At 43.4% G+C, this 72,089-nt stretch overlaps 1 non-coding gene across 1 annotated transcript; it reads left to right on the top strand.

Annotated features, from left to right (window-relative positions):
- The first annotated feature begins 1,443 nt into the window (after positions 1–1,443).
- On the top strand, positions 1,444–1,519 carry trnak-uuu (transfer RNA lysine (anticodon UUU)). The gene has a single exon. It is a non-coding gene; the product is annotated as a tRNA-Lys (tRNA).
- The last annotated feature ends 70,570 nt before the right edge of the window (positions 1,520–72,089 follow it).

Genomic DNA, 72,089 nt, shown 5'->3' with positions numbered 1-72,089 from the left:
TATCAATTTACAACACATATAGACACATACACATGGTTACAAATTACCGCTATAACTTTTAAGAAAATCCAGACTAAACTCCATTAAGGAAATAGCAACCCACAAACTTTAAGCAGACACCAGGCAAAGCATTTTCACCTTACAAATCTAAAATTAGGTGTATACACTGTGGTTCCATTGCAAACACAGTGGTAGGCTTACAGGCTTTAATCTTACATTGCCTCTGCCATTCACACACAAAACTGTTGCCTGTTTTAGCCTGCACATCACAATAAATGTGGATTCTCATTGCATCACCTGCCACTTTGAACTCCACCTCTTCTAACAATAAAATCTGTTTCATAGTTCCGGTTTTATTAGTATTATAAATATATTGCTTGGTCTCTGCTAGCTGCATGCCATATTTCACTCCCATTCTTGAATGCTCTTTTGAACAAAACTCAAATTCACTCATCCTCTCTTATATCTCATAGCTGGTATACATCAACGCATCCAGGCTAGCTGGCTTTTAGCCAGTTAAGACATACCCATAGACCAACACTGTACTTAAAAAAAAAAATCCAATAATATCCAAAAATAGCTTCATGACACAAACGATTGAAAACAGCGTCCGAGACCGCACGCGAAAACCATTCAATTCAGTTCGTCCAGGAAAGAGCATGCGCAGCGCCGCCAAATGGACACCTTTCAAAATCGCACACGGGTATCTTTTTTATAGGCACATTTCACAAAACGCGCTGTGCTGCACCAGTTCACAACCCTCAACGCCCAGTCACTCGGAGACATATTCTCCATCACATGTGCTTGATACTCGGGCAATTCATGGCCAGAGAGGCCATTAAGTCATCCTCTCGCGAATGGCGCCTGATGCGCTGAACATGTCGATAATTTCTCTTTTATAATGTACATTACATTGGGGTAAGAAGAATGAGAGGAGATTGAAACAAATAACATTTCCAAGCGCTTTAGAGGATACGATTTTTACAAAAAAAAAAATCGCTTGGAAATGCAAAACACAATTCACAAATATAAACTGGAGTTGCAATTTTGGCAAAATCACTCTCTCCCACCGCCAGGAACAGATGAGATTGTTTACTGAACCCTAAATCCATCCCCATCAATTTGAAACTTCCCCCTGTCATTTCTGCAGCACAATGCGGCCTCCTTACTTCACATTATCTTCAACATATTCAGGACCCGGTGCAGAAACTAGTGGGGTGGGAGGAATGGCCACATTATACGACACTTTGAAAGAGGGAGGAGTTGGGAGGAAGTGAGAAAAGATTGATGAAGAGGTGTCAAAGTGAGGGTGTCGGCCTGCGGGTGTTGGAAATATTCTGTGGAGGGCGGATTTGTTTGAATTGGAATGATAAATAAAAGAAAGGGAAAGTGCATTTCTGCTGTGAGAAATTGAAGTGCACTCTGTGAAATAGAGCTCCTGATGCCCAGATAACTCAGTCGGTAGAGCACCAGACTTTTAATCTGAGGGCCCAGGGTTCAACTCCCTGTTCGGGAGTCACTGTTTTCACTGTGAGCCTCAAGTCTGTCTGAAAGGACCCCAGAGCTGAGGGGAGCTCATTGTTAGTGTCACTGTATGCTTTGCCAGAGTTATGTTAAATCTATGAGATTTCTGCACTGAAGAAGGGTCATATGGTCTCGTAACGTTAACTTTGTTCCTTTCTCCGCAGGAAAGGGCCAGAACGGCTGACTTTTACCAGCATTTACTGGTTTCGTTGGCTATGAGTTTTATTGTGGCCTGACAGGGGGTGTAACTGAGAGTCAGATTACTTTGGGGATTATTGTATTTATTACAGTAGTTACGTTGCGTTTTCGACCTTTCTTGTGGTAAAAGATATTTATTTTTATAAAAGAAAACCCGTTTGAGGCTCGGTGGTATTATTCCCACTGAAATGAAAGCCTGCATCTCGAAATTGCAATGATGCATTATGACAGTTTTTTGATGTTTCCCTCTGAGATTTGAACAACTCAGCATTTACCATCGGCTGTGTCATAATAATTGGCCAAGGTGTCACGGCCACCCGTGAGAAGCTGAAAAGCAATTATTTCCCACCGACTTTTCTTCCTGACCCGAACTGATTCACAAGTGGCTTCAGAGTCACAACCTTTTAAACTTGTCTCGGGTTTAGTAGCTTCAATGGTTTCCTCTCTCTTTCAGAATGTTGTCAGACATTTCCGCGAGCATTTCTTGCTGCTTTTAGGCTTGGCTCTTGATTGGCCGAGTTATCTCAACTGTTCAGGCTGGGGGAAAGGGAGCTTTCTCGGTATTTATCCTTTATTACACAAAAGAAAACCGCGATAGGTCCAATCACCTTTCGCCTGAGGTCAATAGGAAGAAGCATTATGCAAATTGTGCCCGGTATTAACCCATTAAAAAGCGGAGTTGTGCTGCTGAATCTGCAATTCTTCCACCCTAGGCCAATACACTCCTTGTGTTGCTCTGATGAGTGTCTGTAAGAATATCAGAAACAGGGGCAGGATTAGCATCCACTGGCCTTCAGGACTGTTTCAACGTTCAATATGGTCATGTCTCATCTTGTTCTAAAATGTCACCGTCCTGAAATGTTCTCATGTCCCTTTGTTCTGAAAGGAAACCGGTTAATATCTAAATCTGTACTCAACAGAATGAGCGCACCGCCCCCCGTGTCTAGAATTTAAAATCTGCAAAAGCCCTTGCATGAACTGATTTTGATAGGTAAGTTAGTGAAAGGACAGTCGCTGTGGATTGTAGCACTGGCTGTCAGTGTCTCAGAACAAGGCGTCTGCCATTATCACCGAGGCGAGGAAAATGTGCTTCTTCGAATTCTAGTCAGGGGAGAACTGCGCATGTTCGCTTTTTATAATCGAGACTGATTTTGATATTTCAAAACAAAGGGATATGAGGAAAGCTGGGGAAGGTGACATTGAGATAGGAGGAGAATCATGACCATATTAAATGTTGGAGAGGTCCTGAAGGGCAGCAGATGCTGCTCCTGCTCTTGTTTCTGACGATTTTACATACACGGATCAGAGAAACAATAAAGCCTAAATTGACCTTGTAGCGCTTGGAGTGCAGATACCAATTTTTAATCTGTTCATCGGGAAAATAATTTGCAAACTGCGGGCTCCGAATTTCTGTAATTTCGTAAAATTAAAAGTAGACTGATGGAGTTTTATTTGGTGTTAAAGTTGTGACATCGGAAGAAACTTATTCAGCCTGCCTTGTAGAACAGGAAGTTCTAGCCCAGTCAAGGCTCCAGTCACAAAAATATCTCGCTTTATATCTACAAGAAATTGGCCGAAATAAATCAATGGCAGCAATACACTGACACCGTTCTGCCGACCTTTTAAAGGATGTCCGATTCGTGTATTTTGAGGCTGTCGGGAAATCGAGCATCAGTTGCTTCAAATTCTGTCTTTCAAATGAGATAAATTACCACCCGAACAGGGACTTGAAACCCGGACCTGCAGAAAAAACACGCAATGATTTACTGACTGTGCTGGTGCTTCGAACGCAAATGCTGAACTTTCTGAATGCTGGACACATGAGAACTGCAGATGCTCACTGATTATGTTCAAGTCAGTGAGGGTATTTCCCGGGGTTCTGCCAGATCAGAGAGATTTGAACACTGATCATGAAAGTACAATTGAGACAGAGGATGTTCCCTGAAGATATTGAATGTAGGAGCAGTACTGAAGGCCAGGACTTATTCCTACTGATATTTCTGACATTCTTAGAGACACTCATCAGAGCAACAAGCGGGATGATGTTGAGCTGGTGTGGAAGGAGCACAGATTCAGCAGCAGCTTTCCACTTTGTAATGGGTTAATTAGCCGGACCGTTTGCAAATTGTGGCCTTCTGTTTTCTCCAGTATGTCAAATTGAAAATTGGGCTGTCGGAGATATCCATAGTGTTAAACAGGTTAAACATGGAAAAGCTATTTTGTTTGCTAAAATATGGGGTTGCTCATTTCAGAACAGAGAAAAGGAGATTTTTTTATCTCTCTGAGGGTTGTGCAACTTTGGATATTTCTGCCTCACTGAATAGTATTAAGGCGGAGGGAGTTAGATTTTGTCTAAAACCAAACTCTGGGTATGTTGGAAATCTGAAACAAATACAGAAAATGCTGGATAAACACGCAGGTTTAATCGTATCTGTGAAGAAAAAAATAGAATTACAGTTTCGTGTCCATATGACGCTTCTTCAGAATAGATGGGTTATTGTTCGGAAGCGAATCAGAGGTTACGGGGCAGTGGTAAGCGGAGATGGGATTGTGGAACACAAAACACAAACAGATCAGAACCATGATCGTATTGAATGGGGGAGCAGGCACGAAGGGGCCGAGTAGCCTACATCTGCTTCTATTTCATATATCCTGAAGAATGTGAGATCTATGACAATAAATGGCCAAGTCAGAATGCACTTTTATCTGTCAGAAGGGCTCGCTGGAAATAATCAACACGATTCCCAAAAAAAGGATGAAAGCTATGAAGACTTGGCGAATATGTGCGATTGTTAATACATTCCGAAGCACATCTCAGAATATTGCATTCAGAAAGCAAAATACTCGGCGTCCACCACTTACACTGGTGCGGCTCACGCAAGTTGAATACATGGAGCTGAACAAATCACCCCAAAAATAGATTTGAACCCAAAATAATCAAATTTATTTTTGAATCCTTTCGCAACCAAGCAATATTTTAGCTCGGGCACTGAACTTCACTGTCTGTCAAAAGGTTTCCCATATATGGCATTTCATTCCTGGAATATCGCCCTCCACATACCAATTCCATCATTTGCAGACCCATTCCTTTACCTTCAGAAATCTTCTTACTTTCCAAATTCCTCGCTATTCCACATTGCGTTATGATATGACAACTACTCTTTCCCAAGTCTCCACTCTTGGGCCCCCAATCTGCTGAAGATCAAGTTAATTGAGAGACGAAGAAGATGCAGAAAAGGTTGCCCGGACGTTAGAAATTGACGGATAATATGTATTCAGGGTTGATAATGCTATGCAATGTGTTGTTGGCTCTGGGAAAATGCGATGCCATTCACTTTGAAAACAACTCGGTGTCACTTGAGCGAATCACGTCATTTGGAGGCAGTTATGAGGTTTTAGCAGAGCGAGTTCTTCCTTCAGGCAATGCACATTTTACGTTCTTCCCCCGCATTTCCTGAACTAGCATCGATCACACGGTTCTTGCTTGTGGGGTTTCGATCTCAGGCCACCCCACCATGTGATAGTTGAATATCGCAATTTACACCTGATCATCCAGAAATGAACGAGCGGTTTCTGTCCCATGTGCTGAAAGGCAAGTTAGACCCTCATTCATAAAGGTTTGTAAACAGCGAAAATATAACCATCAGGGGACACAGCCTTATTTTGGGGTTCTAAGCCCACAAATCTGGAATAGTGTAAAGTTACAAGATGAGCCATGAAGCTACTGAGTCTTGGAGTAGCAATGAAAACTCACAGTTTCTACACGTTGTTTTTTTTTTCATTCTTGTCACGTGGTTCGCTGGCTGGGCCAGCATTTGTTACGCAACCATACTTGCCCCTTGCGAAGGCGGTGGTGAGCTGCCTTCTTGTACCACTGCTGTCCATGTGGTATAGGTAAACCGACAGTCCAGTTTGGGAGACAGTTGTAGGACCTGGACCCAACGACAGAGAACGTTCGATATATTTCGAAGTCAGAATGGTGAGTGATTTGGAGGGGATCTTCTCGGTCGTGGTTTTCCCGACTATCCGCTGCCCTTATCCTTCCGGATGTTAGTGGCCGTGTTTTTGGAAGGTGCTGTCGAATGAGACGTCGTGAATCCCTGCCAATGCCCCATTGTCTCTTATTCTGAATGCCTGAATGACAGATTTACATAAAGGCCTATCGCTCTCTCTCTCTCTCTCTCTCTACCACTGGCACCCGACGTGAGTATTTTCTGCATTTTCCCTTTCGATTCGATATTCCGTAAAGTTGAGAAGAGTGACAGGTGATCTCATTGAAGCACATAACATTTCACGGAGCTTGACAGGGCATATGTTTGACGTATGGCCCCTATGCCTCGGGATTCTCACTTTATATTCAGGGTGATAGGAAAGGAAGGAAGGGAGGACAGGTGTCAGTGTTGAGTAAGGAGCTCATTGCAGTGGTGGAGAGAAAGGTTGTTCCTGAGGTTTCAAGGGCAGAATCTATTTAGCCAGAGGTAAGAAGTAAAAATGTACAATCACATTTGTCGGTGTCGCCTACAGGCCACTAACTACTGGGAAGTGCGTTGAAAACAATTTTGCTGTACAATTATGGAGTTGATGAAACATTATAAAGTTGTTATAATAGGGGGAGTAGTTACGCTAACATAGATTGAGATGTAGTGGTGTAAATGACAGAGAGGGGAAACGATTCCTTCTATCTATTCGGTCTAGTTATCTATTGCGAAATCTTAACAGTCCAATGACCAATGATGCAATTCTCAGCATGTTTCTGGAGAATGAGGTGCTTCAAGTGGATCAGCATCAGTAAGTAATCATTCAGAGGCAACGATTGCGGCCCCCTTTAGGCTTAAATTGACTACGGAAGGAGAAAAAGGGGAATCGAATTTATCATTAAATCACTGGGTGAAAGCCAATTGAAATGGGGTAAGAATGGATGTAGCCCAGAAAAATAGGAAACTAAAATTAACTGCCAAATGGCAACTCAACAATGATCTGCATTTAACGATGAGATAATCCAATTACAATAAAAGCACATTCCCACCAAAGTGAAAGGCAAGAAAAAAAAACTAATCGTTCATTGAATGTGAAAGAGGTAGAGATTGAGAGGAAGTAGAACAAAGTGTGCTTATGTCAGCAGTCAGGTTGATACAGAGACCAGCAATCAAGCTGAATTCAGAAGGTTCAAAGGGGAACTGGAAAAACAAATACAAGAAGCAAACAGCGAGTATGAGAAGAGACTAGCAGCTAACAGAAAGGGGGATACAAAATCCCACTATAGACATATAGAGAAAAACAGGTTGGTTAATGGACTAGTGGGGTCGATTTGGTAATATGTACATGGACTCAGCGCCACGGAAACAGTTATTATAGAAATACTTTGCATTACTCTTGAGCAAGGGAGAAGATGGTGTACAGGTATGGTGAAAGAAGGGGCATTTAAAAAACTTGAAGGGAAAAGGTTTAACATTTTTAAAGAGGAGGCATTGAAAAGCATTTCTGTACTTAAAGGTCAGACTGAAAAAGGACAGGATGAGTAATATCCTAGAATAATGAAGGAAGCGAGAGACGAAATCGCAGAGACACTGATCCGAATTTTGTAAAATCCCAGGGGTGGTGCCAGAGGACTCGAGAATTTCAAATGCTACTCAGGTTTTTCAAAAATGGGCGCGTAGATCAGCCCAGCATTTACAGGCCAGTCACTTTAATCTCAGCTCCGTGGAAGTTTTTAGAAATGATAATTCGAGAGATAATGAAGCGTCAATTGGGCAAATGTGGGTCATTTGAGAAAAACAACACAGGTTTGTTAAGGACAAAACTTAATTGTTTACTGAACTTTTCTGACTTTTTTCGTAAGGTAACAGAGAGCTTTTATAAGGGTAATGAAGTTTATGTAGTGCACATGAACCAAAGGATTGCATTTTATATAGTCGTACACAATAGACTTGTGAGCAAAGTTAGAGCCCATGAAAGGAAAAGTCCAGGCGCAACTTGGATATGAAGTTGGCAGAGTGGAAGGAAATAAAGAGTGGCAGTGAACGTTTATTTTTTTCTGGAGGAAGGTTTACTTTGGAATTTCCTTGGCATGGATGTCAGGAACCCTTGGTCTTCCACAATGTATGTTAAAGACCTCGAACGTTTTATACTGGGCCCAATTTCAAAATTTGAAGATGATGCAACAATTTGAAAAATGGGGAACCACGAGGAGAATATTGTAGCACTTCAAGAGGACGTTGACAGGTTAGCATAAGAGCCGGACAAGTGGCAGGTGAAAATTAGTTGAGAGAAGAGTGAAGTGATTCATTTTGATCGGAAGAACGTAGCGACACAATATAAAACAAATGGTGCAATCCTGAAGGGTTTCGAGGAATAGAGGGACTTGGCTGTATATGTTCCTCGATCTAGATATGGAGCTGTAAATGAGAGAGCGGTTAATAAAGCGAAAAGCATCCTGAGCTTTTTCAGTAGGGGCACGGTGTCTCCTTCTCTGTAACCTTTCCAGCCCCGACAGACTCCTTGTATTTGTATACTTCTCCAACCCCTATGGTACTTCCTACCTATGTAACAGCCCCTTGTCCCTACAATAGTCCCTATCTCAGTAAACTTCTCCACCACCTTCCAACCCTCCGCTTCTGTTTAACATCTTTCAGTCCCTAATACATTCCCTACCTCTGTTACTTGAAACGCCCTCCATATAACACCATATCAGTAAATTCATAAAACTCTCCCTATCTCTGCACCTATCATAAGCCCATATAAACCTCAGCCATCTCTGAATGCTGACCAACTCAACACACCGCTTCTCTCTGTAACTTCCTTCAGCCCCTTTAACCCTCTGTGCGACTCATCGAACCCCTTATAGATGTTTATTTCCCTGTACCATTCTCCTGTCCTTCAATGCTCGCTATCTCTGTAACCACCTCCAGCCATAAAACACTTCTTAACTCTGGAATCTCCTCGAGCCTCATCAACCATTGCAATGTCGGTAACCTTCTCCATACCCTACAATCCTCCCTATAACTGTAACCTTCTCCAGTCCCTACAACGCTCCACTATCTCGGAACGTCCACCAGCTCCTACCAATGTCCCGCTGACTGAAATCTTCTGATGCCCCTACAACTCTCCGTTATTCGGGAACCTCCTCTCGTTTCTACCACTCTTCCCATCTCTGTTATATCCTCCAGCTACAATACAATTTAAATATCTGTGTTCTCCTCCAGCTCCTGCAACCCCTCTATCCCTGTAACCACCTCCGGATCACACAACACCCTTATCACTTTAGACTCTTGCGAACACTATAGCCGCCCCTATCTTTGTAACATCCTCCAGACCCACAAGAATTCCTATTGCTGTATCCTGCTCCAGCTCCTACAACACTCTCCATTTTAGTAACCGCCTACAACCCCCCAATCACTGTCACCTCCTTCAAATGCTATACCCCCCTAAGTCCGTAATTTCCAACAAACTCTGCAGTTCTCCCTATCTCTGTAATCTCCCCCAGCCCCTGCAAAACTCTCCATCTTTGGAAACTCCTCCAGCACCTCCAAACGCCCTTATCTGTGTAGCCTTCTCCAGTGCCTACTAACCTCTCTATACCTGTAACCTTCTGCAGAGAATACCACTCTCCCCTCTCTGTAGCCTTCTCCAGCCCATACATCCGCCTTTATATCTGTAAACTCCTCCAGCTCGTACAATGATTACTATCTCTGTAAGCACCTCCAACCACTTCAGCCCTCCCTATTTCTGTAAGCTGCTCCGGACCCTACAATCATACCTATGTCAGTAACATCCTCAAGCCCCCACAAACCTTCATAACATTGCACCTCCTCCAGTCCGTATAACCCTCCAAACTCTGTAAACTACTTCAACCCTGTCAATCATTACACCTATGCTTTTAGTGGCAGCTTACTCAATGTAACTTGTCTGTAACGTTTTCTATATTACAACAAAAACAACATTTTTAAAGAAGTCATTTAATATCGCGATTTTACGTTCGGCACGGTATATTTCGTGAAATGCAAGTTTTTGTTGCACATCGGTTGTGCAATTACTCCCTCAAGACTATATTCACGCAAAACACAAAATGACGGGATGGAGTACTTTGTTTTTTCAATTAGTTAGACTGCACTATGTCCAGTTATAAGTGTGGCACAGTGATTTTGTGGTTGTGTTACTGGGCAAATCTTTCAGGGTGCAGTAGTGTAGGGGTTATTTATTGCACCAACAATCCAGGTTACAGGAGTGAAGATGTTATGTTACCGAACTAATAATCCAGGGGACTGGAGTGTAGGGATTATGTCACTTTGCAAATTATCCAGGGTACAGGAGTTTCGATGTCATGTTACAGGACTTTTAAACCAGGTTACAGTCGTATCAGTGTTATGTTAGTGGTAAAAGCAAAAACTGCGGATGCTGGAAATCCAAAACATAAACAGAAAGAGAAATACCTGGAAAAACTCAGCAGGTCTGGCAGCATCGGCGGAGAAGAGCACAGTTGACGTTTTGAGACCTCAGGACCCATCAACATAACTAAGTAAAAATAGGAAAGGGTTGAAATATAAGCTCGCTTAAGGGGGGCGGGTGTTGTTAGGACAAGCAGACAGTAATAGGTGGAGATAACCAAAAGATGTCACTGACAAAAGGAAAAAGAGGTGTTCAAGGTTGGGATATTATCTAAAGGAATGTGCTAACTCAGAGCAGAAAGCAGAACAGACAAGATACACATAGCTCTAGTGGGAGTGGGGTGAAATAATACTAAAAGGGCCTAAAAGGTAGAGATAAACATTGGGAAGAAATACATTTAAAATAGCGGAAACAGGTGGGAAAAGAAAAATCTATATAAATTATTGGAAAAACACAAAAAAGAGGGGGGAAGAAACAGAATGGGGGTGGGCATGCAGGAGAGAGTTCAAGATCTAAAAGTGTTGAACTCAATATTCAGTCCGGAAGGCTGTAAATTGCCTAGCCAGAAGATGAGGTGCTGTTCCTCCAGTTTGCTTTGAGCTTCACTGGAACAATGCAGCAAGCCAAGGACAGACATGTCGGCATGAGAGCAGGGTGGAGTGTTGAAATGGCAAGCGACAGGGAGGTCTGGGTAAGGCTTCCAGACAGAGTGAAGGTGTTCTGCAAAGCGGTCACCAAGGCTGCGTTTGGTCTCTCCAATGTAGAGGAATTCGCATTGGGAGCAACGAATGCATTAGACTAAGTTGAGGGAAGTGTAAGTGAAATGGTGCTTCACTTGAAAGGAATGTTTGGCCCCTTGGACGGTGAGGAGACAGGATGTGAAGGGGCAAGTACTGCATCTTCTGCGTTTGCATGGGAAGGTGCCGTGTGAGGGGTTTGAGGAGGAGGGGGTGATGGAGGAGTGGACCAGTGTGTCACTGAGGGAACGATCCCTATGGAATGCCGCCAGCGAGGGTGAAGGGAAGATTTGTTTGGTGGTGGCACCATCCTGGAGTTGTCGGAAATGGCGGAGAATGATCCTTTGAATGCGGAGGCTGGTGGGGTGATAAGTGAGGACAATAGGGACTCTATCATGTTTATGGGAGGGAGAAGGCATGAGGGCGGACGCACGGGAGATGGGCCGGACACGGTTGAGGGTCCTGTCAAGTACCGTGGGTGGAAAAACTTGGTTAAGGAAGAAGGAGGACATGTCAGAGGAGCTGTTTTTGAAGGTAGCATCTTCAGAACAGATGCAACGGAGGCGAAGGAACTGCGAGAATGGGATGGAGTCCTTTCAAGAAGCGGGGTGTGAGGAGCTGTTGTTGAGGTAGCTGTGGGAGTCAGTCGGCTTGTAATGGATATTGGTGGACAGTCTATCATCAGAAATCGAGACAGAGAGGTCAAGGAAGGGATGGAAAGTGTCAGAGATGGACTATGTTAAAATAATGGAGGGGTGGATATTGGAAGCAAAATTAATAATTATTTCTAGGTCCCGACGAGAACATGAAGCAGCACCGAAGTAATCATCGATGTACCGGAGAAAGAGTTGTGGGAGGGGGTCGGAGTAGGACTGGAACAAGGAATGTTCCACATACCCCATAAAGAGACAGGCATAGCTGGGGCCCATGCGGGTACCCATAGCCACACCTTTTATTTGGAGGAAGTGAGAGGAGTTAAAGGAGAAATTGTTCAGTGTGAGAACAAGTTCAGCCAGATGGAGGAGAGTAGTGGTGGATGGGGATATTTCGGGCCTCTGTTCGAGAAAGAAGCGGAGAGCCCTCAGGCCATCCCGATGGGGGATGGAGGTGTAGAGGGATTGGACGTCCATAGTGAAGAGGAGGCGGTTGGGGCCAGGAAACTGGAAAACGTTGATGTGACGTAAGGTGTCAGAGGAATCACGGATTTAGGTGGGAAGGGACTGGACAAGGGGAGAGAGAAAGGAGTCAAAATATCGAGAAATGAGTACCATGGGGCAGGAACAGGCTGGCACGATCGGTCTGCCGGGACAGTCCTGGTTGTGGATTTTGGGTAGGAGGTAGAAGCGGGCCGTCCGAGGTTGGGCGGCTATGAGGTTGGTAGCTGTGGAAGGAAGATCTCCAGAGGAGATGAGGTCAGTGACAGTCCTGGAAACAATGGCTTGATGTTCACTGGTGGGGTCATGGTCCAGGGAAAGGCAGGAGGAAGTGTCTGCAAGTTGACGCTCAGCCTCCGCGAGGTAGAGGTCAGTGCGCCAGACAACAACAGCACCACCCTTTTCAGCAGGTTTGATGAAAATGTTTGGTTTGGACCTGAGAGAACGGAGTGCCGTAAGTTCAAAGAGAGACAGGTTAGAATGGGTGAGAGGAGCAGAGAAATTGAGACGACTAATGTCATGCCAACAGTTCTCAATGTAAAGATCAAGAGAAGGTAAGAATCCAGAGGGAGGGTTCCTGGTGGAGGGAGAATATTGAAGGTGGGTAAAACGATCCATTGAATGGGGAGAAGACTTCTGCGCAAAGAAGTGAGCACGGAGACGAAGGCTGCGGTAGAAAAGTTCAGCATCGTGCCGAGCCCTATATTCATTGAGATGAGGGCATAAGGGTATGAAACTAAGTCCTTTGCTGAGCACTGAACGTTCAGTATCGGAGAGTGGAAGGTCAGGGTGTATAGTGAATACATGACCGGGGCTGGGATTCGAAGACGGGATGGGGACAGAAGGACAGGAAGGGGTGGAAGGTCCTGGATGGGTGTTGCTGTCGATGTGTTGTTGGAGCTTGCGTCCCTTAGCACTTGAGAGAAAGAGAAAATGTTTCTTGTTGAGGACTCGAAACGTCAACTATGCTCTTCTCCGCTGATGCTACCAGACCTGCTGAGCTTTTCCAGGTATTTTTGTTTCTGTTTTTGTTTCATGTTCGTGGACAGGTGATACAGGGAACAGAAGTGTAAGGGTTATGTTACTGCAATAAATGTGTTGAATGCTGATTAAATAATTAGTTGTTAAATATAACACGATGGAGTGCGTTTAATCCGCTTGCCAAACAGAATACAGATTTCCATGCCAACAGATTCACGCTTTTATTTAAATTCCAAGCGCAATGATGCATCAGGCATGCAGATTCAGTTACACCTGAGGTGACAAACAAGAATCATCTACCAACCTGATTAGACATAACGTAATTATCAGTTTAGCTCCAGACAAATGCTCAGTCGAAGCAGAAAAAAAGACATTTTGAACAGAAGTACAACATTTGAGACTTTGTCTTTGCATTCAGTCTATAGCCAGCGCTGGAGTACGATTTGCCTCAAGCACAACTTGGCTTTTCAGTGTTAAAACGTCAACACAGAAAACCCTCATCAACAGCCCATGATGACCTTTAACAAATCCAGGCAGCGGGCGATCGAGGGTGTCGTCTGACACGAATGTATGCGCCATTTTGTGGCTATGTTCGCGGCCGGGCGTCCCTGGAGAGGGAGCACGCGATCTCTCCAAGCACTGTCCAGGCCTTCCTTTGTCGGTTGGCAATGTGGGGACTGGGGTGTTTTATTGACCTGTTAACCACATTTAGATTTAATGTTTGTAAACTTCCTTGAAATTCTGTCTTGATTTTGCAGTTTCCCTTCAACAGGCTGCCCTTTACTTTGTCCCTAATTTTGCTAATTTACTTTATTTGGTTGACTCAGAAGATTTAGACAGAACAGAAAAAAAATGTAAAAAACGTGTCACTTCAGTCATTTTGTAGGAGAGAATTTGAGTGCTGCTGAAAAAAGAGACATGTCGAAGATGTTCACCTTGCACTCAGCAGGCGGGTTGGTAGCCTTGCGAAGTGACCTGATGAGTGCAAGATGATATGTTTCATCATGTCTCTTTTTTCATCAACACTCTAGTTACTTAGAATTTCGGACGTGAATGTCACTGAAATCTTTGGGCTGACCATATCCAACAATCAGAGATCACTTGCGAATGCCCATAGTGATGAATTTATAGAATTTGGTGTGCATTTAACTTTGTGCTCCACATTAAAGTGCATGGTATCAGAAAGGTTGTGGTGCACACGCGGCAGGTCTGCACTGGAAGGGAAGGTTGGGCGTCCAGCAATGGACTGTTAACTCCATAGTGATCAGAATTCCCCAACGCCCAACGTGACAATTTCCCCATTGCTCCACAGAAGAGACATGCCTCTTAGATTACGGGAATTGTGTGCACGATGTTTGCAAAAAGATTTGCACAAATGCAAATGATTTTTTTTTCTAATTTGTTCATTGGGATGAGGGCGTCTCTGGCTATTCCACCATTTAGTGCTCATTTCTAATTGTCTTTGTTCAGAGGGCAGTTAAGAGTCAACCGTATTGCTTTGGGTCTGGAGTCACATGTCTGTCAGGCCAGCAAAGGCGGCAGATTTCCTTCCCTAAAGAACATTATTGAACCAGGTGAGTTTTGATAACAATCGACAATGGGTTCATGGTCATCTTTTGACTTTATTTTAATTCCAGATTTTTATTGAATGCAAAATTCGCCATCTACTATGGAGGGATTCGAAGCGGGCACCGGGAGCATTAGCTTGGTGTTCTGCAATACCAATCTAGTGACAAAAGCTTTATGTCAACGTCGCCGTATACGTGTCTTGAGGAAACTTTTACACACAAGAGCGCTTCGGCTCTGGAATGCACTGCCTGGAATTGTGTTAGATGTAGGTACAATCAAGGCATTCAAGAGGACATTAGTTGATTATTTGAATAGAAATAATGTGCAGGGATCTGGGGAAAAGGCACGGCAATGGCACTAGGTGATAATGTTCATTTTCAGAGTCGGTGTCAGATGGGATGGGCAGAGATTCTCCTGCTGTGCTGTAAGAATTCTGTGACATCATCGAAATTTACCAAGCTTTACAAAACAGCAGTCTGTCGTCTACACCAAGCACCGTGAGAAATTCTGGCCAGGGGAGAAACGCAAGTAAGCGATTGGACAGCATTCAGGGACGCTTTGGGCTCCATTCACCTTTCTAGCGTGTCGGACTTTATTGTGCGTCATGGGGTCACTGGCATTTCAAATGCTGAGTCCAATCACTTTAACCCCTGCTGTTCAACACATGGGCGAACAAACATTTGGCGCATCTGAAGTAAATACTGCAGTAAAAGTGACCTTTACTGTGAGCTTACAAATCACACTTAGTCACACCAAATGAGAGACACGTCGGAGGTAAAACTAGGTGTGCGAGTTAAAACAGGTGGTTCCAAAAGTTTCACCCCTTTTCAAGTTTCCCTCGATGTGGCCGTGGTTGGCAAGAGGCAATTGTCCAACTACTTGTGGAATGTGCCTGTGCAAAGAATGTCTGGAGAGAGGTAAATTGTTTTTTTTTTGTCGAGATTCCTCCCTAGCAGCTCCGCGACACAGGCATCTGTGCCCTACGGACTGTTCCCCCAGGGACGCACAGCGAGATAAACATCAACTGCATCTGGAGGATCATCAAGTCGGTGAAAGGAACTCTTTGGTCTTCCCTAAACGTGTTGGTCTTCAATTGCAACCTGTTGTTCCCGGCCGAGCATTGTAGGCTGGCACATTACAAATCCGAGGACTATGTGCTGAGGGATGCACTAAAGTTTGGAACAGCAGCCGCAATGGCACAATGGGGAAAGGTCGCTCTCTAAAGTATTTCTGCTATAGTGCACCGAGGGTCCTAGAATTGTATAGACCCCTCGGTCTGCATAACTGACATTGCATGTATGCAGTCAATACTACATGTATCATAATTGTACTGAAGCACCTCAGAACGTAACAAGATCTAGGCAGACAAATTAAAAACCTTTGCACTGACTGTCGGTTATGACCATTATCGATGCTGTAATGCTCCTTCATAGTATTGAAGCAGCTCAGGGTGTAACATGGTCCATGTGGGAAACGTGAATATGATTGCAGTTTTTGTGACGGCCATTTTGAAATATTTTGCAAAGTACTTTCAGGTATTTCATCAATAAAGTATAGTTTTGCAAAAAAAAGAATGCCATTTTTGACAAGTTGTCGGATGCTCTTGCTATTCCGTTCCATTATACACAGGAGGTCACTCGATTGGCCATCGCGGCCCAGGCCAGTTGCAATCCCTCCATGTGCCCTTGTTTTGTTTATTAATTTACGGGGTGTGGGAGATGCTGGCTCGGCCAGCATCCTGAAATAGACCGAGCTTTTTACAAGAGCCCCTTTTCTTCCATAATATTTATTTACGACTTTGATCTGAGCGCCCGGGACTGCATTTTCAAATGTTCAAATGATAAGTCATTTTGAAGTAAAATTGCCCGGAAGAAAAATTGTATAACTACGTTCAGGAGGCTGGAGTTCTGGAGAGAAAAGATTCAGAAAATACTTCACGCAGGAAAATGGGAAGAGGTGTGCTTCGACAAGAATAACGAGGAAATGTAACTTAAACTTTAAAACAAATAAGAACTCTTCAAGGGAATTTGAATGGGTCTGAGAGGCATTGGGACATAAGTACATTCATCCTAGAAAATGACATGTCAATTTGAGAAAGCTCTTTAAAAACAACCACGTATTGTGCTTTATAGACTGCCTAATGTACCCACGTTTAGCCGAGTCAAATGGATCGAGAGCAGAGCAACATCATGCAATGACTCCGGAGGTATGAAGCTAACTGTGCCTCATCGCTTTGTGCAACAAGGGGATGGAAAATGCGAGTTGACACCACTTGTTACACAGCTGAATATTAGTGTAAGCACAACTGGCCGCTAAGCTTTCTGGTCCACAGGCTTTGGATTCTGAGCAACCGGAACAAGAACGGCTGATTTCCAACAGTATGCATGTCATGAATTCACCAAGCTCCCTTAGACAGCACCTTTCAAACCAACGATAACAACCGTCCAGAAGGACCAGTTCAATAGACAGCTGGGAATACTAGCACCTGGGAATTCCCATCCAAGTCACTCACCATTCTGACTTGGGAATATATCGCCGTTCCTTCACCGTCCCTGGCTCCAAATCCTGGAACTCCCTCCCTAACAGCACTTTGGGTACAGCACTGTACACCACAAGGGCTGTAGAGGCTCAAGAATGTAGCTGACCACCACCTTCTCAAAGGGCAATTAGGGAAGGGCAATAAATGCTGCCCAAGCCAGCGAAGCCCACATCCCGTTAATGACTTAAAAGAAACGATTTGAGAAAGGACAGAGGGAAAGAAGCTGCCTCGTGACGAGCCCTTTCCTTGAGAATGTGTCCACTGACCTGACCTGACACATTCTCCAGACTCAGTTGTTTGAATTGCTTCTCCAGCGGCCATTTATTAATCAGAACACGAAACTCCTTTAAATCAGGAAGTAAAGTTTGATGCAAATTCAAATGTTTCCATGATTCATCATTTTCAAATCAGCTAAAAAAAAAAGTTCGATTAATCTGCAACATGACAGGAATTATCTGTGATCAAATGTCGATCAAATAAAGAACTTTTTACAAATATGGATTTATTATCCGATGGGAAGCGTGCACCTCATGGATTTTTTGCCCTAAGACCATAAGGGCATAAGAAATAGGAGCAGGAGTGGGCCATTCGGCCCCTCAAACCTGCCCCACCATTCCATATTTCCTGGCTTATATTCCCCACGCCTCAACTCCTCTATCGTGTCACGTCCTCATGGCCCCCAACTCCCCGTCATTTCAAAAACCTATCTACTTCCTCTTTAAAGAGCCTCAAACGCTCTCTAAGTAAGAGAATTCCAGGCATTCACAGTCCTCTGAGAGAATAAATTCCTTTACATCGCTGTTTCAATGAATGTCCCCTTATTCTGTAACTGTGTTCCGTTGTTCAAGCTTCACACACTAATGGTGACATCTTCTCAGCACCTACCTGTCAAGGCCCCTAAAGGTATTTTACGTATCAATAAGATCGCACCTCATTCTTCCATAATGAAACGAATAAAGGCCTAAACCTTTTAGCCGTTTTTGATAAGTCAACCCCTTCATCCAAGGAATCATCTGAGTGAATCTCTGCTGAACATCCTCCAATGCCTTTATATGCTTTCTTAAATACGGAGGCCTAAACTGCACACAGCACTCCAGGTGCGGCCTCACCAACACCCTGTTCAGTTGTAACAAGGTTTCATTTTCCTTCAACTCCAAACCCCCTAGCAATACAGGTCAAAATTCCATTTGCCTCCTTAATTGCTGTCTGCACCTTCATGCTAAATTTTTGTGTTTCCTGCACAAGAACAACCAGGTCCCTCTGTGCTGCACTTTTTTGGAGCTTCTTTCCATTTAAATAATAGTCTGTATTTTGATTATTCCTACCAAAGGACATGGCCTCGCACTTTCCTACATTAAGCTCCATCTGCAAAGATTTTGACAACTGACTCAACTTGTCTAGACCCACTTGCAGATTCCTTAAGTCCTCATCAGAACATCCACCTCCACGTATGTCCAGTTGTCTCTATTGGCTTATCATTTACAAGCTGAAATCTGTTTCTCACTTTGCTTTTTGTCCATCAAATTTTTCTGAGTCTGAAATCATAAAAGCAATTAGTTTTTTCCTTCATTGTTACTGTTAGCTACTTTCTCATGTTGGTTTGATCATTTGGACTGATTATGGCCGTTCTAAATTGGAAATAATATGTTCACAGAAGATCCTTTAGCCCTCTGACAGTAAAGGACTTGAGTATTGCTGGAAAAGGAGCTTCATCAAATACCATCTTTTTTCAGCAATATAATCCTTTAAGATAACTGCCTTTAATTTACGCCTTCATTCTCCTGACAAATATCTCAACTCGTGTTGCCAAATTATGTTTGAACATGGTGAATTGTCATATTATCCCAAACTTTAAAAACTTTCTTGACAGGTTTTGCAGTTTTATTTTATTTATTGTTTGCTCGGTTATAAGGCAGGAGATACACCGCCTTGTGATCTGAATCTCAAATCTCTGGTTGAAGCAGAGGCTTGAAATAATAAGTGATAGAGCAAAAACATGGACCCAGTGCATTTTTCCCGCCAATGGATCTGTCCAAACACAGTGGGTTACAGACACGTTCCTTCACAGGCAAGTCACAGTGGCTCATGTCATCGAAGGACATCTTTGGTGAATGTGGAGAGGAAGCAGTCAATTTCCTTGACTGTTTCATCATCAACTCCCGCTGCCTCTCCCCCGTTTTGGCATTCAGTGGAATAAATGTCACAATAGCGTTTGCTTGATTCAACTCGAAGGGCAGGTAGGAAGGGACTGGGAGCCAGGCACAGTAGGTCAACATTGGCGAGGCAAATGTGTTTCTTAACTTTAAAGTGCTTTCATCGACGTTAATTTACATACAATCATCTCCAGCACCCTCCTGGCGATTTGTTTGTAGCAGTTACGTTTCTAGTCTGACGAAACAGACCAAATCCATAAAAGATAATTGCGCTCTCTGGGATGTCTGAAGTTCGCCAGCTTTCGGCTGAGGCAGAGTACACTCGCCTCCCTGAATCCTGACAAAAATCTTTTGCAAGTTCGATTCTCATCAGTTTAATTGCTCACTAGCCTCACGTTTCTGAGGGTTGCCAACTCCTTCCCGGTCATCATTGAGGCAGCTTGGAAACCGATTTTGACCCCTCTCGCACGGGCAAGTAGAAGAGTTTCATTTCCAAAGCATTGTTTGGTGCAAGCCCAAGCAAGACATGGCAAGTCAGACATGGTGTAACGGGGGGCGGGAGGGTTGCAGTTTTAATCACCTCTTGGCCTCTCCCGGCCTCGCACTATACCAGGTAGTTTTAATTTGCCACACCACGGTGTGGTCCCGACTCGTCAGCCCCGCTTCCCCAGGCCTCGGCAGCGACGCTCAGTGGCACCCAGTTGGGCCCTCTCGCCTCCCCACACACAAAAATGAACCCAGAAACAGCCCCGAAAACCAACGAAATAGTCGAAAGCGGCGAGCAGTGCAAAACCCGTGTCGCCACAAAATACTTAGTGCTGTACAATTATCTACAAAGGCAGACAGATCTCCCTGCACTGCAGCATCCTGATGCATCTCTCCATATAAATAGTATACTGCCTTTTTTTGTTCTTCAACCAAAGTGCAAAACTTTTATTTCCCAACATCTGCCAAATTTCTGCCAATTCGCTTAACCCATTTTCATCCCTTTGGAGAATATCTGATTCTCCTCACGGCATTGTTTCACCTCTATCTTTGTATAATCAGAAAATTTGCCAACATTAGAGTGGTACCTTCATGCAAGTCTTTGATATCGATACTGTAGAGTTGAAGAACTAGCACCGACCCTTGCAGCGTTTCTCTAGTTACAGATTGGCACCATGCAAATGACTCATTTATACCGATTCTCAGTTTCCATTCAGTTAGACCGTCCTCTATTCATGTTAATATCATAAGCTCTAACCTTCTGCAGCACCTTTTATGTGACAACTTGCTGGATGCCTTATTATCAGGCAAATAGACGACATCGCACATTCCCATTTAGCAACCCCTATTGTATTATCTTCAAAAGACTGTAATAAACTTCTCAAACATGATTTTCCCTTCACCAAACCATGCTGACTCTGCTGGATTTCAATGCGATTTTTGTCAATGTCCTGCTAGCAATTCCTTAATAATATTTCCAGCATTTTCAAAATGACAGATATTGGATTAACTGACCTATAGTGTCCTGCTTTCAGTCTCCTTTTTTCTAATAGTGCTGTTATGTTTGCAGCTTCCCAAATCCCTGGGACATTTGCAAATGTTAGTGAATTCTGGAAGGCTGCAACAAATTTACCGACTATCTCAGCAGCCACTTCTTCAAAGACACTAAAATGCAAGTCTATCAGTTCAATGGAAATGTCAGCTTTTAGTCCCATTATTTTTAGAGTATTACTTCCTCTAATTAAAGTAATATTTCTAAGTTCCTCTCATCCTCCTTCCCCCTGCTGCTCACATTTTCCTGGGTTGATTTTACGTCGTGGAAAGTGAAGACATAAAACAAATATCGTCTGTAAGTCTCTGCCATTTCCATTTATTACTAGTCAGTCTCACTCTCTGAAGGAACAGCGATCACCATTGCCGCTCTTTTCCTTTTATCTATACTCGCAGACGCTTTCACTGGCGGTTTTACATTAGTATTCGTTGTTGCATTTCCCTTATTTGGTATTGTTGCAATGTGCTCAGATGAGTGCAAGACAAAAATCTTCAACATGCCTCTTTTCTCGGCAATGCTCATGTTGCATATTTCTCGCTGTTTTTTTCTTTCTCATAACCCAATTTTTACCTGCCATTAGGCTCCTTTGCTCCTATCTATTACCGCTCCAACTCTCTGGACTACCAGTAATTTTAGCAGCGTCTTACATTGAGTGAGATGCCATCCATAATGTACCGCCTTATCCACGGATGGTGAATCCTTCCTGTAGAGCCTTTCTTCCGCAATGCAATATATTCTTGCTAATGCTTGTGATATATCTCCTTAAATGGCGGTCATTGCTTCTCTGATGACTTACATTTTAAATTTAGTCACTTTTGCCAAGTCTGTTTTCATAAACTAGTAATGGCCTTCACTTACGTCTAAGGCACTAATTCCAGGCACGACTTTCAAACCTTTAAACGGACTGTTTGCTGGGGAATCACAGAGAGCGACAGAGAAACCCGGCCATCCCAACACCAGAAAGAAAATTATTTTAAAAAACTGCATCCGGGCTGAGCATTTTTCTCTGCAGAAAGACAACAACAAGAGTTCAAAGGGCTTTGAACACTCTGATACGGATAGCAGACTGCAGTTTTAGTGTTGTGGTTTGCTGCTCATAACAATGTTTCATATTTATTCTGGGAAAGTAGTGTTGAAAATGCACGTGAACATGTATATTTTTCTAACCAATGTTTCTGACCACAAGAGAGAGCCAATGTTCCTCAATTGCTTCCTGTTTTCACATTCACCTCTGTACTTTTGACAAGTTAATAGGGCTATCTCGGTTTAGATACGAATAGTCAATGTGCGCCTGCACTTCTGCAGAAATATGTTAGCAGGTGCATTAAAATAATTTCCGCACGTTGTCAATAGCAACAGAACCACAGCCAGTTTTTTTCAGAAAGCTGCACATCTTTCTTTGCAGCAAGTGAACATGAGAACAGGTTGTGAGGGAATGAATATTACACCCGCATCCCCCCACCCTCCACCACCCCTGCTGTCTCCCTCGTATTCCTGAAATTATTTGCCAGAATTATCCAGATTTTAAAGTCCACAGCACGAAGCCTGTCGATATTTGACGCTAATCCAAGAAATACACAGCACAGGAGCAGAAAATTTGGTTAGTTGATCCTGTGTCCGTATTAACATCGCAGTTTGCTATAAACTTAAGGCCCGAAATGTACGCGCCATTGCTGTATTGTTCCCGTGGTGCTGATCATCAGAACTCCGGAATTAGTTACAAGGTATGGAACAAGTCGGGAGATGGGTTGACCGCACGATTATAAATGAAGACTCCGAATAATCAGCTTCTGCTCCAGAGCATTATGGGCCCAGGCACATTAACAGTTATAATCGATTATCTGCTGGTTCTTGCTTCCCCTTACCTCTCCTCGGGACCTATAACCAGCTTGTGGGGAACAGGTTTAGAGTTTGCGTTTACACAGGGTTTATATTCGTGGCAAAGATTGGCCACGAGCTTTGTTGTTGGGTGAAGAATGTAATAAGTCAGACCCGCCCGGTTTGACCAGGGTCTGCAGGGATAGAAAATCACTGGATTACTAACCAGGTGCCCGCCATTCATAATCTCGAGGAAGGAAATTGAAATTCCCCCACGGCTCGTTGAGGATTTCGATTTCTGCTTCTGAAATGTTATGAAAATGAAAAGCATTTTATGGGACATGGGCACCACAAGGACCAAGGCGGCGGTGAGCTGCATTCAGAAACCGCTCTCATGCAACGAGATCGGGCGCTCCACGGTTCTGCTGGGGCTTCACTGGGTCCATTTCTAAGGGTACCTAAGAGCCAAAAACATTGCCATGTGTGCCTAGATTCACATGGAGACCAGGCCAGGTAAGGTGACAGAATGTCCTTCCCTAAATGGCGCAACAGTGAATCAGTTGGCTTTCCTAAGGTCAATGGATAGCATCTAGGCGAACTGTTTAACTCCTGGGTTTATTCACCTTCTGCCGTGATGTAATTTGACGCCATTCTGCAGGAACCTCAGGGTTACCAGGGCAGTGACTTGACCAACCCAGAAAAGATGGCACTTTAGAGAGGACAGATCACGCTTTTCTCTTGTCACTATTAATCACATGCCACTCTAGTCCTTAACTGGTGCGGCGGATATCAAACTTCAGCCCATCACCAGCACCGTCTTGACTTTAGCGTTCCCCTGCTATTTCGCAGCGAGCCTTTCGCTTGTCTCAAGCAAACATGGAAGGACAAATGTGAAAGGAAAGCAGGAGGGTGAACAAATTATTGGTCGCTTTGAGCCAGAACTGTCCGCTTTGCAATCAGTACAGCCCTGAAACAGGCCAACACACTCAGGAAGTCCGGGAGATGTACATTGTGCAGTCATAGATTTATTCAGCACAGAAACAGGCCCTTCTGACCCTCGTGTTCTTGCAGGTCTCAAACCTCTTTTTGCTCTAATCCCATTTTCCAGCACTTGGCCATGTGGCCCTGTATGCTATGGCGTTTCAAGTTCGCATCTAAATACGTCTTAAATATGCTGAAAGTTCCTGCCTCTACCACCCCCTCAAGCAGTGTGTCCCAGATTCCTACCACCATCTGGGTGATTTTCTTCAAATCCGCTCCAAACTTCCTGCCACTTACTTTAAATCTATGACCCCTATTTATTGACAACACCGCTAAGGGGAAATCTTTCTTCCTACTTACCCTATCTGTTCCTCTCATAAATTTGTATGCCTCTTTCAGCTGACCCTTCAGCCTGCTCTGCTCGAAGGAAAACAATCCCAGCCTGTCCAGTCTCTCTTCAAAGCTGAAACGCTCAAGCACAGGCAACATCCCGGTGAATTTCCTCTGCACCCTTTCCAATGTAATCGTATCCTTCCAATGAAGTGGTAACCAAAACTGCACACATTTGCCGGGGTTAATTCCCTTTGATTAGGTAGAGTACCGCACCTTCTCTTGTAGATCTTTCTACGTGTTGGCTCAAGACACTTTCGTGTATGCACTTTAAAAATTCCGCCCCCACTAAGCCTTTCACAATAAGAACATCCCAGTTAATATTGGTAGCCTTGAAACACGTTGCTATTATTATCCACCCCCTGACTCCTCAAAGCCTGTCCACCATCTACAAGGCACAAGTCAGGAGTGTGATGGAAAGCTCCCCGCTTGATTGAAGGGGTGCATTTCCCACAACACACAAGAGGCTTGACACCAACTAGGACAAAGCAGCAACTTGATTGGCACCCGCTCCACAAACACTCACTCCCTCCACGACCGACACACATTAGCAGCCAGCAGTGTCCAATCCAGAATTCACCAAGGCTCCATCGACAGCAACTTACAATCCCACAACCACTACCATATAGAAGGACAAGTGCAGCAGGTAGATGGGAACACCACTACCTGGAAGTTCCTCCCACCCCCCTAGTAACTCACCACCTTGACTTGGAAATATATCGGCAGTCCCTTCACTGCCGCTGGGTCAAAATCCTGGAGCTCCCTCCCTAACAGAACTGTGGGTATACCTACACCACGTGGGCTACAGCAGCTCAAGAAGGTAGCTCACCACCACCTTCTCAAGGGGCAATGAGGTATGGGCAATAAATGCTGGCCGAGCCAGCTAAACCTACTTCTGGTGAATGATTTTTTTTTAAATGAGTCTGTATTTCTATACCTGGTTATTCGATCATTTATGTGTTTCATGTCTGATGTGGCCTCATATGCGTGTTTCTTGCTGATCTCTTGTCTAGTAACTCAGATGTGTGGAACTATTTGCACCGTTATTTTTTTTTCTGTTTTGCAAAGATACGGAACAAACCCTGTCTTTTTTCTTAAAGCACTGATCAGTCAAGCTGCGTGTAAACCAATGTCAAAATCGAGCAATAGCATCAATTCAATGTGTTCAAACAAAATAATCCAAAATGTTCACAACAAAACGATTTCATTAATGCAATGCATTGTGTAACAGCATCAAAAACTAATGTTCAGTCGTTTTCTTATTCAATCAAATGGAATTTAACTTAAGGGGAGAGATTTTCATGAGGATCTGATGGAATGTAAAGTTAAAGACACCCCGGGGAACATTACCTTTTCTGATAGTTGAACAGAAATGAACCTTCACAACAAAGGGGCTTGAGATAATCGGACGAATGTCAAACTGAAATCATAAGGTCACAAAGCATGCTGATCGAATGCAGGGCATTTTAAAATTATCGTTCACGGAATGTGGGCTGGGCCAGCATTTATTGATAATACCCAATTGGCCTTTTTTAAAGGGCATTTAAGTGTCAGCCATTGCTGTTGATCTGGAGTCACATGTACCTAGAAGTGGTTATGGGATGGATTCACGAACGGTTTCGTGGTCATCAGCACACGATTGGCTCCAGTTTCTTGTTATTGAATTCGAATTCCAATATTCGCTGTTGCAGGACTGGATCCCATGTGACTAACCCTGGGATTCTAGACGTCTTTTACCACCTCCCCTCAATCTGTCTGAAGACCAAAATTGAGGAAGCATTTTCGTTTCAGTGACAGGAAATCATCATGTTTAAATATTCAATGAAATTTACAAAAATCAGGATCAAAAAGAACATCATTGTGGATTTGTCGGTCACCCGCTTAGAAAGTCACAAATTGCAATCCTGAGATATATTATCAGATAGAGCGTGGCTCGTTTATATTCAAGCGAAAAGTTAGCATGTTGACATCTGTGAAGCTGCCTTGTTATTCGTGAAGGTGACGTGGGGTTTCTTCATGTGGATGTTCGACACATCACTGGTCACAGCAGGGGTGCGTCATCAGCCCATAAATTAGCCTACAACGCAGTGGAAGCGAAGGTCCAGCGAGAGGGATGATCGCACACCCATCACCAACAAAAAGAGAGACCATGTCAGCGACTCAGATGTAAACAGGTAAGTTACAGGCACGTGCGTTATTGCTTTATTCTTCCTTTGGTCACAATTTCAACAGATAATATTTTGTTTTCAGGGTACTGCAGGAAAATTCTACTGGACGATGTGTGTAGAGGCATCAATAATTGCTCTCTTAAATTGACTTCCCCTCTCCATTCGGCGCCAAAGCGCATGTGTAATTCTTATATCATCGAAACACTGTCGGAAATGTAAAACTTCTCCTCACAGTTTGATGGTTCTTCTCTCTATTCTCTCACCGGATACTCAGAATGCAGATGCCAGGACTTTATATTTTTTTCTGAAGTTGTGCCCATGTCAGTTTATCTCACGGGAGAAACAGTCATGCCTGAGGGAAAATATGCACTAATAAGTATGCATGTAATGGGGGTTAGGTGTGGCAATATGTAAGAAAGACAAGAGATGTCATATGATGTTGAAACGATGATTAATTTATCAGAGGTATAAAATGTCCAACCAATCACGACAGAAAGCATGTTTTCGGAGAGCGTATTCTTTTTGAAACCCTCTCACCTGTACCCAGTACCCAGGCCGCTTTTGAGAAGATAGCCACAGCGTGGAATTGTTGTGCCTGCACAATGGAACAGGAAATCCTTCTTGGTACACAGCAAATATGCTACATATGTATGTTTCTGTTTCTCGTTGCTAGATGATTGATGCAAAACACGTCAGAAGTTTATTCTGTTTATGCTTGTTGCATCAGTTGTAAAAAGAAATCCTGCAGCTTATGACTCAATTTCTTACATTAATGAGAACGAAGAGAGGAGAACATTGATCAAATAAAGTAAGGGAGGAAAGTCAGTTGATGGGAAATATGTATGTGCTCGACGATCAGTAGGAGCTTGACAGGTCAGGTTATTTCCAGCAACTGATTATTATAATTGAATTAAACATAATACAGATTTAGAACAATTTCTTATCCAATGGATTTTCAAACGAAATTAGACGTCATCATTCCATCAGTGCGGTTATTTGTGTTTTTTTTTACAATGGACAATGCAACGTCAAATTGATTAGCCACAGTCCTTAAGATTGTATTATTAGGATTACTATTGACCTTGCCATTATTAAACAAAGGATGCAACTTCTGTTGGAAAATTTACAACGGGCTGCATCGGTAGAATAAATTCGACTGTCCTGGAAACTTAAGTTCTGTTGCCAATTGTGGCAAAAATCTAATTGGAGATACTAGATTCCAGCAATTTCTGGACTCATGTCAGACAAGTGAAAAAAATACATTTCGGAAATGAATGATTAGCAAAAAAACTATCGATTGACACCAAATCAATTCCTCCGGTTGGGAACAGATGTTTCCTTTGGAGGTGTCATGTCTTGGGTCATATTGAAATGAACTATAAAAACCTTCAACACGTGATTCGTGAAAAAGTGATTGAAATAAACAGAAACATTACCCACATTACATAAATATCTGATTCAAAACACTCGTACTTGGTAACCTGCTAAAAATTGTGTTTATGCATTCGGTGCCACATCGTTTATAACAACGCAATATTCCGTTAGCAGCCTATGGTATCATAAGAAATATTGCTCAGTCGTGATTAAGCGAAATATTCGCAAGCTCACCTCTGTGGAACTCTCGTTTTATTACGTAGGGCATGTTGCTGATCCATGATTTGAAGCATGGCTGATTCACTGAGCACCAAAACCGGGGCCGGCAATCGCCATATTCTCACCCAATCCGGTACAGCAGAAGACCTGATGAGATACCGACAATCCCAGATTCTCTCAGCAGCCAGAGAAGTAAGCAGCCGAACGATTGCGAAGGAACAAACAAAAGCTCGTGGTGTAAGATTAAATTATTTTCTGAAATTCTGAATTGTATCTATTCAGAGGGATTTAAATTTTAACAAGTAACGTGAGCACAGTCAATATGCAATGATCAAAATTGTCCTCGCAGTTATCGTTAAGAACATCATGACTTAAATATTAACATTAGCTCGTTTCATTATTAATAGTACAGTAAGAGGGAAGACTTGCGGCCATTTTTCAGGGCTTTGGTGAGACCACACCTGGAAGAGTGCGTGCAGTTTTTGTCTCCTTATCAGAGGAAGGCTCGACTTGTTATAGAGGGAGTGCAGTGAATATTTACCCTATTGATTCCTGGGATGGCGGGACTGGCATATGAGGAGTGGTTGAGTCGATTAGGATTATATTCCCTGGTGTTCAGAAGAATGAGGGGGTATCTCATGGAAACCTATGAAATTCCATAAGGACTAGACAGGGTAGATGTAGGAAGGATCTTCCCGATGGTGGGACGGGGGTACAGAATCAGGGGGCGCATTCTGAGGACATGTGGTAGACCATGTAGGACTGAGGTGAGGAGAAATTTCCTCACCCTGAGAGTTGTGAGCATGTGGAATTCGTTAACGCAGAAAGCATTTGAGAGAAAAACATTGTATGTATTCAAGACTGAGTTATATATAGCTCTTGGGGCGAAAGGGATCAAAGGGTATGGGGAGAAAGCAGGGGGCAGGGTATTGAGTTATTTGATCAGAAAAGATCATAATGAATGGCGGAGCAGTCTCGAAGGGCCGAATGGCCGACATTTGCTCCTAGATACAATGTTTCCATGTAATATCACTTGTATAATTTCAATTGGAATACAATTCAACAATAATATGATTATTGTTCTAAGTTTTGCGTTTTTATGTCAGCCTCGGGACGTGGTCATCCCTGACAACCTCTGTACTTAATGTTCATTTAAAGTTGGCCCCTTGACAACAATGAGTTGGGCTTCCATCTCGATCCGCCACAGGCTCTGAGGTGTTGAAGCTCCCAGGACGTTAGTGTGGAAGGAGTGAAGAATTTAGAGCCAGCGAGGGTGAGGGAAGGATTATTTATTTACAATTGAGGATGGTGTGAGATTTAGGTGGGCTCTTGAAAATGGTCACACTCCAACAGACAGGCTGCCCTTGACCATCCCGGCGTTTGAATTTGCGGGTTTGGTCGGTGCTGTCCACGATGTATCGATGGCTTCCCAGGGTTTCTCCTGCAGGCAAAGCCCACTGAATTCCCCAGACTACCAGTGGTGGAGGAGTGATTGCGTGAACTGATCCCGACTCTATGCATTAATAACCTAACTCAGGATGCTTAATGAGATTTGTTCCCTAATTCCCCCCTCTTCTTCCTCATATTTCACTTATCATTCTCTCTCTCTATCTCGGCTCTCTCCCTCTACCCCACCCCTCCCCCCTCTCTCTATCACTCTCTCTCTCTCACTCTTTTTCTCACTGGCACCCCTCCTGACCCTGTCACTCTCTCTCTCTCCCACTCTCTGTGTAAATGAATAGGTTCAGGATTGTTTAATGCTACTTGTTCCCTAATCAATTATTTACTCCATTTTCATCTTCCTCCACTTCTTCTTATCTATTTCCTTCTCTTTCCATCTAGCTCTCCTCTCCCTCCCGTTCTATCCAACCTCCCGCCTCACTCTCTCTCCCACTTTCCCTTTCTCTCTATCTATCACGCCCCTCGCACAGCTCCCCCTCTCTCTCTCCCTCCCCATCTCTATAGCTCCCAACTACCCCAAACCTCCCGCTCTTTCTCTCTATCTCTCCCACACACACACACCCTGTGCTCTCTCCATCTTCCTCTCTCCATCTCTGTATCTCCCACCGATCCCTCCCCCTGCTGTTTCCCTCTCTCTCTCTTTCCATCCCTAACTCTCCCAAAAACATTTCACATCCCGATCTCTCTCTCTGCTTTATGTCTCTTGCTCACTGGTTGTTTCTCTATCTGTCACTCTCCCTCTCCATTTCTACCTCGCGCAAGATCCACCACCTCCTGCTCCTTCTCTCTCTCTCCTACCGATACTACCACCTGCAATCACCTTCTCCCGCTCTCTCAATTCCTATCTCTCCCATCACCGCCATCTCTTGCTCTCTCTCTTTCTCTCTCTCGCTCTCTGCTTGCTTCTCTCTCGAACTCTTTCTCTGTCAAATGCAGTTATGTTTTCTTTGATTTGATATGTTTTACCTGTGCACACACTGTGCTACTTTCTGTCTTTTAGGTCATTCAGATTGTCTTGGGAGTGCTGCTTATCCTCTATCGGATTATACTCTATTGGGCAATAATAACACCGAGCGCAGAGCCCTTATCAAGACTATTAAGAACACACTGGCTTAGTGGGCTGTCGGTAAGTTTCAAATCAAGGTCTGGAGCAGTAAATGTGAGAAGGAACGGGAGGGTTCGAATTGAACATATTATACTGTCAAATAGTGCTTTCAGGCACCACAACATAATTGATTCATTTTCAATGTCATCGCTCCAGAAATTAGTGACAATCCTTCGCTTGGACTTCTAGGATTTTGTTAATCCCCGTAGGTACTTTGAAGCACATGTAAATCTATACCATTCGATCAGCGTATAGTGATAATGGCGATCTTATTATCCCACAGACCAGAATGTGCCTCCTCCCACAAAATCGCATTGAAATTTATTTACAAAACTGCTTTTCCGATGTATCACTACCTTCCTGTATTTCTCCGGCAGTCTCCTTCAGTGTTAACTATAAGCACTATTTTTTATTCATCCACATTCTCTGAAAATGTGCTTGCGACGCCCCACTTCCAAGCTCTTTCTGTCATTATTGCAGTAAATCCTGTACGTCCGCAATAGATTTCAGTGGTTTCCTGACATGGAATCCGGAAACGCTCTGGTCCTCAATGTCACAGGCTTCCCACTGACTGGAAACTGGTCTGTTGCATCGTTTCCGATCCGGGATGAATATCCCCTCACCTGACAAGCCGTGAATTCCACCTCTCATAGTCACATCTAGACGTTCATGCTGCTGTGTTAAGTGCGCGATATCAGCTCATGTTGCTTCTTGCTGTTGGCAACATTCAGCTCTCGTCCACATTTCTCATTGCGCCCGTAACTTACCGTTGTCAGAACATTTGTATATATGACTCCCTATCCCTTCATCTAACACTCGACAAACACCGGGAGAAGCTGACATCCCAACACAGATCTGTGGGAGACAACTCTGGTCAAAAAAGGTGAATGATCACAGAGAAGATAAGGAAGAGATTCATGGTTTAAGATAGTTGTTATCATTATAAATATGATCTATCAAATGAAATGGATATTTACACTTTTCGTTCCAGTTCATGTTTTGTGGCATCCTGTGGTATAATCTAGGAACGGAACCGAATATACGCCTGGTGAGCAGAACCACCTTCTAATTCGTTGAAACAAAAAATTTCAGTTCGACGAGCACTTTTTTAACGTTAAATTCTGTCACCAGCCGTTTGAGCGTGGATTCTACAAAGAACCTTCATGCTACACTGTTCAGTCACATGGTAGCGTAAATGGTGAAGTAGACCCTGTACGTGTGCTTTTGTGTAAAAGATGTGATAGCGAACTGGCAAACCGTGTTACATTTCTCCAATTTCATATCAATAAAGGAACAGAGTCAAAAGCAGAGGTGCAGGTTAAATGTAAATGATTTTGTCACATGCCGTGCACACAAATTAAACTGCTTTTTTTGAAGAAATAATTGCAATTCGTTTTGAATGGGGTTCTTATGCCTTTGGGTGGGTGCACCGAGTGTATTTTCGGCCAAGCATCCAATGGCTTTGAGTGAAATATCATGACGGACAGGTATCAAAATTAATTACTGATTTCTCTCCAAAGCTGTGGGCCTGTTTGGTGACGAATTTGACGAGTGTCTTTGTGCTCGCGGCGGACTTATTCCTGTTTCACTTCGACGTCGACACTTGGTCCCGAACAAAATGTGCTTCCGGAAGCGCCGGAGGTCTTTGTGTCGCTAATGTGAGTATGAAATAAAATCTTCACACACGGCCGATTTATGCGAATCGGCAAAGGCAGCTCCAGCACGTGTTCGCTTTATTTTACATAGAATTACTAAGAATGGACAGTAGGGAGGGGGCTCGTTCCTGTATTACTGTCCCATCACCAAACTCCTTCCACCCTACCAACTGAACCTGGCGACAGAAGAAAAGCAATGTGGGTTTCCTGAGCTTCTTCACATCGTGAAGCATCCTAAGCTGCTCCACATGAGTGTTGCCAGCCAAAACTTACACCCAGACACAGGAGGCGATATAAGCTTAGGTAGCCAAATACGTGGTAAAAGAGATGGGCTGGAGGAGCACCTTAGGGTGCAGCCTGCTGAGCAGACGGCTGCAAGTTGGTAGGTGGGCAACGGTGTATTGTTTGCTTTCAATTTTGAGGAAGAATGAAATCTAGCAGGCGGGCCAAGAGACCATTGGAATAGTCGATACGAGACTCGGGACACCACGCACTGTTGAGAGTTTTCCTATCCAGCTACCTAGTCAAAGGCATACTTAAAACAGTTTGACATGCTAAGCACGCCAAGCCGAAATAACTCCCACCACAGCCCGACCCCAACACCCCTCGCCCCCGCCCCCAGAATATTTCAAGGACATTTACCAGTGACAATCTAAGATTTCTCGTTTTGGATTCACCCAAAAGGTAGGAAATGCATTCCCCTGCGTTGACCTGCTGAAAGCTCCACTTATTTGTCAATATCTTTCATATTCACTGCTCGGATTCCTGTTTTCTAGTGGAAAGGCCACAGTATACTCACTTGTAGGCATTATTAAATATCTTCTTCTGATTTCCCGAAGCCAGCTTTCTTGAATTGCCTGTTGGAGTCCAATTCATTCGTAATATTTTTTTTATAAAAGAGGGGTCTGTATATATAGCTGATTTATGAGTCGAGGTGAATAGATTACAGTCAGCCGCCTGATGTTAGAAAGCTCCCCTTATTTGCTGTCTGACTTTTTATTTATCTGCTCCGCTGCCAGCTCATTGTCAACGTGACCCTCGAATATCCCGGCGACTGAGATAATGAGACAATACGATTAAAATGACGCTCATATATGTAACATTCCATTAGAAGACAAATGGCGAGAGCCGTCTCCTAAAACATTGTTGGCCCAGACCAATGCCCCATCCCATCTGCTTACTTTCCCCAAGTGTAACTATATTCTCTGCCCAGAACGCTGGGTTAAGTTTCTTTGTGAATTGTGCTGTCACAGTAGGCACGAGAATCCTCGTGGCCAGATGTCCTTTTCCTTATTTCCGATTGTCATTAACATGTTCTTGCCCAGGTATATCCTTACGAGCTTCTCGTCATCCTATGGTTCCTAGTGCTAATGGCGAGATTCGTATCAATGTCTGTTTCTATTCTCGGGTGGAACACGCTGGACAGCAATTCGAAGATGCATGTCAATAAGGTCAGTAATTTCACGAGACCTGTTGATATTTAATGTTTATCTGAAGAGAAACAAGTGACTTGAATCTACGCAACACCTTCTCTGACCATTAGAAAACCTCTTACATGGAACGAAACTGTGTCCTAACAAGAGGAATGTGATCCTGGCCAGCTGATATTTAGTGTGTCTTGGGTAAGCGCCGTGAGATTCAGAGGCGTCTCAGTGTCCTAGTGCATGAGACACTAAAGGTGCAGCAAGTAAATAGGAAACATAATAGAATGTTATCGTTTGTTGCGAGAAGCATTTATTGCAAAAGTAGGGAGGTTATGCTTCAGAATTAGAGGGCTTTGGCGAGGCCATATCTGGAGTATTGTGTACAGTATTGTTCTCCTTATTTAAGGAACAATGTAAACGCATTAGAGACTGCTCACAGATGGTTTTCTCGGCTAATGCCAGGAATGGGTGCATTATCTTATGTTGAAAGTTTGAGCAGGTTAGGCTTGTATTCACTGGAACGTAGAAGAGTAAGAAATAAACTTGATTGAAAGCTTTAACGTCCTGAGGGTCTTGACAGGGTCCATGTCGAGAGGATGTTTATTATTGTGGAAGAATTTAGAACGAGGGGGTCACCGTTCCAAAATAAGGGGTCGCTCATTAAGACAGAGATGAGAAGAAATTTTCTCAGACGCTGGTGAGTCTTTGGAACACTCTTCCTCACATGGCGGTGGATGCAGAGCCTTTGACTATTTTAAAGCAGAGGTGGATTGATACTTTATTAACAAGAGGGTGAATGCTTAACGATGGCCGGAGGCAATGTGGGGTTGAGATTACATGCCAATCAGCCATGATCTTATTGAATGGTGGAGCAGGCTCCTGGGGCCGACTGGTCGGCTCCTGCTCCCTATTCGTATGATCGTCTGGTCAAATCCATGAAATCAAGTGTAAGTGTTACTGTGGTCTGGAATGCTGTCTGTGACATAAAGCCGTGTCTGTCGGCGGAGAATGAATGCTATTCAAATGCTGCAGTCTTCCCCAAGGGTCAATTTTGGATCACTTAATCTTTCCCATCTTCTATAAATGAACGAGAGCCTGGTGTCTGGAGCAACATGATGAAGTTTGCGGCAGCTACACAGTTTGGCAATTTGGTACAATTTGATGAGTAGGGTTGTTGACTCCAGGTGGCATTGACAGAATAGCGAAATGGGCAGAGGTGTGGTGGATGCAGCTGAATGCTGGTAATTATAACGGTTGAAAAGGCGAATATGTCAGGGCATTTTGCAAATACTATTCTGAAAAGGGCAGGGGAGAAGTGCCTTCTGCCTGTCCACAAAGGCCAATCACAATGTTTAAATTCGTTCATGGTATGTGGGCGTCGCTGGCTATGGGCCAGCATTTATTGCCCACTCTTGTTGAGAGGGCATTTAACGGTCAAGCACATGTAGGCCAGATCAGGTAAGGGCGGGAGATTTCATTCCCTAAGGGCCATTATTAAACCAGGTCGTGCTTTAAAACAACCGCCAATGGTTTCATCGTCATCATCATCAAAAGTTTAATCCCAGATTTTTATTGTATTAAAATTGCGCCCCCTGCCGTGATGAATCTGTGCCCCCAGATTCTGTGTCTCGGGAACACAATTCAGTGACAGTACTACTATGCCATCGCCTCTAAATGCAGTTATGCACTATGAAATCAGAGGTATATGCTGCGACTCAATAAATAGCTGTTTCTGTATTATCTGGAGCGTTTGTGGACAATTCCTCACACCATACTCTTCAAAAACGTCAAGGCAATAAAACCGGTACAGGGTATGTGTTCAGGCTTGATATACGGGCAATTGGCCTCGGTTGTAAGGGGAGGTCATATTATAATCAATTCGCTTCTAATTAGCAGGAAAATGATTAGGAGGTGCCTTATTAAAGCTTGCCAAGGTGCTGGGAGGATTTGACCGAAGAGATAGAGAACGGCAGCTCCTTCTAGCGACTGGGTGGATAGCCATGGGGCATGGATTGAACATCTTTCGAAGCGGCTTGAGGAGAAATAACGCTCTTTTATTTCACACACAATTGTCTGAACCTGGGACCTTGTAGCAAAAAAAAAAAGAGCCTGGAAATTGCTTACAGAAATAATCTTAAACGGACATAGGGCAGGTCGTTGAGAATGAAAACTTGGCAGGTCTACTGAGTGAAAGGATGGGGAGGAGATGTTGGACAGAGAATCACTGTTCTCGTTCGTGAGGTCAGCACATTAAGGATAGGCGGATGTGCTGTCGATGCTGCAGCCAGGCCCGCGAGGATTGCAGCAGGTAGAAGGCAGGAGGATACATTTCAGGCCAATACCAGGCTGATTGTCATACGGTCACAGCACTAGGGGATAATGAGAGATCTGGGAACTTGTTTAATTTGGGGAGAGCGGCTGCGGCTGCCTTGGACACCCAGATTTCAGCTTAAATTCCGCATTTGAACAGCTCTTGATCCTGGGTAGGGAGGTTATGTGATAGCTTTCTATTGACTTCTGATATTATGATTTTTTTTGCGAAATTCCATTTAAACTAAAAATAAATCACTACCACGTGAGTGACTTTCCTTGTTTGCACTTCGGAAACACAGAGGATCAGAGGGATCTTGGTACACATGTCCGTAGATCCGTGAAGGCAGCTGCCCAGGTAGATCAGGTGGTTCCAACGGCAAATGGGATATTTGCCTTTATTAGCAGAGGCATAGAATATAAGGCCAGGGGGATTATTTTGGAGCTGTGTTAAACGCTGGTTAGGCCCCATCTGGAGCACTGCATGCAGTTATGTTCGCCACATTATAGGGAGGGTGTAATTGCACTGGACATAGTGCAGACGAGATATTCCAGAATTTTGCCTGGGCTGAAGCGTTTCAGCTATGAAGAGAGATTTGACAGGCTCGGGTTGCTTTCCTTAGAGCTGAGAAGGCTCTGGGAGGCCCTAATAGATGTATACAAAATTATGAGGGGCCTGGTTAGGGCAGATAGGCAGAAACATTTCCCTTTAGTGGAGGTTTCAAAACTAGGAAGCATAGATTTAATGTAAAGAGCAAGAAGTTTAGAGGAGATTGTGTGTTTTTTCTCCAAGTGGGTGGGGTGGGGGAGTAACTGTAACTCACTGCCTGAGGGGGTGGTAGAGGCAGAAACACACAATATTTAATAAGTATTTAGATGAGCATTTGAAATGCCATATCACACGAGGCTATGGGTCAAGTGCTGGGAATTGGGTTTAGAATAGATCGGCACTTGATAGCCGGCACGGACATGATGGGCCAAAGGGACTTTGTCTTTGCTGCATACCTCTATGACTCGATGACTGTTCTTGTGCACCACTTTTAAGACAATTCTGTTTTCATTCACAGCCTCCCAATGAGTCCGCTCTTCATGTCATCAGCTCTCAAATGCCCATACCCAAGGGACCGGCCTGTCCCAACGTGTCGCCTCCAGCACGGTTCTAGTCTGTTCTTCGTTGTCACAGCAGGACAATCAGCGAGAGCAAATCTGCCGCCGTCGTGAAGGAGTCCAGTCCATGACTGAGATAGTTTTTTGAATGCAAGAACGCAGGTTGCTGACTGATCTAAAGCAAAGTGATAAGCAGAATTAAAAGGCATAGGGGAATTGTAAGGCAGGAAATGGATAGCACGACTCACATTGGAAGTGTGCAGTGAATACTGCATGCATCACAGTTGTATTAAGCACCTCGGAGTCAAACTTAATCTATGTCGATAACTTGAATACCGTTGCACTCTCCGTAGTGACCATATTGAGATGTCTGTGTTGTTTATTGTTTGTACTGTAGCTCCTGTGTGGGAATCTATATGGGAAACGGGAACGTGATTGCACTTTTTGTAATAGCCATTTAGAAACGTTTTGTAACGTTCTTTCAGATTTTGTCTGAATAAAGTGTATTAATAATAAAGTGAGTATCGAATATCTGCTGTGAGACATTGAAGTTTGCTGTGTGAATCGACGCTTTTCAAGCCCGGGCAGGGCAGTCAGTAGAGCATCAGACATTGAATTTGATGGTCTAGGGTTTAAGTCCCCATTCCTGCGCTCAATGTCTAAAGCTGCCCTGAGATGAGGAAGATATTGGTAATCAGCATTATCGCAGAGCTCAACTGGACTTGACTTCCTTTCAACTTCGAAATCGTTGCGCCTTGCCGCAATTGTCTTTGCTTCAATCTTTTTTTTTTCAGAACGTTGTTATACATTTCCAGCTGGACTTTATAGTTTGCAAATAAAACGCTGCCTGACATGGCTCTTGATTGGCTTAGATATTCCCATTCTTTGGGAAAGAAGGTTTCTCTGTTGTGATAATGGGTTTTATTTTGTTTAAATGTTTTTTAGAAATATGGTGGTGCTCTGTAAAGAAGGCTCGTTGTGTGTTTGTGTGTATGTGTGCTCATGATTAATTAAACTGGGGGAAGTTAATAACAACAGCTTGTCTGTGAGGGCTGAGGGATAAAACTGTAAAGAACTTTGATTCATGCGTTTGTAATGAGAGGTTCTGGTGAAGTTGGGTTTACAATTTAATAGGTTGGATTTAAAATGTATTTTATGAGATAAGTGCAGAATTGGTTTATCAGTTGCTGACCTAGAAAGGGAAGTTTAGGTGTGAAAAGGAATTTTTAGAACATGCAAAGTTTTCACAGATAAAAATGGTGAAAGTATATTAAATTATTTTGAGAGGCATGAGGCGAACAAAGATTTTAATATTTGGAGAAATTGGATTACCTGTTTCGTAGAGAGGTGCTTTAATCAATTTTGCCACGGCACTGACAGCACTGAGACACTTCTGAATCCAATCTTATCATTTGCATCAGGGAATTTTCCTGCACGCATCATTTGGGGTTGTTGGCACATGGTGAGGACATTCGAACAAAGCGAATGCTATGACACAACAGTTGGTGAAGCTGAGTTATTTAAAATCCAGGAGGGAAACTTTAAACAGCTGTCCTTACCAATATTGTAAGTGGCATGTTTGAGAGGTAGCTCTAATTTCACGAATCAGACCACTAGTTCTCGAGAGATTTTATGCGTGAGATAACTTATTAAGTTACAGCACATTAAAAACAGATACTTGGCTACAAATGACTACTATCATAACTTATAAAAAATTCTCAAAGTAATCTGCATTCAGGCAACAGAAACCCAACACCAGGCAAAGCATTTTCATCTTTCCAATCCAGAATGAGGTTTCTTTCACTTTGGTTCCTTTGTAGACACAGTGGCAGTCTCACAGGCTTTGATCTTACATTGCCTCTGGCCTGAACACACAAAACGTCTGGCTGCAATAGCCAGCACACCTCGTTGAATATAAATTCTCTTGTATCACCAGCACCTTTGAACGCCACTGCTCCTAACAGTAAACCCACTTTCATAATACCAATTTTATTAGTAATATAATTATATTGCTTCGTCTCTGCTAACTAGGTTCCTGGTTCCGCTCCTCTTTTTGAATGCTCTATTCAACAAATCACAAGTGCACTCTACCTCTCTTGCATCTCATAACTGGTATACATCAAAGCACCCAGACTAGCTAGCTTAAAGCCAATTGAGACACACCGACAGAATTAACCTCTTTTTGAAAAAAAAATTTAAAAATCCTATAATATACATTAATAGCTTCATGACAGGAATAATTGAAAACAGCCTTGGAGCGCACACACGGAAACTGATCACTTCACCGTTAACAGGGCAGAGCATGCGCAATGCCACCAATTGGATGCCATTCAAAATCGCACACGGGTATCATTTTTAATGGCAAATTTCCGGATTGACGAAATCGCGCCCTGTTGCACCGGTTCACAGCCCTCAACGCCCTGTCACCCGAAGTCATATTCTCCACAACCTGTGCGTTTCCATCTGACACTCGGGCAATCAAAGGCCAGAGAGCTGAAGCGTAAAGTCACCCTCTCTCACCACAAATGACGCTTGACACGCGGAGCATTTCGGACATTTCTCTTTTTAATTCTATATGATATGGAGGTAAGGAAAATGAGAGGAGATTGATACACATAACATTTTAAAGGGTTTGAAACTATGCACTTTTTACACAAGAAAGCTCGCTGGAAATGTACAACACAATTCACAAAAGGAAACTAGACTTGGGTTATTGCAGAAAATGATGTCATTTATACCGAATCCGCATTCTTGCTTTCAAAGTGGAGGACATCACACTTTCCCACCGCAAAGAACAAATAAGATCGTTCTCTAAACCCTAAATCCATCGCGTTCAATTTGGATCCCCCTGCTGTGATTTCTGCAACTCAATGCGGTCTCCTTAGTTAACATAATCTGCAACATGTTCAGGACCGGGTGCAGAAACTCCCGCCGGGTCGGGAGAGAGTAGTCACATCTTAGAATACTGCAAAATGGCGAATAGTTGATGGCAGGGAGAAGATTGATGAAGAGGAAGCAAAATGAGGGAGTCGGCCCGCGGGTCTTGGGCATTTTCTGTAGAGGGCGGATTTGTTTGGAATGGAATGCCTAATATAATTAAGAGAGCGTGTAATGTCTGTTGTGAGCCATTGAAGAGATTTGTTTAAAAGCACTTATTAGAGCCCTGGATAGCTTAGTCGCTAGCGCGTCAGACTTTTAAGCTGAGGGTCCAGGGTTCAAGTCCCTATACGGGCAATGTTTGTGAGCCTCAATCCCATCTGAAAGGACCAAGAGCTGGATGCAGATCATTTTAAATGTGACTGTCCAGTGTGTGTTTTTTCACATGTGTTTTCCCCTCTGAATAAGCGTCAAAGGGCCTCGAAAAGTTAACTCTGTTTCACTCACCACAGATGCTGCCAGACTTGCTGAGATTTTACAACATTTTCTGTTTTCGTTGGCTATGAATTTTAGCATTGCCTTACCGGGCGTGTAGCTGAGAGTCAGATTAATTCGCATAAAATGTAGTTTTCACAGTGGTACATTTGTAGCCATTTACATTCCTTCTTGTAGTAATAGATATTTAATTTTACATTAAAAAATGACCTCTTGAGACTGAATGGAATTTTTAATCCTGAAACGAAAGCCTGCATCTGGAAATTGTAATAATGCATTATGACAGTTATTTCAGGTTACCCTCTGGGTTTGAACAATTCAGCATTTACCATCGGCTGTGTCATAAGAATTGCCCATGGTTTCGGCCACCCGTGAGAAGGTGAAAAATCAAATATTTCCCGCCGAGTTTTCTTCCTGACCGTAACTGATTCAGAAGTGATTTCAGAGTCACAAACTTTAGACATTGCCACAGTTTGAGTAGCTTCAATCGTTTATTCTCTCTATCTGATTGTTTTTCGACATTTCCCGCAAGAGTTTTTTTTTAACTGCATTTAGGCTTGGCTCGTGATTGGCCGAGATATGCCTGTTCCTCTGGCTTTGGTAAAGGGACCATTCCGCGTATTTAACCTTATTACACTAAAGAGACCGCGATAGGTCAAATCATCATCGGTCCGAGATCAAGAAAACAGGAACCAGCATTGTTAAATTGTGTTCCTAATTATGCCATTGAAAAGCAGAATGATGCTGCTGAATCTGCAGTTCTTTCACCCCAGGTCAATACAATCCTGGTGTTGCTCTGATGAGTGTCTGTAAGCATGTCAGAAAGACGGGCAGGAATAGCATCCATCGGTTTCCATGAGCGTTTAAAACAATAGAATCAATGCAGTTCCCCCTGTGTCTAGAATTCAAAACCTGCAAAAGCCCTTGAATGAAGAGATTTTGGAAGGTAAGTTGATGAAAGGACAGTCGCTGGGGACTGTGGCACTGGCTGTCAGAGTCTCAGAACAAGGCGTCGGCCATTATCACCGAGACAATCAAAATGGTTTCATTCAAAATCTTGTGAACATTCTGAATTCTAGACAGGGGAGAATTGCGCATGCTCGCTGGTTATAATGGGGACTGTGGTCGATATTTCAGAGCAAAGGGATATGAGGACAGTTCAGTAAGTTGACGTTGAGATAGCGGATGAGCCATGAACACATTGAATATCGGAGCGGCCCTGAAGGGCAGCAGATGCTGCTGCTGCCCCTCTTCCTGAAATTATTATTGACACGGGTCAGATTAACAAGCAGGTTACATTGACCTCGAAGCGGAAGGAGTGCAAATTCCGATATTTATTGCGTTAATCGGGAACACAATTTGCAAACTGTGGGCCCCAATTCTCTGTAATTTGTTAAAATGAATAGCACAATGATGGAGATGCCTTTGGTGTCAAAGTTGTGGAATCGGGAGAAACTTTTTCAGCCTGTCCTCTAGAACAGAAGGACGTAGTCCATGTTAGGATCGAGTAAGGGCGCAGTGTTTCGAAAAATATCTCGCTGCAATTTTACAAAAAGTTGGCAGAAACGAGTAAATCGCAGCGACACTTTGAGGCACTTCGGCCGACATTTTAAAGAGCACCCCAATTGTGTCCTTTGAGGATGCAGGGAAATCCAGCATCAGTTGCTTAAATTTACGCTGTTAAAGTGAGATGGATTTCATCCCGAAAAGAGACTTGAACCCTGGACCCTCATATGAAAAGTCTGATTGCTCTACCAACTGAGCAACTGGGCTTTATGCAAAAGTTGCTAAATCCTCAGAATTTTGAGCACAGGAGAACTGCGGATGCTCCTTGATTACGTTCAAGTCAGTGATGCTGCTTCCTCTGTTTCTCTGAGATCAGAGGGATATGAAGACAGATCAAGAAGCTGAAATTGAGACACAGGAAGATTCATGAAGATATTGAATGTCGGAACTGTCCTGAAGTCCAGGAGAGGCTACTCCGGCTACTATTTCTGATATTTTTAGAGACACTCATCAGAGGAACATGCGGGATGATGTTGATTTGCGGTGGAAGTGCAGGTTCAGCAGAAGCTTTCGGCTTTGTAATCCGTTAATTCGCCATACAGTCTGCAGGCGGCGGCCTTCTGTTGCCGCCATTATGTTTAAATGAAGAGTAAGCTGTCGGAGACATCCATAGTGTTGAAACGGTTAAACATTGATAAAATATTCAGCTTGTTAAAATTTGTTCTCACCCATTTCAGAACAGGGAAGAGGACAATACATTTCTCACTGAGGGTTGTGCAACTTTGGAATTCTCTGCCTCGAAGGCGCTGGAGTTGGCCGGCACTGAATATTTTTCAGATGGAGGGAATTGCATAGTTGTATAAAAGCAAAACACTACGGATGTTGTAAATCTGAAACAAAAACAGAAAATGCTGGAAAATCTCACAGGCCTAACAGAATCTGTAGGGGGGGAAAGTGAGTTAAAGTTTCCAGTCCATATGAGTCTTCTTCAGACTAGATGGATTATGGTTAGGGACGGAATCATATGTTACGGAGGAGTTGGTAGGGTAGGTGAGATTGTGGAACTCAAAACACAAACAGGTCAGAGCGATGATCTCATTGAATGGGGGAGCTGGCTCGTGTGGCCGAATGGTCTACTTTTCCTCCTAATTCCTTTTTCCTGAAGAATAGGGATATCTATGCCAATCAATGGCCAAGTCAGGATGCATTTTTATCTGACAGGAAGGATCGCCGGAAATAATCAACACGATTCTCAGATAAAGGTTAAAAGCTCTGAACACTTGGCGAATATGTGCGCTTGTTAACAAATTCTGAAGCACATTCAGATAGCAAGAAAATCGTCTTGAACCACTTACACCGCTGTGGTTCACACGAGTTGAATACATGAAGCTGAACGAAGCAGTCAAAATGGAATTTGATCCCACAACACTCAAATGGAAATTCCCATCTTATGGCAACTGAGCAATTATTTTTCTCGGGCACTGAACTTCACTGTCTCTCAAAACATGTCACACCCTCCGCATACATTGCCTTTCATTCTTTGAAATCCGCCCTTCACAGACCATTTCCACCACACGCAGGCTCACTCCCTTCTCTATGGAAATCATCTTCTTCTTCCCAATCCTCGCTGTTCCACACAGCCGGGTGATGTGGCAACTGCTCTTTCCCAATTTTCTGCTCTGTCGCCCCCAATCTTTTGAAAGTCCCGTTAATTGAGAGACCAAGTAGTTGAAGAAAGGGCAGCCCGGACGTTGCAAATTGACAGGTTACGAATTTAGGGTTGATAAAACGTTGGTGCTCTTGGCCCGGAGAAAGTGCGATGTCATTCCCTTTGGAAGCAATTCATTGTCACTTGAGCATGTCACATCATTTAGGGTAAGTTATTAGATTTTAGCAAAGAAATAACATCTCTCAAACACTGAACATTTTTTCATTTTCCCTTGCGTTTCCTGAACTCGTATCGAAACCTCAATCCTTGCTTGTGGGATTTCGGTCTCAGTAAGCACAGCCACATGGTAGTTCAACATTGCCGCTAACACCTGAACATGAAGAAGTGAACGAGCAGCGTTCAGGCCCAGGTGCGGAAAGACAAGTTAGACCCTCATGTGTTGGGCCCTCATTCGAAAAGGTTCATAAACAGCCAAAAGGTCACCGTCAGGCAACACACGCTTACTCAGGAGGTTTACAACCAAAACCCTGGGATGAATGTAAAGTCACAAGTGGAGCCTCGTCGAGTAGGAATGAGAACCAATAGGTGCTATGCCTTTTTTAATCGTTTATTGGACATGGGCCGCTACCTGGGTAAGAATGTATTCCCCATTCTTAATTGCACCTTGAAAATGTGGCAGTGAGCTGCCTATTTGTGCTGCTGCAGTGCATGTGGTGTAGATACACCCACAGTGTTGTGAATGAGAGAGTTGCATGATGTTAACTCATCGACAGAGAAGGAACGGCCAATATATTTTCAAGTCAAGATGGAGAGTGACTTGGAGGGTGAACATCTATGTGGTAGTGTTCCCATCTATCTGCTGACCTTGTCCTTCTAGATGGTAGTGGCCGTGTGTTTGGGAGGTGCAGTCGAAAGAGCCTTGCTTAATTCCTGCCAGCGCCACTATTTCTCATTTTCGTAGCAACTGAATGACAAGTCACTTAAAGGTCTCTCCCTCTCTCTCTCTCTCTCTCTCTCTCTATACAACTGACACCCCACCTGTGTATTTCTTGCATTTTCCCTTTTCAATTCGATATTCGCTAGAGTTGTGAAGAGTGACAGGTGATTTCATTGAAGAATATAACATTTCAAGGGGCTTGATAGGATAGAGTTTTGAAGCTCGTTCCCTATGCGTAGGTATTCTAACAGTATTAGTCAGTGTGATAGGAAATGAAACAAAGGAGCACGAGGGACAGTATTGACTAAGGTGAGTTTTGCAGTGGTGGAGAGAAAGGATGTTCAAGAGGGTTGAAGGAAAGAATCTATTTAGCAGGGTGTAAGGAATAAAAATGTAAAATCACATTTCCGGTAAAGCCTGCAGTCCACCAACTAGTGCTAAGGATATAGAAAGCAATTTTTCGGGGAAATTTTGAATGCAATGAAGAATTATAAAGAGGTTATAACAGAGTATGTAATTAACCACACAAAGACGGAGATAATAATTGTCTAAATGGCAGAAGGAGGAAACAATTCCTCTTTTGTCTTCGGGATAGTTTTCCATTGCAACATGTTTACACTCCAATGAACAATGGTACAATTCTCAGCCTGGTTATTGTGAATGAGGTGGGTCAACTGAATGAAGTATCAGTAAGCGATCATTCAGAGGGAAACGATTGTGGTCCCTTAAGTTTAAGTTTGGCTACGGAACGAGTTAAAGGGCCATCCAAAGTATAAATAAATCACTGGGTGAAAGCCAACTGAAATTGGGTAAGAATGGATCTGGCCCAGATACATTGGAGTTAACGATTGGCTAGTCCAATGCTAACAATGGTATGCATTTAAAGATGAGATAAGCCAAGTACAATCAAGGTATATTTCCAAGAAAATGAACGGCAGGTATAATAAAGACAATGTTTCCTGGATGCGATATATGTAGAGATTGGGAGGAAGCAGAAAACGTGTGCTAAAGTCAGCAGTCAGGCCGATACGGTGACAAGGAATCAGGCTGATGTCAGGACGTTCAAAAGGAAACTGAAAAAGCAAGTAGGAGAAGTAAACATGAAGTATAAAAGAGACTGGCAGCTAATATCAAAGGGAATCCAAAAGTCCACTATTGGTAGAAAAACAGGAAAGGGTGGGTAAAGCACGTGCGGGGTCGATTTGGTGATTTGTACATTGAAAAAGGGCCACAGCTAACACGTGTTCAATGAAAACTTTCCATCTCGCTTGAGCAAAGGAGAAAATTGTGTCCAGGCCTTACTTAAAACGCTGTAATGGTTTGACATATATAAAGAGGAGGTATTCGGTAGCCTGCCCTTATTTAAAGTTCTTAATGAAAAAGGACAGGGAAAGTTGTATCAAAGGATAATGAAGGAAGTGAGAGTGGAAGTTGTAGAGGCACTGATCCGAAATTTGCAATCTCCCTGTGGTGGCGCCAGAGGACTCGAGAATTACACATGTTACCAATGTATTTAACAAACGGCGTGAAGATCTGCATTTACAGGCCGTCCAGTTGAACCTCAGCTGTGTGGAAGCTTTTAGAAATGATAATTCAATACAAAATGAAGGGTCACTTGGGCAAATGTGGGCTAATTAAGGAAACCAATAAAGATTTGTTCAGGACAAAACTAAATTCTTTATAGAACTAGCCTGACGTTTTTGGTAAAATAACAGAGTGCGTTGATAAGTGAAATGCTGTTGATGTAGTGCACATGAACGAACGGAATGCGTTTTATAAAGTGGTGCAGAATAGACGTGTGAGCAAATTTGGACCTCATGGAAGAAAAGGGACAGTTGCCACATGGATATGATATCATTATACACATGATTTATCAAGTAAAATTGATATTTACACCTTTCGCCGCAGGCAATGTTTTCTGGGAGCCTGGTGTACATTCCAGGAGCCGAACCAAATACATGCCATGTGTGTATATCCTTATTGCAATTCTATCAATCAAAAATTTTCAATTCCAGGAGTACTGTTCTAATGTTAAATCTTGTACCTAGCCGCTTTAGCGTGGATTTGACAAAGGCCCTTCATTCTAAAATGTTCAGTCACATGGTAGCTCAGATGATGGTGTACGCCCTTTCCTTGTGTTATAGCGTAAAACAAATGATAGCGAACTGGCAAACCCGTTTTACACTCTTTCCAATTTCATACCGATAAAGGAACAGAGTCAAAAGCAGAGATGTCGTTTAAATGTAAATGAAACCACAATTGAATTGCATGCGCTCATTTGTGGGCAGAAATGTACAGCGAAATTGGAGAAACTGTGACACTAATTCCAAGGCTGATAAGGGAAACTAATTCTTGGAATCAACTTTTTTCTGCAGAATCTAAACGGCCACATTTGGTCAACTTTACTGCTCACAGTTTTTTAAAATAATTTATTTATTTTAAACTTCTTATTCAATGGAATTTACATCACTTTGACTGGTGCTTCGAATGTATTTTTCAAGCCAACGTTCATTGGTTTTGTGAGGAATATCATGTTGAGCAGATATCTAAATGAATTTCTCATTACTCTTCCAAGGATCGGGCCTGTCTAGTGTCGAATTTGACCAGTGTCTTTGTGTTGGCGGCGGATGCATTCCTGTTTCGCATTGATATCTATATTTTGGGCCAAAAATACTTTAGTACTATGTGTGCTCTTCCAAATGTTGGAACTTCTTGTGTCTTCCCTTTAAGTACAAAAACGAATCTTGATGCACCACATTTGTTTCTAGTTTGCAATTTGCCAAAGTCACCTCGCACATGATGGCTCTATTTCATATAGACTTACTGAGAATGTACAGTACAGAAGGGACTCGCTCCCGTGTTGGTGTCCCACACCAACCTCCATCTCCATAACCACCTGAACCAAGCGAAAGAACAAATACAATTTGGACTTGCCTAACACGCTTTCCCTCGTGAAGCATCCTCATCTTCTTCACAGGACTATTACCAGCCAAGCCTCACTCCTAGACACAAAGGGCGATAAAAGGTTTGGTATACAAAATAGTGTTAAAGGAGATGGGCTTGAGGTGCACCTTAGGGAGCATGGCTGCTGAGCAGACATGTGCATGCTGATAAATGGGCAGCGGTGTTTTGTTTCATTATAAATTTAGAGAAGAGTGAAATCTAGCAGGCGAGCCAAGAGTGCATTGGAATAGTCGAGAGTCGAGACACCATGTACTGATGTGAGTTTCCCTTTCCAGCTACCCAAAGACATACAAAAACAAATTGGACATACTAAGCGAGCCATGCCTAAAGAGTTACCCCCGCCACAACACCCACAAACCTTCCCCGCCCACCCAACACCCCACCACCTCCTTTCACATACCCCCACCCCGGAATATACCACAGAATTGTATTAGTGACAACTTCATATTTCTCATTTTGGCTTAACCTGAAAAGTGGGAAATGCATTGCCCTGCGTTCACCTGCTGAAATCTCTACATATTTGTGAATATCTATCTCATATTCACGCTCAGACTTCTGTTTGCTAGTTGAAAAAGACCCAGCCTACTCAACTGTATGCATTCTCAAATATCTTCAGAATTCTCAAAACCAGCTTGGTTGAATTGCCTGTTTGACGCAAATTCAGTCCTTTTTTTTTTACGAAAGGGATTGTATATATGGATGACAAAGGCTTTAGGGATAGATAGATCACATTCAACTTCCTGATTGGTAGAAAGTTCTCCTTATCTGCTGTATGACTTTTTTATTTACCTGCTCCCTTGCCCACTCGTTGCCAAGGCGACCGTCAAATGTCCCGTCATCTGAGATAGTGAGACAATACGAGTAAAATGAAGCCCCTATATTTAACAATCTGTGTCGCTCCATTAGATGGGAAATAGCGAGACCTGTCTCCAAATATAATGTTGCCCAGACCAATGCCCCATCCCACCTATTTACTTCCACCAAGTGTGACAATATTCTCTGCCCCAGTTTAACTTTCTTTGTGAATTGTGCTGCCACTATGGGCACGAGAATCCTCGTGGCTAGAAGTCATTTTCCTTATTTACGATTATCCCCTGATGCACAGGGATATCCTTGTGAGCTTTTATTCCTCTTGTGGTTCCTTGTACTCATACAAGGAAATATGCATATCAATCGTTGTTTCCATTGCCAGGATGAAGGCGCTGGGCAGAAAATCGAAGATACAAGTTAATAAGGTTAGTAAGTAGACAGGACCTGTTTCTGGTTAGTGTTGATCTGAAGAGAAACAATTTGTTTGAATCTCCACAGCATCTTGTCTAACCATTAGAAAGCGTCTTACATGGAATGAAACACCGTCCCACCAAGTGCCACTAAGACTTCCCTGTACCGCTGCCAGCGCATTTACATCCTTCCTTAGATAAGGAGACCAAATACGTTACACAATAATCCAGATATGGTCCCACCAGTGTCTTGTACAAATGAGCACAATCTCCCTACTTTTGTATTAAAATCCCCTCCCAATAAATGACAACATTCTATGAGCTTTCCTAATTATTTGCTGTTCCGGCATACCAACCTTTTGCGATTCATGCCCGTGGGCACCCAGATCCACCTGAATCTTAGAGCCGTGCAATCTCAAACCATTTAGATAGTAAGCTTTACTTTTAATATTCCTGCCAAAATGCACAATCTCGCATTTGCTCACGTTATATTCCATTTGTAAGACCCCTTCAAACTCACTTCAGCTACCTATATCTCCTTGTAATCTCCTTCCATTCTCTTCACTATTTACTTTCCTACCTACCAGTGTGTCGTGAGCAAATTTAGCGAACATGCCTTCAATCCCATCTGCATGGTGATGCTACATTATTAAGGGAGGACTGAAACGTCGGATGCACCGTTTTCTGCAACAGTAATACTGAAAGGCTACATTATTTAGCATCTCAAACGATGTCCGTTGGCCCCAGGGATTGTTCAAGCAAATGTTTTTTTTTTTCCTTTTTGAATAGCAATTAATGTAATGTAGGAAAATATGGAGACTACCTTGTGCAATGAAAGTTCCCAAAACGAAGAACAGGATCAAGTCCGGATCATATTTTTAACTAAAGCTTTTCCGGAGATAATTATTGGACACAGCAAGGGGAAGGGCTTTCCCTGACTATCCTTCGATGCTATGAAATCCTCTATGTCCACCTTAATGTTCGGGAAGAGCCTCAGTGTAACGACTCATCCGAAAGACGAGTCCCCTGACAGGGCAGCGATCGCTCACAACTGCAATGGAGTGTCAGACAAGTTGCCTCTGCTCAAGTCTGATATTTTAAATTCGCTGTACTCTCTCCTGTCTCGGGTTGATACAAAGATCCCATAATAGCAAATCCAAACGAAGCAGAGGGCCTCTCTTACATGTACAGTAGCAATCGTCACCTCTGAAACAGCACACACGAAATATCAGCTAGTCATAATCACACTTCTAAGGTGAACATAAAGGATCTCATAGCGTCGAAGAAGAGTGAGGGAACACCCTTCTCCCCTGCCCTGTCCAGTAATTTTCCCTTGAATAACTTCAATGAAAAAGATGATCTGGACATAACCCTATTCTTAGTTTTGGGAGCTTTCAATACGCATACGAGACTCTGTATTTTCCAAACATTGCAATATTAACTGCCTATCCAAAATGAAAACCACCTTTCGCAAAGCAATCTGTTGGACAAACCGACATCGTTTGAGATGCAACATAATTCCAGTCTTTCTACATTATTGGTGCAGAAAAAGGTACACCCAACTGTTCAGCCCTCCCTTAATACTGTCGAGTTATCATGCAGATGCGATCGAAGGTATGGTCGCTAAATTTGATGACGACACAAAGATACGTAGGAAAGTCAATTGTGAAGAGGATATAAGGAGACCACAAGAAGACATAGATAGGTTAAGTGAGTTTGAAAGGGTCTGGTAAATGGAAGATAATCTGAGCGTATGCGAGGTTGTCCGTTTTGGCAGGAAAAATAAGAAAGAAACTGATTATCTAAATGGTGAGAGATTGTAGGACTCTAAGATCCAGATGAATCTGCGTGTCCAAGTGCATGGATCACAAAAGTTTGGTATGCAGGTACAGCATAAAATTAGGAAAGACAAGTGAATGTTATCATTTATTGCAAGGAGAATTGATAGTGAGGCTATGCTTCTATTGCACAGGGCACTGGTGGGACCACATCTGGTGTATTGTGTATATTGTGTGTTCATTACCGGTCTCCTTATTTGAGGAAGGTTGTAAATGCGTTGGCATCAGTTCAGAGAAGGCTAACTTGACCAAACCAAAAATGTGTGGAATGCCTAATGAGGGGAGTTTGGACAGGTTGGACTTATAAGAGTGGGGGCGGGGTGATATATACAACTGGGGGTATCTGTTTAACAATAAGAGGTCGCTCATTTAAGAAAGAGATGAGGAGAATTGTTTTGGTCTCGGAGGGCTGTGAGTCTTTGCAAATCTCTTCCCCAAATGGAGTTGAAAGCAGAGACTTTGAATATTTTTAAGTCAGAGGTAGATAGGTTCTTGATTAACAAGGGGATGAACGGTGATGAGGGGCAGGCACGGATGTGGAGTGAAGGTTCCAAATATATAGCCGTTCCTTCACTGTCGATGGGTCAAAATCCGGGAACACCATTCCGCACAGCTCTGTGGGTGGACCTACACCACAGAGACTGCACTGGCCCAATAAAGGAACTCACCACCACCTTCTAAAGTGCGACTAAATATGCACAATAAATACTGTCCCAGCCAGCGAAGCCCAAATCCAATGAATGTTTTGTTTTTTTTTAAATCAGGTCAGCCATGATCTTGTTGCTTGGCGGACCATGTTCTAGGGGCCGACGGGCCGAATTCTGTTCTTATGGTCAAATCCATGAATTCAAAAATAAAGTGTTAAATTGCTATGCAATGGTCCCTGTGACATAAAGCCGTGGGTGGCGTGGGCGAATGAATGCTTTTCAGATGCTCGCATGTTCACCAAGTGTCAATTTTGGATCAATTACTCTTTCCTGACTTCTATAAACGAACAACTGTTTGGTATAGGGAGCAAAATGATAAAGTTTGCGGTCGGTAGACAACTAGGTAAGTTAATACATAATGGTGAGTGGAGGTTGTGGCACAAACACAATAGCGAAATAGGCAAAGGCGTGGTAGATGGAGCTGAATTCTGGTAAGTGTAACGTTTCAAAGGCGAATATGGGACGTCAATGTAAAATTGCCATTTTAAAAAGGGCAGTTGGGAAGAGCTGTCTTCCTGTCAATACAGACCAGTCATATTGTTATTTTTATTCGTTCATGGGATGTGGGCGTCGCTTGCTGGGGTCCCGCATTTATTGTCCGCCCTTGTTCAAAGGGTATTTAAGAGTCAACTGCATGGAGGCCAGACCGAGTAAGGTCGGCAGATTTCCTTCCCTAAATGATATCAGTGAACCAGATAGGCCTTTATGACAATCGGCAATGGTTTCACTGACACCGTCATCAGGCTTTTAATTCCAGATTTTTATTGATCTCAAATTTCACCAGCTGCCGTGTAAATCCGGGCCCCCATTACTCTGGGTCTCTGGAATACTAGTCAATGACAATAACAATATGCCACCGCCTCTGAATGGGGTAATACATTATAAAATCAAATGAATGTGCTACAATTTTATAAACAGCTGGTCCTTTGTCAGCTGGAGCGTTTGTGGACAACTCCTCACACAATGCTCTTCAAACATCTAATGTTGATAAAAGCGGTACAGGCGAAATGTCGTGGCTTGTTACACGGGCAATGAAGCTCAGTTGTTAGGAGAGGCTAAAGTAGAGCGAAGTGGCATCTAATTGGTAGAAATATGTTTTGGAGGTGACGTATTAAATCTTATCAAGGTGCTGGGAGGATTCGATAGAAGAGATAAAGAACAGCTGCGCCCTCCAAAGACTGGATAGACAGCCAAGATGCATAGATTTAACATCATTCGAAGGAGCCTGAGGAGAAATAAGGCTAATTTATTTCACACACAGTTGTCCGAATCTAGGACGTTGTACCTGAAAAAAGAGTCTGGAAATTGCTTACAGAAATAGTTTTAAAAGGGAATAGGACAAGTCGGTGAGAATGAAAACATGACAGTTTTACCGACAAAAAGGATGGGGAGGAGATGTGGGACAAACAATCACTGTGCTCCTTCAAGACTTCAGCACACGGAGGATAGGCGAATGTCCTGTCGATGTCGGAGCCAGACCTGCACCGATAGCAGCAGTTAGAGGACAGTAGGATACATTCCGGGCCAAGGGCAGGCTGAATGTCATTTGTTCACAGCACCAGGGGGTAATGAGAGATCTGGTAGCCAGTGTTATTTGGGGGGGAGGGGGTGGGGGGCGGCTGCGGCTGCTCAGGACACCCAGAATTCCGCTTTAATTACGATTCCGATTAGCTCGTGATCCGGGCTAGACCCGTTATGTAATCGCTTAATTTTGACATTCTGGTAGTGTCAATGTTGCTTTTATTAAAATCATTATGCATTTAGCGCCAATGCCTGTTTAAATACATTAACCTTTTGTGTGGAATGAAATCTTCTGGACTAGGGATTTTGCACAGCCTTCACTAGTTTATTGAATTACGTCTATTTTCTGACTCAGGGCGAGACGTTAACCAATGCCCCAGAGTTATCCTAATAATTCTGAACATGGTGTCCGCTTCTCTGAAATACTGTAATATAGAGGAATCTATATAATATATGGTTTCATGAATATATATTCCTAGACACATACGTGCATATATTATATAAACACTCGCTGAATTAACCATTTCTGCGAAATTCCATTCATACTCAAAATAAATTACTACCATTTAAGTGACTTTCTTTGTTTGCACCTCGTATGTACAGTGGATAAGATGGTCCTTGGTGTACATCTCCATAGTTCCCTGAAGGCAGCAGGACAGTTAGAAAAGGTGGTGATGAAGGCAAACGGGTGCTAGCCTTTATTAGCCGAGGAAAAGAATATTAGATCATGGAGGTTATGTTGGAGCTGTATAAAACGCTGTGTAGGTCTCTTCTGGAATACTGTGTGCAGTTCTGGTCGCCACAATATGGGAAGGATGGGGTTGCAATGGAGAGGTTGCAGAGGAGATTCACCAATATGTTGCCTGGCCTGGAACATTACAGCTATGAAGAGAGGCTGGACATGCTGGTGTTGTCTTTCTCAGAGCAGAAGTGGCTGAGGGGGTCCTGATAGAGGTACAAAAAGTTATGAGGGGCTGAGACATGGTAGATAGGAAGAAACTTTACCACTGAATGGAGGAGTCTAAAATCAGGGGGCATTGATTTAAGTTGAGGGGCAGGACGTTTAGATTGAAAACAGCGTCGGAGCCCACACACGAAAGCGCATCAATTCACGGTTAACAGGGCAGAGCATGCGCAAGGCCACCAATTGGATGCCATTCAAAATCGCACACAGGTATCAATTTTAATGGCACATTCCCGTACCGAAGAAATCGCGCCCTGCTGCACCAGTTCATACCCCTCAACGCCCTGTCATCCGAAATTATATTTTCCACTCCCTGTGCCTGTGCGTGTGACACTCGACTGAATGAAAGGCCAGGGAGGTGATACGTAAAGTCATCCTCTCTCGCCACAAATGACGCCTGAAGCGCGGAGCATGTCAGCATTCATCTTTTTTATTGTACATTACATAGAGGTAAGAAGAATGAGAGGAGATTTAATCACATAACATTTTAAAGCGGTTGAGAGGATGCACTATTTACACAAACTAAATACTGGAAATCTACAACACAGGAAACCGGAGTTCGATTTTTGGCTGCAGAAAATGATGTCGTTTACACGAATCCGCATTCTTGTTTTCAAAGTGGATGCTATTACATTTTCTCACCGCCAAGAACAAATGAGATAGTTTCTTAAACCCTAAATCCATCCGCATCAATTTGGATCCTCCCGCCGTCATTTCTGGAACTCAATGCGGGCTCCTTAATTCACATTTTCTTCAAGATATTCAGGAGCCGGTGCAGAAACTCGGGGCGGCTGGGGGGAAGGTGGTCACATCTTACGATACTGCGAAATAGTAAGTAGTTGGTGGCATTGAGAAGATTGATGAAGAGGAGGCAAAGTGATGGAGTCGGTCTGCGGGTGTTGGGAATGTTCTGAAGGGGGTGGATTTGTTTGGAAAGGAATGTCAAATAAAACAGTGCAATGTCTGTTGTGAAACATTAAAGAGCGCTGTGTCAGGGCATTCAATCGAAGTCCGGATAACACAGTCGGCAGAGCATCAGACTTTTAATCTGAGGGTCCAGGGTTCAAGTCCCTGTTCAGGCGTTATATGAGAGGCTGAAGCCTGTCTGAAAGTGCCGACAGCTAATTTAACTGTTGTCTCACCGGGGGTGTCAAAAAGTCAGGTTAATTAGGGTTGCAGTGCCGTTATTACTTTAATAATTCTGCAGGCGTATGCATATGTTTACAGTCTTTCTTGTAGCAATAGACGTTTAATTTCACTTTTATAAAAAAACCTCTTGAGACTCGATGTTCTCATTACTACGGAAACGAAAGCCTGCTTCTCGAAATTGCAAACATGCATTATGACAGTTCTTTAAAATTCGCCTCTGAGTTTGAACAACTCAGCCTTTACCATCGGCTATGTCCTTATAATTTGCCATGGTTTTGGCCACCCGTGAGACTCTGAAAAGCAAATATTTCCCGCCGAGTTTTCTGATTTAGAAGTGGTTTCAGAGTCAAAATCTTTTCACCTTGTCTCGGTTTGAGTAGCTTCAATCGTTTTCTGTCTCTTGCAGAATGTTGATCGACATTTCCCAAGCGTTTTTTTTTTACTGCCTTTAGACTTGGCTCTTGATTGGTCGAGATATTCCCTTTCCTCAGGCTCTGGGAAACGCGCCCTTCTCGGTATTTAAGCATTTAACACTTAAGACAGCCCGAACGGTGCAGTCATTATCGGTCTGTAATCAATAAAATAGGAAACTCTTTCGAGTTATCAACAGTCACAGATTGCAACTCTTTCGAGAACAATGACAGTTCTTGGTTTCTAGGAGTGGGACATGAACCCACAACTCTCTGATTCAAAGGCGAGGGTGCTATGAACTGAGCCACAGCTGAAGCATTATTCAAATGGTGCTCCTAATTAACCCATTAAAAAGCGGAACGGTGCTGCTGAATCTGCAATTCACCTACCCCGGGTCAGCACAATCCTAGTGTTGATCTAATGAGTGTCTGTAAGAATATGAGAAACAGGGCCAGGAGTAGTATCCATTGGCCTTCATGCTGTTCCAGAGTACAATATGGTCATGGCTCATTTTGTATCTAAATGCCACCTTCTACAACTGTCCTAATGTCCCAGGACACAGAGAAATATTGAAATCTGCCCTTAATAGAATCAGCGTAGTTTCCCCTGTCTAGATTTTTTTTTTTTTAAAACTGCAAATGAATTTAAATGATTAGATTTTCAGAGATAAGTTAATGCATGGACAGTCGCTGGGGACTGTCGCCCTGGCTGTCAGAGTCTGAAAAAAAGGCGTCGCTCATGATCACCGAGACAACGGAAATGTTTTTGTTCAATGTCTTGTGAACGTTCTGAATTCTAGGCAGGGGAGAACTACGTATGTTCGCTGATTATAAAGGAGACTGAGGTCGATATCTCCCGGTCTCCTGTCAGAACAAAGGGACATGAGGCGAGTTTGGGAAGTTGACATTAAGATAGGAGGTGAGCCATGACTATGTTGAATGTTGGAGCAGTCCTGATGGGCAGCATACGCTGTTTCTGTTGCTGATATTTTTACAGACAGGGGTAAGATCAACAAGCAGGTCACGTTGACCTCGAAGCGGAGGGAGTGCAAATTCCATTTTTAGATGGGTTAATCGGTAATACAATTTGCAAACTGCGGGCTCCGATTGTCTGTAATGTATTAAAATAAGGAGCAGACTGATGGAGATGTCTTTGGTGTTAAAGTTGTGAAATGGGGAGAAAGTTATTCAGCCTGTCCTGTAGAACAGAAAGGTCTAGACCAATCAAGGCTGCAGTCAGGGCGCAGTGTTTACAAAAAAAAATTCTCGCTGTAGATTTATAATATATTGGTGAAAATAAATGAATTGCAACAACACTTTGACAACCTTAGGCCGACATGTTTAAGGATAACCCATTCGTGTACTTTGAGGCTGCAGGTAAACTTAGAACTTAGAACTCGAAACTTTAACTCTGTTCCTCTCTCCACAGATGCTATTAGACCTGCTGAGAATTTCCAGCATTTCCTGTGGTTTTTATTTCAAATTTCCAGCTTCCGCAGTGTTTTGCTTTATAAAAGTATCTATATCTATCCGCCTTAAGATTAAAAGTCTGCTGTTCTACCGGCTGAGCTATTCATGCAAAATCTTTGGCATTCTAGACGCGGAACTGTGGATGCTCGCTTATTATATTCAAGTCAGTATTTCCCGGGGTTCTGTCAGATCAGAGGGATATGGAGACTGATCATTAAGGGGCAAGTGAGACAGATGATGATTCATGAAGATATTGAATGTGGGAGCAGTCCTGAATGCCAGGCGAGTCTACACCTGCTCCCATTTCTGATATTCTTAGAAACACTCATCAGAGCAACAAGCTCGTTGATGTTGATCTAGGGTGGAAGGAGTGCAGATCCAGCAGCAGCTTTCTGCTTTGTAATCGATTAATTCGCTGGAGTTAGCAAACCGCGGCCTCCTGTTGTCTCCACTGTGTTGAAATGAAGATTGGGCAGTTGGAGATATCCATAGTGTTGAATCGGTCAAACATGTGGAAAGTATTTCAGCTTGTTAAAATCTGGGGTCACCCATTTCACAACAGAGAAGAGAGGATTTTTTTTCTCTCTGAGGGTTGTGCAACTTTGGAACTCTATGCCTCAGAAGGCGCTGGAGGCAGCGGTCACTGAATATTTTTAAGGAACAGGGAGATAGACCCTTGTATAAATGCAAATCATGACGGATGCTGGAAATCTGAAACAAAAACAGAAAATGCTGCAATAACTCAGCAGGCCGAATAACATCTGTGGAGTTAAAAACAGAGTTAACGTTTCGAGTCCGTATGACTCTTCTTCAGAGTGGATAGATTCTTGTTACGAAGGGAATCAAAGGTTACGGGGGGGTTGGGAGAGTAGATGGGATTGTGGAGCCCAAAACACAATAAAGTCATAGCCATAATCGTATTGAATGTGGGAGCAGGTACGACGTTGCAGAATGGCCTAATTCTGCTCATATTTCGTATGTCCTGAAGAATGGGAAGGTCTAGGCCATTCAATGGCCAAGTCAGGATACACCTTGATCTGTCAGAAAGGCTCGCTGGAATTAATCAACATGATTCTCAAAAAAAGCATCAAACCTATGAAAACTTGGCGAATATGTGCGCTTGTTAGTACATCCTGAAGCACATGTCAATCTAATGCATTCAGACAGCACGAAACTCGACGTCAACGGCTTACAGTGCTGCGGCTCACTCGAGTTGAACACTCCAATTTAAAGTATAATCGTCTCGCAAACGAGCAATATTTCAGCTGGGACACTGAGCTTCAATGTATGTCAAAAGGTAGCACATCTTCCCCATATATTGCATTTCATTCCAAGAAACGCACACTTCACAGTCCATTCCGCGACACGCAGACATCCACTCTTCACTTCAGAAATCTTCTTTCTGTCCCCAATCCTCGCTACTCCATAATGCCGTGCGATATGCAACTGCTCATTCCCAAGTTTCTGCTGTGGGGCCCCCAATCTGTTGAACGTATTGTTAATTGAGGGACCAAGAAGCCGCAGCAAGGGCAGCCCGGACGTTGCAAATTGACGGATTATGTATTTAGGGTTGATAGTTGTTGCACCTGGGAAAGTGCGATGTTATTCACGTTGAAATCAAATGGGTGTCACTTGATCGAAACGGATAATTTCTGGCCAGTTATTATATCTTAGCAGAGCGAGATCTTTCTTCAAACATTGCACGTTTTTCCATCTTTCCCTGCGTTTTCTGAACTCGTATCGGTCAATCTACCCTTGCCTTTGGAATTTCAACCTCATTTCACACTGCCTCATGTCAACCCTTACGCTTCAAGATGAAGAAGTGAATTGGCGAAGTTCAGGCCCAGGTGCAGGCAGGCAGGATAGACCCTCATGTTTTGGGACCACTTTGGTAAACTTTTGTAAACAGCGAAAAGATAACCATCAGGGTACACGCCCTCACTCATGGGATTTAATAACACCACCCTGGGATGGATGTAACGCTAGAAGATGAGCCACGAAGTCACTGAATTTTGGAGTAGGAATGAAAACCAATAGGTTCTACGCCTCTTTAAAATTTATTTATGGGATGTGGGCTTCGCTGGCTGAGCCAGCAATTGTTGCCTATTCCTAATTGCCTCTTGAGAAGGCGGTGGTTAGCTGCATGCTGGAACTGCTGAAGTCCATGTGGTGTCGGTACACCTACAGCGCTGTTAAGGAGGGAGCTCCAGGATTTTGATCCAGCGTCAGTGAAGGAACGACCAATATAGTTCCAAGTCATGATTTTGAGTAAATTGGAGGGGAACTTCTTGGTTGTCATCTTCCCTTCTATCTGCTGCCCTTGTCCTTCTAGATGGCATTGGTCATGTGTTTTGAAGTGCTTTAGAATGAGCCTTGGTGAATTCCTGCCTGTGCCCCTATTTCTCATATTCCTAGCACCTGTTTGACAATTAACTTCCAGCTCTCTCCCTCTCTCACTAAAACTGACACACGACCCGAGTATTTACTGCATTTTCCCTTTTCAATTCGATATTCCTTAGAGTTGAGGAGAGTGAAAGGTGATCTCATTGAGGGACATAACATTTCAAGAGGCTTGACAGACTAGATTTTTGAAGAGTGTTCCCTATGAGTGGGGATTCAAACAGCATCAATCTGGGTAATAGGAAAGGAGGACGGCTAGCAGTATTGATCAAGGAGAGCTTTGCAGTGGTGGGAAGGAAGAATGTTCCACAGGGGTTCTGGACAAAATCTAGTTAGCCAGAGATTAGGGATAAAAATGTAAAATCACTTTGTTCAGTGTAGTCTTTAGGACACTAAGAAATGGGACGGATGTAGAAAACAATTCTGTGGCGAAATAATGGAGAAGATGAGTGAGGTTTATAACCTAGTTGTAATCAGGGATGTAATTATCCTAAAATCGACAGAGATGGTAAATGGCACAGAGAGGCAACAATTCCTTGTATATATTCGAGAGAGTGTTCGATTGCAAAATGTTTACAGTCCCATGACAAACGATAAAATTCTCAGCCTGGTTCTTGAAAAATGAGGTAGGTCAAGTGGATCAAGCATCAGTAAATGATCATTTAGAGGGCAATGATCGTGGCCTCTTAAGGTTTAGGTTGACTACTGAAAGAGACAAAGAACAATCCAAAGTATGATGAGATCACTGGGGGAATGTCAACTGAAATGTGGTAAGGAAGGATCTGGTCAGGAAAATAGGAAACAACAATTAGCTGTCCAAATGGTAACACAACAATGGTCTGCATTTAAAGATGATATACTCCAAGTGCAATCAAGGCACATTCCTACATAGGGGAAACGCAGGTAAAATAAACACAGAGATTCCTGGATGCGAAAGTGTTAGAGATTGAGTGGAAGTAGAAAAAGTGTGCTAAGGCCTGTTGTCAGGTAAATAATGTGATCCGGAATCGGGCTGAATATTGAAGGTTCAAAGGGGAACTGAATAAGCAAATACAAGAAGCGAACAGAGAGTATGAGAAGAGACTGGCAGCTAACACAAAATAGAATCCAAACGTCAACTTAATAACAGGAAACGGGTGGTTAAAGGACGAGCGGGGTCGATATGGTGATTTGTACATGGAAACAGGGCCACGGCGAAAAGGTATTCAATCAATGCTTTGTATCTATCTTCAGCAAAGGAGAAGATGGTGCCCAGGTGTTGTTAAGGAAGTGGTATTTAAAACACTTCAAGTATTTGGTATTTATAAAGTGGAGGCATTGGGGAGCCATCAGTACTTAAAGTTCATAAAGAAAAACGACATGGCCAGCTGTATCCAAGGATAATGAAAGAAGTGAGAGCGGAAATTGCAGCGGCACTGATCCTAATTTTGTAATCTTCCTGTGGTGGTGCCAAATGACTCGAGAATTACAAGTGCTAACCATGTTTCTCATAAATAGTCGTTCAGGTCAGCCCAGCCTTTGCAGGCCAGTAAATTTAACCGCCGCTGAATGGAAGCTTTTAGAAATGACAATTCAAGGCAAAATGAATTGTCCCTTGTCATTTGTGGGTTAATTAAGGAATCCAAAAAGATTTGATCAAGAAAAAATATATATATTTTTAAACAACTTGCCTGACTTTTTTGGTAAGGTAACTTTTTGAACAGTTTGGAATCAACTACATTTTATTTTCCCCCCGAAACCAAAGTAAACCCGAAAGAAATATTCGAACAGTCAACCTTCCTCCCTTTAAAAATCAGCGCTCTTGGAATCAAGGATTCTCTCAGAAACCTGGAATCGCTTTCGCAAAGTCCGGGATTAACTCCAAACGAGACTCCTTCCAGATCGAGGATTCTATATATAAAAAGAAAATCGGGATTCAATCCCGCCAGACCACTTGATAAACTGACAAATCAAGATTCTATTCACATAAATCTAGAGTGACCTCAAAGATTCGGATCCCCTACTTTCAAATCCAAGATAATCCCTGATTTTTTTTAAGTCATGGCTCACTTCCTTCGGCTATTAGGTGAAGCCAAAGATGCATATTTCCCTCCTGAAGAAGCGCCATATGGACTCGAAAGATTAACTATACTGCTCTCTCCACAGATGCTCCCAGACCCCTCCAGCGCGTTTCCGGAACTTTCTGGGGTTTTATTTTCAGATTCCCAACATCCGCAACATTTTGCTTTCATGTTGAAAAAATCAGGATTCACTTCCTTTTGCCGTACAGGGTTATTTCCAAGAAAAGATGATTTGAATTCCCCTTCAAGTCCCTGGATATTCTCCCATGGACCATTGGTAAAGGAGAGACTGAACTTGTTTGAAATTTTACCACTTACCCCGCCCAACTCCACCATCAGGAAGTGCTGGAGTCTCCAGCGTGAAAAATGAAAATACAACAAGGAGCAAGTGTAGGTCATTTAGCCCCAGGAACATGCTTTTGTCTTCAACAAGATCATGGCTGGCCTGATAGGAACCTCAAATCTGCATTATGGCCTACCCCCATTAACATTTCACCCCCTTGCTTGCCCATAATCTATCCACCACCGCGTTAGGAATATTCAAAGGCTTTGCTGCCACCGCCTTTTCGGGAAGAGAGTTCCATACAATCACGGCCCTCTGAGAAAAAAAAAATCGCCTTATCTCCGTTTTAAAAGAGTGACCCCTTATTTTTAAACAGCGACCCATAGTTCTAGATTCTCCCACAAGAGGAAAATCCTCTCAAACCCAAGATGTCAATACTCCTCAGGATCCTATACGTTTCAATGAAGTCGCCTCTTACTCTTCCAAACTCGACCGGCTACAAACCTAAGCTGTCCAACCTTTCCTCACAAGACAACCCGCCCATTCCATGTGTTAGTCCGGTAAACCCTCACTGAACTGCTCCCAACTCATTTATATCCTTCCTTCATAAAGGTTACCAATACTGTAGACTGGACCCTGGAACTTCCCTCTGTCAAATATGAAGTGCTTCTTCCCCCTCCCCCACACCAACACCTCCCTTAGAAGTCTAATCGGGGAGGTGAACATGGTGGGGTGAAAGGTCACCGGGGTGAAATGTCAACAAGTGAATTTGCCCACAGCAACAGGTGTGAGAATGGGGCAGGTGAGGGAGGGTCTGCCCGCCGTTCTCCACAACCTCTTCCTTCTCTTCCACCACCACCCCAGTCCGCTCGCCTTCATGGCGGCTCAACATTCAGTCCACGCTCCCTGCCCCCCAACTATGCTGTGGAAAGCCGCAGCCTGGATGCACTGGGTAGCGCAACGCTGCATTTACATCCTCCCTTGCACTGATATCCCACCTCCGCCACGGCCATTCGTCCAATGACTCAGCAGAACCCAGGCTGTCAATCAGGGAGCCCCGCCCCCCCAGCCAGGCCCCGATTACCGACACGACCATTCCGGGACCACCCCAAGAGAGGTGGGTGTCTTGATGAACTCTGACTGACCTGTTCGAAAATTAGCAGCTCAAACCTTTTCAGCTCGCGGTGTGCCGCAGAACATTAGTAATGCTTTACAATTTTGCTCGCATTTCAGCAGCTCGTCTTTCGCACTGCATTCGCAATTTAAATATCAGCCCGTCAGATTCCCCCTCCTTTAATTGGCAACAAATGGAACAGTCCATGGCTGTGGACCCAACCATTTAAAAAGATAGGGGTGCTCTTATAAAAGTGCTGTTGCAATCTCTTCACACTCTTTTTACCTGCTATATCCTTAAACGTTTGTGTACCTTGATTACTTCAAAATTAATTTTCACAAAATACGGTTCGCTAACTCTGGATCATTTCAATGCTTTAGATGCACTTTTCAAATTGCAGACACAGTGACCCCTCCTGAATTAAAGAAAGATTGTATCACAGAAGAACAGGAGAGCGGGAGATGAATTGGAATGACCCAATTTACAGGTAGGAGCCTAATGCCAGTTCATGACCACTTTAATTCAGATTTCCCACAGAATATTAAATAAGAAGAGCTGTTACATGAACTCTTATTTAATTTAGTAGCATTTATGAGGGCATCTAATTCAAATATAAGGCGGTGGCAATAACGATTTTTGATATTTTCCTGAAACCCTCCCCATCCCCGCAAATACGAGTTGAGAATGACTCTGTTGCACTGACAGAGGGGTTTCAGGTGACGCAACGTAGCCCATCCCCCACCCCAACCCCCACCGTGCATTAATTGATGACAATAATATGCAGAGACCCAACAACAGGGGTGCTTTGAGTTCCTGTTGCCTTTTGGTTCCCTGATGTTAGTAATATTCAGACTTTAAGCTTGGAAGTATGAGGGCACTTCAACAGGTATGAAAGTGGATTTAAGGCCACAATCAGATCAGCCATGAATGACAGAGCAGGCTCCATCTAACAAATGCCTTACCCCTGCTCCAATTGCTTAAGCTTCTGTTTCCACGGGACGGTGGTGTTCTGTTAATGACGCTGAACTGTTAATCCCGAGACCCAGGCTATTGCTCTAGGGAAAGTTTAATGGCCGGCGGTGGAATTTAAATTCACTTTCCTCTGCTGCCTCGTGTAAAAGTACATGTTTTCAGTTAATTCTCTTATACATCGCACAACATTCCAAAACTAAGAAGTTTCAGAAGTCAATATCCAAAAAATAAACGCTTCTAACGTGAATGAAGGAAATCTGGAAGGTGTGCAGAGATGATTGACTAGGATTTTGACCGGGATGAAACTTTTAAGGTATGAAGAGAGCTTGGATAGACTTGGGTTATTTTCGTTGGAGAAGAGATGACTGAGGGGCGACCTGATCGAGCTGTAGAGGATTATGAGAGGCGTAGACAGGGTCGTTTGGGAGCAGCTGCTCCCTTCAGTTCAAGGGTAAGTCAAGAGGGACATATGTTCAAGGTGAGAGGCAGGAGATTTAGGGGGAATGTGATGAAAAATATTTTTATCCAGAATGTGGTGACGATCTGGAATGCACTGCTGGGAGGGTGGTGAAGGCTTTTTGCCACACATCCTTTGAAAAACACCTGGATGAGTACTGGCACGCCATAACATTTAAGGCTATGGGGCAAGTGCTGGTAAATGTAATTAGGTAGGTAGGTCAGGTGTTTCTCACGGTGCATACTCGATTGGCCGAAGGGCCTCTTCTGCACTCTGTGATACTGTGAATTCTGAACAAAAGCAGAGTTTGAGGTGGGTATGACAGGCAAGGTCAGAATTTGATGCCCTTCTCGCTTTAAGCTCCTGTAGCCCCAGCAACCCACCCTGTCTCTGTAAAATCCTCCACCTGCTACAAACCACACTGCGTCTGTAGCCTCATTTAGCCCCTACAACCTACTATAAACACTCCATAGCCCTATCTTTTTATACTCATCAAGATCATAAAAACAAAGACTCCTCAATCCTCTTCTAAATGCTGAAACCCTTTCTATCTCTGTAAACACCCCCAACAACAAATCATCCCCCCCCACCCCCCCATGTCTTTCACCTCCTCTAGCACATACAACCCTCGCGACTGCATTACAATACTTCAGACCCTCCCTATTTCTGGGAACCTCATCACTCCCTAAAATCTGACCTATAACCGTAGCCATTCAGCCTGTACAATACTTCCTAAATCTATAACGTCCTCCAGCCACTAATACCCCGCCTACCTCTGTAAACTCCTCCAGCACATAACATTGTCCCCATTTCCGAATCGTTCTCCAGCTGCTACAGTGCTGCCAATGCCTGTAATTTCGCCTAGCCCTACAACCTCTCTGTCTCTGTAACAACTTCCTTTCCATAAAATCCTCTGTTATGTCTGTAACCGCCTAACTCTGTAACCACGATCAGCCCCTAGCACCCTCTGTACCATGAATCCAACCACTTATACACTTTCGTTTCCCTATAAAAAAATCTCCTCTCCTTCAAAGCTCTCTATTACTGTAACCTCCTCCAACCATAAAACACTTCTTATCACTGGAATCTCCTCCATCCATATCGACACTCCCTATATCTGCGACCTCCTCCAGCACAAAGCAACCCTCCCTATATCTGTATCCTGGTGCAGCTCATACAACCCTCCGTATCTCTGTAACCTCCAACAGCCTCTACAACTGTCCCCTGCCAGAAAGCTTTTGCTGCCACTACAACTCTCCGTAATTCGGTAACCTCCTCCAGCAGCTACCAGATTTACTTTCTCTATAACCTCCACCGGACCATAACCACTCTTTTCTCTGTAAACCCCCCCAGAGCCTACACCCCTCCCTATGTAAGTAACCCCTCCAATTCCTGCACCCCTTCCTATCTTTGTAAGCTTTTCCATACCCCACTTCTTATTTCTGTAATGTCCTCCAACTACTACAACCCTCCATTTTCTGTTACCTCCTCCAGCCCGACAACTCCCCAATGTCTGAAACATCCTGCGGCCTCCACAACCATTTCGACCTCTGTAAGCTCCTACAATCCCTACAATTCTCAAAATTTCTGTAATCTCCTCCAGTCTCTGGAACCCTGCCTATCTCTATATCATCGGCCATCCCCCACAACGCTTCTTAACTCTTTGAGCCTCTCCAGCACCGAAACACATGCCAATCTTTGTAAGCTCCACCACGCACTATTATCCTCCCTATGTCTGTAACTTCCATCACCACCTCCAACGTTTCCCATATTTTTTAATCCCTCCAACCCGTACAAACCTCCCTATCTCTGTAGCCCAACAAACCTTCCAATTTCTGTACCTCCTCCTGACACTGCAACCCTCCCTATTTCTGTAACATCCTCCACCCTCACAAACCTTCCTATCTCTCTTATTCCTCCAGCTCCTCCGAGCCCCCTATCCCCATAACAGTCTCCAGCCCCCACAACCATTCCAATCTCTGTATCTCTTCCAGTCCCTACAACCCACACGCTCCCTAAATTCTGCAAACGACTTCAACCCTGTCAATAATTACAACTTTCCATTCACTAGCATCTTTCGATATGCAACTTGACTGCAACGTTTTCTATATTACAACAATATCTCAATTTTTTAAAAAGCCATTAAATGTCGGTGTTTTTTTCTTTTTGCATATTCTATTTCGTGACATGCAAGTTTTACATATTTATCTCTTCCACAATTACTCCCTCAAGACAAACTTTCTCAAAAAACACAAAATCACAGAAAGGAATTTTATTTTTCAATTACTTAGGCTGGATTATGTACAGTAGTAAGTAAGGCATAGTGGTTCAGTGTGTTTTTTTTTTACTGGCCTAATTATCCAGGTTTCAGTAAATAGTGGCTATATTACTGGATTAATAATCCAGGGTATAGTGGGGCGAGTGTTATATGACTGCACTAATAGTCTACTTTACAATAGTGTAGTGGTTGTGTTACTGGACTAATAATCAAGGGTACTGTGGTGTAGTTTTTTTTTTACTGCTTTCCAGGATGGGAGCGTCGCTGGCTAGGTCAGTATTTGTTGCCCATCCCTAGTTGCTCTTGAGCAGGTAGTGTTGAGCCCCTTCCTTGAACCGCTGCAGTCTCTGCGGTGTAGATACAAGCACATGCTGTAGAGGACGCAGCAGCAGGATTCTGAGCCAACGATAGTGAAGGAACGGCGCTATATTTCCAAGTCAGGCTGATGAGATGCCTGGGGGGGAATTTCCAGGGGGTGGTGCCTTTAACAATCGCTTACATTTGAAGCACTTGCCATTATTGATCAAGGAATCCACACTGTCTATTGAACAAAAATAAACGAAGCTGCATCAATGTGAACATCATTAGTTTGTTCATGCTAAACACATACCAAAGCAATGGTGTTGTAAGTTTTCGCTATGCCGAATGCAGTTTGAATAATCAGGTCTTAAAAGTAACCTGATGGTCTGTGTTCCATCTGTTTGCCAAACAGAACAAAGGTTTCCGTGCTAATAGTGTCACCCTTTTATATAAATTTCCAAATGCTTTGACGCATCAAGCATGCAGATTCATCTACACCTAATGTGACAAACAACAAATATCTACTGGCCTGATTAGACATAAAAGTATTTAACTGTAAAGCTGCAGCCAAAAGGTTATCCAAATTAAAAATAAAATCACCGATAATACATTTTGAAGAGAATTTCAATATTTGGGACTTCATCCCTGCATTCAGTACGTCACCAGCGCTGGAGTACAACTTGCCTCAAGTACACTTTGGATATTCAGTGCAGGAAAGTCAACACATAAAATCCTCATCAACATCCAAGTTGGCCATTAACATGTAGAGGCAGCGGGCGGTCGAGGGGGGTCGCCTGACCCGACTGTCTGCACCTCTTCGACGGCGATGCTCGCGGCCGGTTTTCCCTGGAGGGGGAGCACGCGGTGTCTGCCGGCACTGTCCAGGCCTTCCGTGTTCGGTGCGCACCCCGGGGTCCGGGGTGCTTTGTTGACCCTGTAAATCACATTTTGCTTTAATGTTTGCAGCTTTCATTTAAAATTTGCATATGTTTTTCCAGTTTCCTGTAATTAACAACTTGAGTGTTGCTGAAAAAGGAGACATGTCGAAGCTTTTCCTTTTGCAATCATCAGGCCAGTTGCTAGTCTTGCGAAGTGGTCTGATGAGTACAAGGTGAAAAGTTTCAACATGTCTCTTCTTTCAGCAACACTCAAATTGTTACTTACAATTTTGGACGTGAAATTCAGTCAAACCTTTGGGCTAACCAGATCCAGCAATCAGAGATAACATCTGAATATTCATGGAGATGCACTTGTAACAATTCTCTGTGCTATGAGCTTTGAGCCCCACATTGAACCGCATGGTATCAGTGTTGGGGGGGACACACGGCAGATCTGCACTGGAAGGGAAGTTTGGGCGTCCAGAAATGGACCGTTAACTCCATAGTTATCAGAATGCGCCAACACCCAATGTGAAAATTACCCCATTGCTCCCGAGAAGAAACATGCCTTTGCATAACATATAAACTAGAAGCAGGAGTTGGCCATTCGACCCTTCGGGTCTGTTCCGCCATTCATTATGATCATGGCTGATCATCCAAATCAATAGCCAACTCCTGCTGTCTCTCCGTACCCTTGGACGGGAATTATGTTCATAATATTTGCAAAATGATTTGGGAAAAGGTGCAAATGTTATTTTTTTCTCATTTGTTCATGGGACTTCTGCGTCACTGGCTAGACCAGCGCTTATTGCCCATCCCTAATTGTCTTCGTTCAGAAGGCAGTTAAGAATCAATCACATTGCGGTGGGCTTGGAGTCGCATGTCGGCAATGCCAGGAGATTTCCTTCCCTAAACGACACTAATGAGCCAGATAGGTTTTCAGAACATTACTATAGTCACCATCAGACTTTTTTTTATTCCATATTTTTATTGAATACAAATTTCATCGTCTCCAATGCAAGGATTCGAACCTAGGTCCCAAGACCATTACACTGGAATAGCAGCCCATTCACAAAAGCACTATGCCACTGCTTCCCCATACGTGGGTTAAGAAAACCTTTTCACTCAACGGGTGGTTTAGGTCTGGAATGCACTGACTGGAAGTATGGAGGCTGCAGGTACAATCGAGGCACTCAACAGGGAATTGGATGATTATTTGGATAGAACCAATGTGCAGGGTCCGGAGAAAAGGCAGGGCAATGGCACTAGGTGGTAATGCTCATTTTGACAGCCAGTTGCTGATTCGATGGGCCAAACGGCCTCCATCTTTGCCGTAAAAATTTTGTGGCATCATCAAATCTTACCAGGCTTTACAAAACGACAGCCAGTCCTCTGCACCAGGAACCGTGAAGAATGATGCCATGTAAGCGATTGGTCAGCATTCGAGGACGGTTTTGGTCTCTATTCACCTCGGTACCGTGGGGCAATTCAGTATGCATCACTGGGTCACTGGCATCTCAAAAAGTGAGTCCAATCACTTTAACCTCTCTGGAACAGACTTCATCTGTTCAACTTATGGGCGAACCAGCATTTTATACACCTGAATTGAACACCGCAGTAATAGTGACCTGTGTTGCGAGTTTGCAAATCACATTGAGTTACACTAAACAAGAGACACATTGGAGGTGAAATTCGACATATGAGTTAAAACTGGCAGGACCCGCAGCTTTACCCCCTCCCCAAGTTGCCCTCGAGGTGGCTGTGGTGGGTGGCAAACAATTGTCCACCTCCTTGCGGAATGTGCCTGTGCAAAGAAGTTCCGGAGGGAGATGCAGTGGTTTTATTTCGAGATTCATCCCGAGCAGCTCTGTGACACAGGACACAAACCTAGATAAACATCAACAGCAGCTGTAGAACCATCTACTCGGTGAAAGACGCACTTTGGTCTGCCGGAATTTGTAGGTCTTCCAGAGTTGTCCCCGACCGAGCGTTGCAGGCTGGCAAGTTCCATGGTGCAGGACTGCCTGAGGGACCAAAGTTTGGAGCAGCTGCCGCAAAGGCGCAATGGGGAATGGTCACTGTCTAAAACCTTTCTGCCAAAGTGCATCAAGGCGCTTGGAACTGTATAGACCCCTCGAGCTGCAAGTATCACATTGGATGTATGCAGTGAATGCCAAATTTATCATAATTGCACTGAAGCACCTCAGAATGCAACATGACCTCGTTCGACAACTTAAATAACATTGCACTGTCTGACTGTTATGCCCAGTATCCATTGCTGTAATGTTCCTAGATTGCATTGAAGCACCTCAGGGTGTGACATGATCTGTTTGGAAAACTTGAATATGATTGCGCTTTTTGTGATGGCCATTTTGAAATGTGTTCTAATGTTCTTTCCGGATTTTATCAATAAAAGTTTCATTGTTTGCAAAAAAAAAGAAGGAATGCCATTTGTGACCGGTTGCAGGATACTGTTGGTATGCTTTTCCAATAAACACAGAAGGTCACTCCATTGGTCATTCTGGCCCAGGCCAATTGCACTCCTTCCATGTGTCTTTGCTGTGTTTATGCATGAACGGGGTGAGGGCGACCCTGGCTAGGCCAGCATCCAGAACTAGCTAGGGCTCTGTACGAGGGCCTCTTTTCTTCCATAATATTTATTTACAACTATGCCCTGAGTGACCAGGGCTCCATTTTCAAACGTTTTAGTGACAAGACAATTTGATGTAAAATTGCCCGGAAGGAAAATGTTATAACCAGCTTGAGGAGGCTGGGGAGACAAGTGTCAGAAAAACCTTATCGCAAAAAAATGGGAAGTGGTTCACTTTGACAAGAATAGTGAAGAAATGCAACTTTTACTTAAAAACAAATATGAATACTGCAAGGGGAAGTGCATGGGACTGGAAGGCATAGGGACATCAGTACACACATCGTGGGAAATGACATGGAAAGTTCTGAAAGCTCATTAAAAATAAAACGTGCTGTGCTTCATAAATGTTTCATACACCCATGTGCAGTCGGGTCAAATGGACCAAGATTAGAGCATCATAATGCACTGAGGTTGATATGCAAACTGTAACTGATCACTATGTGGAACAAAGGGATGGGAAAGGCCCGTTGACATCAAATGTTACAAACCTGAATCTTAGTTTAAGAGCAAATGGTCGCTTAACTTTCAGATCCACAGGCTTTGGATTCTAACAACCGGAACAAGAACGGCTGATTTCCAAAAATGAGGAACAGTATGCATGTCAGGAATTCACCAAAGTCCCTTCGACAGCCCATTTCAAAACCACAATCACCACCGTCTAGAAGGATCACATCAGCAGATAGATGGGAACACCACCAGCTTGGAATTCCCCACCAAATGACTCACCCTCCTGACTTGGGAAGACAGCGCCGTGCCTTCACTCTCCCTGGCTCAAAATCCTGCAACTCCCTCACGAATAGCATCGTGGTCGTACCTGCACCACGAGGGCTACAGCGGCTCAATAAGACAGCTCACCACCACCTTCTCAAAGGGCAATTAGTGATGGACAATAAATGCTGCCCCAGCCAGCGAAGCCCAAATCCCGTGAATGAATTAAAAGAAACGATTTCCGAACGGGCAGAGGGAAAGAAGCTGTCTCATGACCAGCACATTTCTTAAGAATGTGTCCACCGACCTGACCTGGGCCACACACTTTCTCCAGACTCAATCGCTTGAATTGTTTCTCCAACGGCCATTTATGGATAGGAACAGAAAACCCCTTTAAATCAGCAAGTAAAGCCTGATGCACATTCAAATGCTTCTTGAGTTCATCATTTTCAAATCAGCTTAAAAAAAAAGGTCGATCCCTTTGCAACATAATAGGCATTGTCTGTGATCTAATGTGGATAAAATATGGAACATTTGTCAAATACGGATCTCTTTTCCGATGTCACGCATGCGTGCTCTTCCATGCACCACGTGGATTATTTGTCCTAGAACCATAAGTACATTTGAAATAGGAGCAGGAGTAGGCCATTCGGCACCTAAAGCCTGCCCCGCCATTCAATAAGGTAATTGCTGACCTTCCCCTGCGCTCATCTCCTCTTTCATGCCATCTCTTCATAGTCCTAAACTCCCCGATATTTCAAAAACCTATCTACATCCTCTTTAAATTATTTCAGTGATCTAGCCTCCACAACTCCCTAAGGTAGAGAATTCCAGACATTCATTATCCTTTGAGAGAATCAATTCCTTTGCATCGCAGTTTCAAATGAGTGTCCCCTTATTCTGCAACTTTGTTCCATAGTTCAAGGTTCCACCACTGATGGCAACATTATCTCAACACCTGGACCCTAAAGATCTTGGACGTTTCAATAAGATCACCCCTCATTCTTCTAAACTCTGACGAATAAAGGCCTAATCTGTTTAGGCGAACTTGATAAGTCAACCGCTTCATCCCAGGAATCATCCGACTGAATCTCTTTTAAACTGCCTCTAATTCCAGTAAATCATTTCTTAAATTTGGGGATAAAACCGTACACAGTACTCCAGGTGCGGCCTCCCCAACACGCTATGCAGTTGTGACAAGCCTGCCCTTTTTTTAAACACCAAACCCCTAGCAATACAGGTCAAAATTCCATTTGCATTCTTGATTGCCTGGTGCACCTGCATGCTAACTTTTGGTATTTTCTGCACAAGAAGAGCCAAGTCCCTCTGTGATGCACATTTTTGGATTCTCTCTCCATTTTAATCATAATCTGTCTCTTTATTCTTCTTAGCAAAGCGCATGACCTCACATTTTCCTACGCTAAACTACAGCTGCAATATTTTGTGCCCATTCAACACATTCAACCTGTCCCT

This window comes from Cetorhinus maximus, chromosome 35 (genome assembly GCF_964194155.1).
Source record: "Cetorhinus maximus chromosome 35, sCetMax3.hap1.1, whole genome shotgun sequence".
In the NCBI taxonomy this organism is placed as follows: domain Eukaryota; kingdom Metazoa; phylum Chordata; class Chondrichthyes; order Lamniformes; family Cetorhinidae; genus Cetorhinus; species Cetorhinus maximus.
Note: the sequence above shows the minus strand (reverse complement) of the source record. Positions and strands in the feature narration are given on the sequence as shown.